Consider the following 72,089-nt stretch of genomic DNA (forward strand, 5'->3'; position numbering starts at 1 on the left):
TTTATTCTGTTCTTTTACTCTATGGCTAAAGTTTGAAGTTTAAACTTGTGATACTTCTTAGATAACAGTGTTAAGAAAAACAGACTTGAAGTTTATTTCAAAGACAGAAGACATGGGTGGGAGGATAAAGTTTGTAGGAGGACATATCAGGTCATCTGGCTGTCCTTGGCCTGGAGCAGAAGGATGGACACGGACCTGTCAGCCCTGTGGTAAGAAGAGAGATAAGCCTGCTTTAGAAGCAGCTGCACCTCGGGAAGGAAGAAACAGAACCCAAAAAGGTCAGAGGTGGAGGTGGTTTTGCGGGTATGTTGACACACTTACGAAACCTCCTCACTGTATCTGAATCATTTAGCAGCTTTTCAAATACTTACGTGCCCAAATATATAAAATCATCTTTGAGATCGCTGCCCTAGACTCCTTCCCTAGAGTATTTTGAATCAGAGATCCATCTAAGGAACGATTGCTTCTCTCTGCTTTTTGTTCTCGGTCTCAACTCGGTAGTGCGGCGAAATACAGTGACTGAGAGACAACAAAGGAACGACCTCAATGCTCTAAGACTGTATGTACGCACACATCCAAACATCTGCTGGAGCAATTCAAGCTGTCCAGCTGTCAGCTGTCACTGACCTACAGCCTGAGGCGGGAGCCCACACACTTCAGCCCCAGTCAACAGAGCTCAGGGACTGAATCTAACGGTAATGTTGCATATCCATTTTCTCTCTCTCTCTACCTCTCTGCCTCTCTCTGTGTGTGTGTTTGTGTGTGTGTGTGTGTGTGTGTGTGTGTGTGTGTGTGTGTGCGCGCGCAAACATTATATGGGGCATAGCATTGCTGCAAGAGCATATAGGTCAGCTACATGAATTCCGCACCGCTCCATGTCACCAGAGAGGCTGATTGACTGACTAACTGAAACACACTGTTTATTGGAGTGATTACTTAGGTAATTACAGAAAATGGACCAGCTGCACCCACAATTAAGTCAAAAGAGGCAGTAACAACAGCTTTTCACCCTGAAGAACGCTTCAAATGCCTGGAACTGTCCTTTTTTCTGGTGAAATGTCACTTTTCCGGCCCAAAATTAAAGCAATGGAAATGGGTCATTGTTGCATTCGGTGGATGGTAGCTGTGCAGATGGGACCAGCACCCAGGGTAGAAATGGAGGCAGGAGTTGGGAGTTGGGGAAGAGGGCGTGAAGTGGAAAATATAATGATGTTAATGCATTTGGATGTAATGAATTTTCTTTTAATTCAAGATAGGTTTTGTTGTAATAATAATAACAATACTACTACTACTACTACTCTTAATAATAATCATAATAATCACCATCCCCCTCATCATCATCATCATCATCATCAACATCATCAACATCATCATCAGTATCATCATCATCATCATTATCATGTCTATGTCTATGTAAACATCAGTGACCAGTCAGAATGTCTGGTGTAATATATGCTTTCATGTGTTATGTATGTGAGTGCTTTCATGGGTACATCATACATATGTGCATGATCGTGTGTGTGTGTGTGTGTGTGTGTGTGTTTGCGTGTGCGTTCGTGTCCGTTTGTGTGTGTGTGATGTCAGTCTGCCCACGGCGGTGCAGTAAAATGGGTTGTGCTGAATATAAATCAGGTGACTGAACAGGCGGGGGTTTCCCAGACAAGCTCAGAAGATTGTGTAATACTCACTCCTACATTACTGGTTTACATGTGCGCACATACGCACACACGCGCACACATGCACACACGCACGCACACACACACACACACACACACACACACACACACACACACAAACACACACACACAGACGTACACACATACACATAACCCCTTCTTCACTTGGCGAACAACACAACAAGCACTGTGCGACCAGTCTGCCTTCAGATAGACCACTGTGGAGCACAGACTATGTAGCTGACTGGACTCTGTTTGGAGCTTTCAAATAATCTGAACAGCACCTTGAAAAGAGGAGGTGAAGGTGTAACCATGTGGATCCCGACACCCAGCATGACTATCCCTCAGCGGATGGTGCTATATGGGACGTGTGTTGTGGCGTTGATGAACTCCGTGGGCCTTCTGGTGCTCCTGGTCCAGCAGAATCAGCAACGTGCCTGGCTGGAGCAGACAGAGGCGAGGCTGACGGAGGTGGAGCAAAGCTCGGTGGTGGAGTTCCTCCAGGAGGTGCCAGCGGGAGCGGCGGGGGTGCGAAGGAAAGCGGGGGAAGATCCGCAACACCAATATCAATACCAGTACTCCAGGAGTAAGAGGAGCGACGAGCTGGAGAAGGAGCTGCAGCAGCAGCCGCGGGAGCTTCACCGGGAGGAGGGACGGGAGCTCTATCAGCAGGAGGCCAGCCAGGAGGTGGGAGAGGAAACAGAGAAGAAGATGAAGCATGAGCCGAAGCACAAGTTCCGACACAGCCAGAGCTACCACAAGGCGCATGTGCAGGACGACATGATGACGATGATGACTTACTCCATGGTCCCGGTGAGATGAGATACATGCTGCTTGGATTGTAAACGAGAGAGAAAGAATGAGGGAGAGCATGCAAATAGATTCATAAATACTGTACACAGTTGATAGCATCTTCTGTTATTTAGTCATTGCCGACTAATGCTGGATCGTCGAATGGTTAAAACCGGCAATGGTCCGGGGCCTGTGACCACCAGGAGACCAGCAGGTTTCTTTGGTAATGCGGGATGAGCTACTCGCATACTACGAGCTGAAATACTTGGCACATTTGTGTTTGACAGCCAAAGTTACTAGTTACTTTGCAGTTCAAGATTTAACAAACAAAACACGATCAGTTTATGACGCATGATGCATTGTTACAGATTGAATTAACAGCATTTCAAATAGGTTAATAAATAGACCTGCTACAGTAATAAAATGTTTCTTACATGTTCAGCATCAGTAATAATAATCTTACAAAATACTGAACATTTAAACCTCTGCCCCTGGGCATCCTGCTGCATGAATACTTTTACTTTTGATACCCCAAGTACATTATGCTGAAAATACTTATATACTTTTACTTTAGGAACAATTTAGATACATTTTTATAGTGGCGCATTGCTAATTTGACTAAAGTAAAGAATCTGAATGCGTCTTTCACCACTGGTGGGGTCAACGGGAGCCCAGAGCTCATTTTTGCTACACGGCCCCATAGTTGCTTAATCCAGCTGGGATTCTGAATTTTGGTGTACCACAGTGTTATAACTATATGAACTATTTTTTCTCCCTTTTCTCTTCAGATCAAATTGTTGATCGACATTTGCAACAGCACCAAAGGAGTCTGCATAGCTGGTACGTCTTACTGACATACTTTAAACTACCTAATCATTTTCAGCATATCACTTTTTATTCTCTAAACATCAAATCTTCCGTTGCAGGACCTCCAGGACCGCCTGGTAAGAGAACTCTTAATTCTGAATCCAAAATTTAAAATATAGCCATACTGCATGTCTCCTTTGTGGTTTAGTGACCCATATCCTTGCTGAATATGTTTTCCATTCAGCCCAAAGTGAAGATTTTTTTTGTGCTACTGTAGGTTTGCCTGGTGCTGACGGTTTGCCTGGCCACAATGGGACTGATGGCATGCCAGGACTGAATGGACTGCCTGGGGCTGATGGGAAAAGAGGAAAAAAAGGTAAGGAAAAGTGAGGTTCTATTATGTTTTTACTTACCATCCATTTTTATCAATGCCTTGGGCAATGCTGGCCATTTAAGTGAAGAACAACTGGTACAATGTAACAGTAAAAGGGTTGAAAGTGACTTTGGGGTAAAAAATACCAAAATGCCAAAATATCACAGTCACTTAAAATAATACACAAACACAGACACACACAGACACACACACACACACACACACACACACACACACACACACACACACACACACACACACATACCAACACTCTCAATTTCAGGATCTATCCGTGAATCATAATGACATCAGATTTTATTGACAAAGTAATCAACTTTTAATTTATGAATGACTGAAGAGGTTCACACAGCTGCTGTTCTCTCACATTCTCAACTAATATTATTCATCGCTGTGGTTTTGGGCTTCAGCTGAATGAACCGGAAAACTCTCTCCCTGTATTATATTCACTTCACGCTGTTCTCCTCCACAGCGGACGGCATGATTCACCCCAGCGAGTCAATGGATTCATTCATAGTTTTAACAAAGGGGAAAAGTGTACTGTGGTTATGAGAGCAATTTTAGAGCTAATTTGCATAATGTCGTCCACAGGGCCGCCAGGTGAGAAAGGAGAACCGGGTGAAAAAGGGGAGCAAGGAGAGCCTGGTCCGCCTGGAGAGAAGGGACAACCATCTAATGACGTCCTTATTGAGGGCAAGTAGAGCTTTACTCACTTGAACCATTTTGCATCCTCAGCTGAAGGAATGTAAAATAGCTTTTACAATGCCCGCATCTATGATATCCTCATAATAAACCTCCTTTTGTATCCAGATGGTTTAGATGTTGTCCCCTCACCTTTGTACAGGTCCTCCTGGGCCTCCAGGACCTCCTGGGCCCATGGGCCCTCCTGGACCTCCTGGTCCTCAAGGTCCTCCCAGAACAAGGCATCACAGAGCCCACCTTCACGCTGCTCAGACCCTGGGTGAGAGGCCTTTTTTGACCAACAGCAAACAAATATTCATTTGCAATTGACATTGAAACTTTAATCTTGAGCTTAGAAACATTACCTGGAAGAGAAGATCTTCATGTGCTCTGAAAGCTACATAATAAAATAGTGGAAATTTAACATCTAGATACATCTAGATACCCTGTGGTGAGATTGTTTTGTCAAGCATACATTGGGTGTGAACACTGAATAATGTAAGATGAAAATGTTTCGGACAGGGCTGTTACACGCAGTTCCAAATGATGAAACTTCATCTGTGAAGGAGGCCGTGAAACTACACAAGAAGCCTGCCAAGAAGAACGGTGCGTTTTCAGAGAAGTGTGTCTACATGTAAAATATGTGCTGTGTGGTAGAGAAGTAAGCATCTAAGCTTGTTGTAATTTTGTTTCCCCTCAGAGTGCCTGATTAGGTCTCTGATCAACCCCAGGAATGTGACAAAGATGGAGAGCACATTTGGCACATGGATGAAAGACACCGCTCAGCTGAACGATGAGCGAATATGGGTGGCAGAACACTTTTCCGGTAGGTTGGTCACGGAGGACCATCAGCGTGGATGCTGAAAGAAAAAATATAAATCTTTGTATTTCAAACCCAGGTTGTCGGCTTTGTGTGTCAACGCAATACAGGTATGTTAGCACCTTTTGAACATCTTGTTCATTCTTCCCCAGGTCGTGTGGTGAAGGTGTATAAAAGCATCGCCTCCTTCCAGAATAACAACAGTGACACTGTGGATGTTAGAAAGTTCTATCAGGGCTGTGGCCACACAGTTCACAATGGTTCCTTCTATTATCATGTTGCTGGTACGTCCAGCATTGCCAGGTAAGCTGAGAGACAGCGTGATGCAGAATTAAATGCTTTGCCATTTGTTCCATTCCCCCCGTTTAACAATTTGCTGCTTGTTTGTTCACAGATTTGACTTTCACACCAAGAGGCTTCACACTCTCACTATAGACAACGCTTTGTACCACAACCTTGCCTACCTGCTCCACAACTCCAAGACCTACTTCAAACTCGCAACAGATGAGAATGGCTTGTGGCTGATCTTTGCCTCCAGTGTAGATGAGAGCATCATGGTGGCCCAGCTGGACCAGAAGACCTTTTCCGTCACGTCCTACATAAACACCACCTACCCCTGCACCAAGGCCGGCAACGCCTTCATTGCCTGTGGTGTCCTGTATGTCACCGACACCAAGGACACCAGAGTCACCTTTGCTTATGACCTGCTAAAGGGGAAGCCGGTCAATATGACCTTTGACCTGAGGTCTCCGGGGGGAGTGCTGGCAATGCTCTCCTACAGCCCAAAGGACAGACACCTGTATGTGTGGGACCACAGCTACATAAGGGTCTATGTGGTCCACTTCATATCTGATGAGTGAAAAACACAGTCTGAAGATGACAGACGACATACAGACATGCCTGCTGACTACTCCACGTAGATGAAATGTATTCACTCCATTCACTATTCACTCCATCTTTCAAAATGGGTCGTACTTAGGTTTTCCAGAGAGAGGTGTACACATCACAGTCTAAGCTTTATCCCCCTGTCGGATGTTTTAGTTGGCTGTTAAGAATCACAGTTTTTCTCAAGGTAATCAGTGTTTGGTCAATAATTGTGATATTGTCAAAAATAAAGACTGCTGTATTTATATCCTATTTTCAACGTATATGTGAGATTTTGGAGTTACTAACGGTGTGAAATCATTTGGTATCAAACAGTTCACTTTTGTGTCCATCTGTGTTGTAAGTTGTTAAATTATTTTGTGTGCTTGCATGGCAGTTATCTTTCATGTATTTTTATACAGATGTACATGTGACCCCCCCCCAAATATATTCTGTACATAGAGGCAGTCCACTTGCCTTTGTAGTGAAGCAGCATGGTCCCTGGTTACTTATTCCTCTTGACAGAAAATTAAGAAAACAGTGCTAAATCACCCTGATGAAATAAAAAGAATTTATTCACTTTACAAAGGTAAAACTCTGACCATGACCTGTTCTCTCACACACCTTCAGGCTCAAGTGCCCTAGTAAGTGTCTATCCATGATATCGACTTCTTTTGCATTATGACACAGACACACACACACACACACACACACACACACACACACACACACACACACACACACACACACACACACACACACACACACACACACACACAGACGCACACACACAGACACCAGACACACCATTGGTAAAACACATAAGATACATACAGTACACATAGTGGGCAGTAAGAGGGAGAGAAACACAAATCTCTTTAATAAATACCATACACACACTTAACAAAAGTTACAACTAATCCAGCTGGTATGATACAAACCAAAAATAAAGAAATGCTTTCATGTTTGTACAAGCTGTTGTGTAATTATTATATATATTATATATATATATATATATATATATATATATATAGTGTGTATATATATGTATGTATATATTTATTTATTTATATCATTTATATATTAAAACTATTTCAAACGTTTTACTACTAGGCCAAATAAAGCCAGACATTCATATGTATATAACAGTTTCTTCTTGAATAACCTATATATTTGAAATAAACTTTTAGTGTATCCAGAATTTGAGTGCAAATATCTATTTCTTATGGATGAAACAGTAAAAAGAACTAGCGAGGTAACACTTACATACAGTAGACCGTGCTGCACATCTCCCAGTCAGATACAGTAAAACCCCTTACATTCCTAAAATAAAAGGCAATAAGTTAAATAGTTTTATAAAGGAATGGCCAACCAAACAAACACAAACATATAAATAATTTAAATAATAAAATTAAAAAAAAAAAATTCAAGAATATCTTGTGCAAAACCAGAAGTGAACCTTTTGTGTTTCTGCCCTGTGTGGGTGGGTGTTTAGGTTTGGACCAGACAGATGGAGACATTTAAATCACAGTCACAGGAGTAAAACACATCATCTTCCAAACAGGAAAGTTCTAGCAGTGAGTTTGCCACACAAACAGGCATTTGAGGGCAGGTGAGCGGGCAGGCGTACAGATGGCAGACACAGCAGAATGAACACACTCCACGACCAACCCGGACCGGGTGAGGCCAGAGTGAGTGACGGGCAGCCAGTGAAATAGGTGGGTGGGCCAGGGGTGGGGTGTCACTATAAGAGCAATGCACCATCAACCCTTTCATAAGGGATGAGAAAAGCTGGGCAAAAAGGCATGGGGGCAAAACCATTGAAACAAAATGCAGATTCCAACAACTTGATTCACACTGGAAACCACTGACTTAATAACAAACCACAGTGCTGGTTACAGTAGATGCTAAGAGATTTCAGCTGTGGGCACAAAATGACGACAGTTACACACTTTTAAAATTTTTGCTTGAGCACTTTTACAGAGCACTATCAATAGACCTGTGATTGCACCGCGTAACGAGAACAGGACATGCATAGCTTCCCTATGGACACACTCTAAGAGTAGAGATTCTTCAATAAAATTACAATAAATCTAGCTTTAAAATCAAGTATGATAACTTTTGCTTGTAACTTTGCTTTCAGCCTTTGGGAAAAAAATATTTGCAGCTCCGTTTGTCATTCTGTTTATGATTTACATCAACAGTAAACCCATGAACACTGCACACTCTGAAAGATGCCAAAAGCATGGTGATCTTTTGACCAACTGTTCCCCCATCAATTATACTATTAATGCCTAGTGAGTGCTTTTTGTGTTTTTTCTTTCTGTCTTTGGACCATCAGAAGCGGAAGTAGGCGTTACAGGACGTCAACCAAGCTGCTGGGGATATTGTAGCGGTCAGGGAGGACCCTCATCTTGAGGGTGCCGTCTGCCCCACAGGTGAAGATACGGTTACCGGGCCGCGTCTCCACCTGCATGACACCGGCGCCAATGTTGCGGAAGATGGACTGCTTGGCATGCTCGCTGCTAAAAGAGTGCATGAGACCGTGGCCGGCTAACTTCCACACCTGGAGATAGAGAAAGCATGAGAGGGGACAGAACAGATGTTAAGTTTTCTTCCTGTTCTTTATTATGTGGATCCTGTCACTAAAAACTCTCAAGTGCCAAATTCAATTTGAGTGCTCCACTCACCGTAATCAGCATGGTATCATGAACAGAACCAGTTACACTAACGACGTAATTAAATGAGGTATTTCACCCAGGTACTTATTCATTAGGGGACCCCACTAGGCAAAAGTACCAGTTTAGTTTGGGAAATGCACTTTCCTGCTGAGAGTTAGATGAGAAAATTGATACCACTCTCATGTTTGTACATTAAATATGAAGCTACAGCCAACAGCCAGTTAACTCAGCATAGCACAAAGACTAGAAACAGGGGGAAACAGCTAGCTGGCTCTGTCCAAGGGTAACGACATCTGTGTGCCAGATCTCATTAATTAAATCTCACTAATTAACAAGTTATATCCTGTTTGTTTAATCTGTACAAAAAACCTGAGTGTAAAAATGTCACGCTGTGGTTTTACGAGTGTTTATGTACCAGACTATTTCTTGACTGGGAGTGCAGTTGTCACCTTTAGGTTGCTAGGCAACCAGCAGAGTCCTTTTCCAAGCAAAAATGCCAAACATTTTCTGGGTCCACTTTCTCAAATGTGAGGGTTTTCTGGTTTCCAGTAAACTATATAAATATAGTAAATTTCTTTTTATTTTAGTCTGTTGGTCAGACAAAGCAAGGATCTGAAGACATCGAGTTGGGCTTTGGGGAATTGTGATGCCTATTTTTCACTGTCTACTGTCATTTATCAACCAATCAATTGAATGAGAATATAATCAGCAGACTTATCAATAATAAAAATAATTATCATTTGCCTTCCTGATTCAGTATAATGGATCCACTTGCATTCTACCCTGGCAAGTCTTGTTCTGCTACTTGAAATATGCCGGACATCAATGTAAAGTCCAACTCTCCCCAGACCATTTATATATGCAATATTTGTCCTGCATCAAGGATAAAAGCTATGTGTGTCATTGCAACTGATGCTTAAGCCACACTCCAAAGAGATGAGGACTTTACAGCTAGAGTGTATTACGATATGGAAATGAGAGGTGATTTTCTGATCTTATCAAGTAGGTCCTTACCTACAATAAGACATTAATCCTCAGTACACAATCATGGACTGTAAAAGTTCATGTGTTTTGGCAGGATGTTGTGTGAGCGATGAAGCCTGAGTCACCTTCATGTTGCCCTCTGCAGAGCCAGTGACGAAGAAGTCCTCAAAGGCATCCAGTGCGAGGGCCTTGATGGCTGAGTCATGGGCCTGGAAAGTGTGGAGCAGCTGCCTCTGGCGGATGTCAAACACGCACACATAGCCCTTTCTGCCTCCAGTGATTAGCAGCTGCTGTTTAGGAGCATACTGTAGCACAGTGGCCCCGTTCTCGTGGCAGGGGAACGCTGAAGGGGTGGGTGGGAAGAAATGTGAGGCTGGATCACAAAACAACTTCATATACAGGGAAAATCATTAAAACAGACTTGTTTGAAGCATTTGGGATTTCTTACCATGGACCATGGTATTGCTAGGTGAAATCAGAGTATCCCACAGGCAAACATTTCTGTGGAAAAATAAGCCGAGGATAATATTAGTCAGTTGATACCAACAGAATAAGAGTTGTGTGTTGTTTAGGTTTAATAGCGTTCCTCAGTGCAGATGCTGACCTGTTATCATTGGACTGTCCGGCTGTAGCGATGAGGCTGGAGGACGTGATGAAGGCAAAATCACCGCAGGTCTTCGTGTGGCACTGCCAACTCTGTCGGCATGGTACAGGACAAGAAAAAAAAAAGAGTACATATTAATTTTAATGACCGATACTGCGTTTTATATGTAAAAATGTATATGTGTGTGATGGGGTGGATAATAAAGAGGTGAGGGCGGTGGGAGGTGACTTCACCAGATAGGGTTTGGGGTTGGAGGATGTCTGGTTGACCTGCCAGAGACTGAGGAAGCCCTCTCCGTCAGCAACTCCGCACTACAAAAAGAACACTGAGCAATCAGAACAATCATACAAAAATAAAGACAAAACACAGGCGTTGCAGTGTGCTTGTACCTTATTGCCTTGGGAGTTGAAATAGAGCCGGGTGACTCTAGCGTTGCCTGCTTGTCTGAAGCAAATAAGTTGCTGAGGTCTGTTCCATTCAAACATTCTCACACTGCCGTCCTGAGCCCCTGTCACGTCTGATGCACAAACACACACACGCACACAAACAGAGAGAAAAAAAAGGGAGAAAGCCATAGGGGAAAAGAAAGAGGTAGATGGGAGGAACATAAGTATTAATTAATAAAGAAATACAAGACAAAAACTCAGCTGGATACTGGTGATGACTTCATATGCACAGGCTTCAATGTAGGCACTTACAATACTGATATATGGGGTGGGATGTCATTCTCTTCACATTATTCAGATTCCTCTTCATGATCTAAAGAACACAGATAAAAACAATTACCTGAAACGCAATTTATAAAGTGCGACATCCAGATGTGCTACAGTTGTTGGGTAAAAGCCTTTACCCGTGTTGTGTGGGAAACCTGAATTGATTCAACTCTTATAAATTGATTAAACTTCAACTGATTTTGACTGCTTTCTGGGTTTTCACTTACACTGAAACCTAAGCTAATTTCTGTGCTTACACTTCAGTCAACAGCTCATTCACACATTTCACTCGCTTACAGTGTTTACGCCTGCATATTTCAGTGTGAGCCAGCAGATTTAAATTTTCTTCAGTTTATCAATATTTCTCTTATGATTTATCGGTTTCTCAAAATGTTTGGTTCCAGTCCTATTTATAAACACTAATTTGTCATAAAGCTTCATTCATTGGGAGTGGAAGTTGGAGGATGTTTTAGTGTGTTGGTTCTTTACTGCAGAGAAATACAACGATCTAGACTCAAGGATCAGTCTTAAGTTTCTTGCCAGATAAAAGCCATAGACATTTGTGTCTGCAAACTTCATTGTTCAAATTCATTGTTCTCCGGAGCTGCAGGCAATGTTAAACTGCACAGCAACAGTTCGACAAAAATCCCTGCTTCAACTCTGACACAAGGATCAAAACATAAACTAAAATTTTCTTTGAAAAACAGAAAGCATCGGGGAGGTGAATTTCATCTTTCCTCTTGTGTGCACTCTTTAAATTTCCTGTTTGTAATGTACACTGTTGGTGTCTTATGATAAGCTGCACATCAGGAAAATGGTGATTCACCGACTATTAATCCAGGCAATAAATGGCTGGAATCTTAACTAACCAGACCCCCACTGCACACTTAAGGAAACCCCTTCCATAATTCACTGAACCTGTAGGACTCCCACTGCCCTGTCTTGCTTAGTGTATCACACTCAACATTTATCAACATGGCTGGGACATGGAGAACCCTGGCTGCGTGTGGGTGTGACGCAAATCTGTACCTTGGGTAGCCGGCTGTGAGAGCTGCTGCTATCTGTGTTTATATGCATCCATCTCTGCCATGGAAACACACCTCCTGCCTGTATCAGCCTCCACAGACTCAGCAGGCCAGCTGTTTAGTCGTCATAGCTCAGTTTGGTTCAACAATGATAAAAATTAAAAATACACACTTTTGAAAATGTGCAAGGGCCACAGAATAAAATCCAACTGGTCTAGTGGCTTTCTAAATTTGAATCAGAGGCTTCTTTTGAGTTTACATTTGGAACTATTGGGTTTTAATAGATTTAAAAGTGATGCATCTATTGTGGACCACAGATTGTCAGGAAATGAGAAGACTGCAGTCATACCACGGGTTTTATGCTGCACACAGCTTCCAAAACAGACCTTAGTTTCCCCCTGGTGGGATTTCCTAACAACTGCAGACCCATTACTGGCTGGTTTGATTGCGTGTTTGTGTATATCTATGTTTTTAGTGAACAAGCTCATACCACACTGGCTCCCATGCTGGTCTGCCCGCTGCCGAGCCATGGCATGGATGCAGAGACTGGCATCTGTGGTGGTGCAAAAGGGACAGAGCTAGCCTGGGCAATGTTGGTATGAGAAGAACGATGGTCTATGTCGTCAGAGCTGTAAAACAAAACACAGCCATAACCTGTCACTTAGGGGTGATTTTTAGGGATTTAAAGAGAGTGTACAATTTGGGGGCATTGAGAATTTAAATTGTTTCTTTGGGGACATCGAAAATGACATCTATGACCTGCCCTGAATCTGACCTGCGGGACTCCTTATCAAAGTCCTCCCCTATCCAGGTGTAGGGCTGGACAGCCACTAGAGTAGACACGTCCACCTCCTGGACATCATGAGTGGAGGCCAACACTATTTCATTGGAGTTAGCCTGGGAAAGGAGGGCAGCAGGGAGGAGAGAAATGAGGATGGATGAAAAGGTGGACTTGGCAACAGATTCTTCTAATTTCCTACAAAGGATCTGATATATATTTGGTTATTCAGAAGAAGGTTCCAGGAAAGGATTATGTAATTTGGTACTGTTTCACAGTATTGTATTTACCCTTTACTTAGTACCAAGTTACATTGTTCTTTCCAGGAAACGTCCAAGGAAATCATTATTATGGGCATGTAAAATAAAGAGTTTCCCAGTTTTTTTTTTTTTTTTTTTAAAAATCACACACAGACAAAACTTACCCTATTGATGGCAAATGCCATGATTATATCAGACTCCTTATGAATGATTTTAGCCTTGCCTCCTGGGTACCCCAGATCTGCCTCCACCTGGAAAAGCAAAGGAAACCAATACATCATGGTTCAAGACACACTGAAGCTACAGTGCTCTTTTGTGCCTTGAAAAAATAATGCTCAGAAGCCTATTCTTCATAAATACTGTTTATGTTAAGTTATTTTCCTTCTATTTGGAGAATGGTAGAAAAATATATACTTCCGAAACACTTGCTTTAGGCCATCACGTTGCGCTATACAAAATTCCCACTTCACATGAAAGTAGCCTAAAGTACAGCCACTTTCACAAAGGGAGGGGATAAATCATAGCAGAATGTAGCATGTAGAGGTATACAATTAAATACTGACAATTTTTGCTTTAGATTTCGGTCTTCCCCAGTGACAACTCCCTATACGATTAGCAAGCCTCACACAGCCCTGACAGTGAGCATGCAAGTTAGTAAGTCAACTGTATGTGGCAACTCTCTTAAGGGGAGCCTTTTTTTTTTGCTTTTGGTCCAGCAGAATCAGTCCAGCTAGAGGGAAGAAAGGAGTGAGAAACACAGGGAGATGTGTTATTGGTGGGGATCAGATGTGAGGGTATGTGAGTGGATGCTATAGGTGTCCCAGTGAGAGGAAAAGATCAGACGTTAGATCTAAGCGTAAGAGCCTTGAGTAGATTTTATGCCAGAAAAAATTGCCAGAGCAGTCACTATCAGTCCAAGCTGGAGAGGAGACATCGAGAGCTTCACCCAGTTTGGTGCAACCTCTAACCATAACCTGCAAACCTGAACCATGTGCAGCTAGTGCGCAGTATTAGTTTAAAGTTTAATGCAGTTGCTCCTTCAAGCTTGGCTTTGCAGTGACTCTTCCAGAAAGACAGACGGACAGACAGAGCCAGGGCCTGGGCCGGTACAGTAAATGATACTACCTTATAGGGACTGCTAGCTCCTGCTATGCAGTTTGGGCTTATACGGTCCATATGGTTCTCTACAGACTACACAACACACACAGAGGCAATATAGACACAGAACACACCAACACAGCACAACATAAAACACATGCACAAACACAGAAAAATAAAACATGGAATGAAAAGAAAATGAAAAAGGCTGACAGGATTTTTGATGTACCCTGATAAAATGTAAATTAAATGTAATAAGTTAATCTATCTCATTAGCATGGAGCTACAGTCATGTAGCAGCATGAGTGGAGATAAGAACTATGGATCTGACTGCTACGGTTTAAGGTGAAGTAATCTGGTTACTCCAGTTAACAAAAACTGAAATGAATGCTGCAGCAGCAGTCTGTCATGGTGATTACATAATAATGAATAGCTCCAGACATCAGAGGTGGCACTGAACTGTCCTGTTTTTGATTAAAGATGTCTAGGGAGTCAAAGCAATGATAATGACAATAAAAAACATCAACAACAGAGATAAATGCTCAGTGATGGATTCAGATAAATGGGTAAGACCGGGGTTTCAAAATAACCCACAAGCATGTAAATTTATAGTTTGGACACTCATTTATGATCAGTGATCAGTTTAAAGGCCTCTGATAAAAACATCAATAAATCATCATTTCCAAGCTTAAGTGTCTTGCAATGCAAAAGACCAAGTGGATAGTGTGTACATTCTGTTGTTCATTCTTCTCGGTAACCTAACCTAGACATGCTGTGCAATAGAAATGAAATTAAAAATATACTGAATTGGCCCAAATATATTTTTCCCTGACAAAAAAACGACCCCCTTTTGAAAAACCTGTTACATTAAAAAAAAAAGAAAAAAAAAAAAAACAATTTTTCTTTACAATTGACTTTTCAACCTCTTGTTAAATATGACTCAAACCTTCTTTTAAAAAATTAATTCCCAAGAGAATATAGTCTTAGATTTGGGCCAATACAGTAATTGTGTTAGGGGAAGTTAACAAAAAAATAAATAAAAGAAAAATGCAAACATTCTGGTGTAAATAAGAACTAACATTACTATCAAATAAACAACAATGGCAGGCTTAATCATCATAGCAATTGAACACTGAACTGGGGGAAAAAAAACAGGCAGACATTTTTTTTATGCAAGTGGGCCGCTGACCTCACTCTGCTTCCTTTTCTTGGTAAAGATGTAACGGATCAAAGTCTCCTGAAGAACTTCCTGTTTGACCAGGAAATGCCAAAGACGTCGGGCTGGAAAGGACTGGTGGTTCTTTGTCCTGAAAGAAAAAATATGGACAAAATAAGTTGATCACATATGACTGCATCCACTAAAAGGTTCCTATTTAATGGCATAGTTTCAAAACCATTGAATGCAAAATGATCTGATTCTACATGTGTGACGAACATATTAGTTCTGTGTTGTGTGAAAAGTATACAACCTACCAGCTATAAGATACTTTCTGTTAATACACAACAATGTAGCTTGGTCAACAAAGGACTAGGTTAGAACATTTTAGGGTTTGTGCTCTTTAGAAAAGAGCAAAACACAACACAACACAACACAACACAACACAACAAAGGGTATTTCGTTTTGTTTTGTTTTATGATCTTATGTAACATATTAAATTTGCATGTTTTCAGTGATCTGTGAATGTATCTTTGACATGATGTACTGTATTGTATTTTACTGGTCTTTTTCTTGGGTGCATCAAGTGTGACTGATCTTTTGTAATTGATTTGCTGTATCTAGGTTTGCTCCAGAGCTAAACTAATGTCCTTTTGGAGTATGAGTTGGTTTGTGTTAATGTTAGTATTGCAGTGGTAGTATGTCTTTTATTTGGTGTCTAATTTATGTCTCTTTTGTTTTGTTACTGTGCACTGTGTACTTAGCAACATTCACTCTTTTCTACAGTAACAGTTAAGTATTAATGTTAGGATGAACATTTATTCTGATTTTAAAATCAAATCAAATCAAATTAATAAAACAATTATGAATGTTTTTAAATCACCCAGCCCTTGTGTGTAATGTGTGTCTCTATTTTTGTATACTGTATATGATTTAAAACTCACTTGAAGGGTGTGTTGTCTGGCTCTAGCATGGCCTTGTGTCGGAGTATGGCGGGGCCACCTCCTGTGCTGAGGTCAGTAGGGTAAGTGTTGATGTAGTTGGGAGGCGGGCCATCAAACTTGTTCATTTGCTCCAGCAGAAGCTGCTCCCAGTTCTCTAAAGTCTTCAGCACAGCATTGCTGAGAGGGGAGGTGACTGGCAGGTCTGTGACACAAACACATATACATATAGATATACAGTAGATACTACATACAGCAAGTAGCAGCAACAATGAATAGATTATTTATGTACAGTTAGGTACGTAAGTATTTGGATAGTGACACAATTTTCTTAATTTTGCCTCTGTACACCACCACAATGTATTTGAAGAAGCCACCAAGATCTGATTGAAGTGTAGCTTTCATCGTTAATTCAAGGGGTTTAACAAAAATATCACATCAACTGTTAAGGAATTACAGCCATTTTTATATATAGTCCTTAATTTTCAGAGGCTCAAAAAAGTAATTTGACAGTTAACTGACAATCAGTTTCATGACCAGGTGTGACCTGTTCCTTCGTTATTTCATGACAAATTAAGCAGATAAAAGATCAGGAGTTGATTCCAAGTGGTGAATTTGCATTTGGTAGCTGTTCATGTTCTTTGCCAGAAAACATAGAAAAATGCCTGCCCAGATCTGGAACAAGATTCTTTGGACAGATGAAACCAAGATTAACTTGTACCAGAACAATGGGAAGAGAAGAGTTTGGAGAAGGAAAGGAACAGCTCATGATCCAAAACATACCACACGATCTGTCAAACATGGTAGAGGCAGTGTTATGACATGGGCATGTATGGCTGCCAATGGAACTGGGTCACTGGTTTTTATTGATGATGCGACTGCTGTAATAAGTAGAAAGGATGAATTCTGAAGTGTATAGGGCTATACTATCTGCTCAGATTCAGCCAAATGCTGCAAAACAAAACAAGCAGCAACTAAAGGCGACTGCAATAAAGGCCTGGCAAAGCACCTCAAAGGATGAAACTAGGCATTTGGTGATATCCATGGGTTCCACAATTCAGGCAATCATTGACTGCAAAGGATTTTCATCCAAGTATTAATATTAATCCTTATATTTATAATTATGTTAGTTTGTCCAATTATTTTTGAGTGTCTGAAAATGAAGGACTATGTATAAAAATGGCTGTAATTCCTAAACAGTTAATGCGATATTTCTGTTAAACCCCTTGAATTAAAGCTGAAAGCCTACACTTCAATCACATCTTGATGGCTTTGTTTCAAATCCACTGAGGTGTTGTACAGAGGCACGATTATAAAAATTGTGTCACTGTCAAAATACTTACATACTTAACTGTATATTTATACAAATTATTCTCAAAATATACTAAAAATATTTCAGTGCGTCTTCATAAAGAATAAATCTTACTGTCTATTAGATTTATGGAGCTGCTTAGGATCAATGGTGAGGGAAAAGTGTACCTGTGAAGTCAAGGCCAGCAAGAGGGAGGAAGTTCTTGACGTTGTGATGAGCTAGTTTCACCATAACCAGGCGGATCAAAATCCAGCTATGTACCACAAAGGCAGAAAGACATGCATGAAGATTAAAATCTGAAGCACAGGCTCCAAAACTGAATGGAATAAAAACAAGAAAGGCTGAGCCCTACCTGTAAGACTTGGGGTCAGAGTGCTCCGTTATCTGTGTGTCAGAAAGGAAGGCGTCATCATCATCTTCATCATCCTCTGTGCCGCTTTCATCTGAGTCATACAGGGCATTGCTGTCTGACAGTGGCAGGAAGGGCTGAGAGGGAGGAAATTATAATGGAAGAGAAAAAGCAAATGAAAAGGGCAGGCAGGGAGAGAGATATAGCCTGAAGACCATGAACCACAGCTCTCATCATTCGATTCCACATAGGCAGCATTCAATGCCTTACTTTGGCCACAAAGTAGTCCCACATGCTCAGCTCTGGGGGAATGAACTTTTCCCTGTAGGCAGGTCTTTCTGTGGGCACAGGAGGTGGGTTGGCTGGTGTCTCTTTTACGGGGCGTCCAGGAACAAGCATCCTCATGTTGAACCTACGTCTGTATCGGTCGACGTCCTCTGCTGGGGGCTGAGGAGGAGCCACTGGAGGGAGGAGAAGAATGAAGACATGGTAAGTTTCAAACACGGTGAACTCTGATACGGTCAATTTGCAGCAGACAAATGCCGAGGATGAGCTGATCCTCAGCGTTATTTTAAAATCGGAAGTAAGGTCAGGCAATGGATCAGGAGGAAGTGAACTGCATCCACACCTTACACAAAGCACAGCATACTGTACATCCATGATAGACCTGAATTGTGAATGTTGATAAATAACCATTTTCCTGGCTAAAATGTGGCTCCTGTCTGCAATATAACTTTGTTCTATGACTTTGATGAGTCATAGCACATGAAAGAAAATCAATACACTTGGAAAAGAAGGGATGCAAATGCACAAATACAAACATTTAGGATGAAGGCACAGGGCAAGACACACTAGGTTGTGCACAAACCTGCACCAATATCCTGGGTGACTATCTCTGGCATCGCACCAGACAAAACAAGACAAGCCACAAGCCAGAGTAGATGGTGACGTTAGACACAATGATACTACAGAGACCATTACATAATTGAATCAGTAAATATTTGATGTAGTGCGTGGCACAAAATACACAGAAAACCCATCAAACAACAATGGCGAATTTGTTGCGCAGTTGTGTGCTAATCATTGGCTTGTCTCCACAGCCCTTAAAGGAGGCAAACATGATGAGATTGGTGAAAGTAACATGTTTATTTTGTTTAAAAATCGTTGTTAATTAGGTATAAGGTATATTGTCATAGATAAGCATCAACAGATAACATTTTTGTACGGCTTTGTGTTTGTGAAATGCATGTAAGTTTGTTGCGCCGCTCAAAAGGGCAGGCTCCTAACATTTGGCAGAGAGACTCCTATCAACAGGCTGGCATTTAAGACTCCCCCCCCCCATCCAGCTCTTCAACAGGCTCTTGGCTTTGATGAGAGCTATCTCTGACTCTACAGTGATATAGAGTCTAAATGCCACACCATATATTCCTCTCCTACAAATACAATTTGAGTACATATTACTTTGGCCTAATGAATATGAATGGATAGTGTCAAATTCTATCAACAGACTACACTTAAACAGAACAGCTACTCAGGAAATGGCTCAATTTCTACAAATCTAAAATTGGACAAACAGCTGCATCACGTCACACTAGAGCTACTATCAGTCAACGTAGCAGGAGTATGATGTAGTTATAATCTGTACTACAAACCACTGATATACAGTAACTCTGGTCCATTCACATCCTATTTAAACATTAAATGCTACAAACTGGACAAAACACAACTAGTTTTGGTATTCCAGCTCTACAGTGGTACTTCATTAGTGAAATAACCTCTCAAGGTGTACCTGGTTTAGTCTCAGATTCAGATTTAGTCTGAGAGGGCTGCTCAGCCATGGCCGCTGAACAATCCTGGCTAGGCCCAGCAGTTGCTTCAGTGGATTCAGAAATGACACAATGAGATGTGCATAGAGGACATTACAACATATACATGCAATGCAGTACAAACGCACACACGCACGCACATGTACGCAAGCACGCACAAATGCACACGCACGCACGCACACACGCACACAGACACATTCACAGACACAGCTGTTGGCTTATCATAACACTGAACACAGATGGTTATGTCTTCATAGCACTAGTGGGCTTTGCTGTCTGTAATGGGCATTCAGTAGTAGCTGCACAAAAGAGAGAGGGGTAACTCAAGCATTTGCAACAAGGCAAACCTTTACAATTACCATGCACTGCAATCCTGCAAACCAGCACTGCAATCCACCAGCCCAGTTACTCACAGGTGGCCTCAGTTGCTGGTGCCACAGTGCCCAGACCCTCTCCCCTTGAAAGGGGAGGAGGGGGTTGTTTGGGGTACTGGGTTTCAGTGGGGATGGGAGTGGGGTTTGGGGTGAGGCTGCTCTGCTCAGGTCTTCCTGTCTCTTCTTGAGACTCCTCTGGCCTGGCTGCCTCAAAATCAGCTGGCACTGGGACACAGGGCAGAGGGCACACTAACACAAGACACTACATAGCAGCAGCATCTTAGGAGCATCAACAGGACAGGACTAGGTGAATATCTATGTAATTATGGAGATAGACCCAGAGGGATGGAAGCATTGCCTCAGATGCATCTGATCAGAGGTAAGTCAGGATGTAGAAAGCCAAAAAATGGAGTAAAAGAAGACAATGGGAAGAGCTGAATAAAGGGATACGGACAGATAATGAAGACCACGGAGGAAGACGTAAGACAATAATGACATGATGAAAAATAAAGGTATTAGTAATTAACTACAAAATAATCGTTTTACCTGGTGGGGCCTCAGGCCTCTTTGGCTTGATAATGACTTTGGCCCCTCCTCCAAAGACAGCGGCCCACATGCGGTTGTTGAGGGGATGTGCGGCCAGGCGGAAGAGTTCATTGCTGCTGTGAGTGCCCAGGCCATGAATGAGCAGTGCAAGATAAACAGCCACGACTGCTTCACACAGCAGCACGTTGAGCCTTGGCTGGTCCTCCTCCCTGGCAGACGTCAACAGAGAAATCAGGGATGACACACCTGCAGAGAGAGGACACACATACACACAACATGGTGTCTGTGCAATAGATTAACGTGTAATTTTAAAAAATAAGTTGCACAGACAAACAAAAACATTATCTCCGCACAATACAGAACCCATTTATACAACAATTGCATGACGCCGTGATCAGTCTCTGTCTTTCCCTTTCCTTCCCAGAGGCCGTGAAGCTCCTATTATAGAACACCATCTGCCTCTTTGCATAAACACAGACTGTCTGCTTTGCTCTGCTCTTCCTCACCCTCTGCTTTTCATACTCTCCCTCAATCATGTCTCTGATGCTCACACATACTTCAATTCTTTCTTTGAGGATTCTGGAATATGATCTTACTTTGTTTCAATCTCATTAAAAATTTTTTCAGAGAATTATGAAAAAAACATTAATTAGGACCCAGCGCCTGATAGCAAACTTGTCTTTTTTTTTTTTTCAAAAAAATTATTTTCTGCCTGAAGTATAGAGTCTAACTCATTTTGACCCCAAAAATGCCAGTGGTCGGTAAAGCAGGGGCTTTGTTACCTGGCCACTGTGCAGGAGCGGAGTTGGGAGTTATGTGTTCTTCAATGCTTTCTGTGCGGAGTCGTTTCCTCTCACTGAGTAACAGGCCCTGGTAAACCATCCCTGTAAACTGGTTGGCCTCTGTCTGGCTGCTGCAAAGCCAACAACAGAAAGGTAAACCAGGAGTCCCAACCACACAAAACATACATATGCAACATTTTGGGAAAAATGCTCATTGGTTTTCTTTCGTAGAATGAAATGAGAAGATACACACAAATCTCTTTTCTGTGCTGTAGTCAGGGTGTGGTTTAACCAGGCTTAGCATCAAGCAAATTTCCTAAAATGATTAACTACTACTTTAACTGTCTTGGAAAAATAAGCAGCAGTGAGAGTGTAAATTGGGGGACTGGATAGTGAAACAAACACATAGCAAGAAAGGCATCTATGGTACTGTAAAACATTTTTGTTTTAAGGTAGGCAAATAATATCTTACAGAGACTGTTGAACTTGTGGCACTGCACTGAGGCACAATTACCTGTAGCTGTGACTGTCACACAGAGCTTGATAGACGCAAGCAGACAGAGATGCAGCTAGTGTGTGCAAGGCGCTCACCTGAGGGTGACAAACAGACACATTTCATGATTCAACATCAAAATGAGCGGATTCAGATGACTGCGAGAAACTTAAAGTTAGATTTTTATTTGAGATCTAACCCGATCATCCGTGATGTCAGGGTGTGGTGGTGCCTCCATCAGGGTGATAGTGTGGAGGATGTCGTGAATGTGGTTGCTGAGGTGGAGAACGGGATTTGCTATGACCGTCTTTGTGGGGGCAATGCAAGCTGATAGCAGAGGCAGTGTAGTGGGCAGAGGCAGAGGAGACTGTAGCTGTTTCACTGTGGTCTCCTACAGAGTGAGACAGTAAGATGTAGATTTGCTTTTGATGAACAGAGATTGTTTTGCACGAATCCACTAGAAACACATAACGTGTGTGTATGAGTGTGCGTGTGTACCTGCTGGCTCTCCTGCAGAAGGAACAGAAGCTCCATGCGCACAGAGGTGACTCCCCCTCCCTTGGCTCCATGAAGGCTGCAGTAGGACAGAAACACCCTCAGCAGGGCCTGGTTCTTCCTCAGCCACGCCTTGCGCCTCTCAGAGTGCTGCTGCTTGGCCTGAAGTCGGCGTCGCTCCATCTGGTGACGCTCGTAGGCTCCAGCCTCTGTATGCTCCAGGGCCTCGTCTAATATGTCCACTGATGCTGTACGCTCTCCCCAGCGCTCCACCTCTGAATCTTCCTCCTTCCCCTCCACCTTTGTGTTAACAGTATTTATGGTGAATGATCAACCAGTAGGAGAGAGGCACTTTTGCTAATACCTTGTACATCATAAGCGAAAATAAAATTGCATATACTACATGAAATATTTTTAAAGAATACCTTGTAGTTGCAGATCTTATGCATGCCTGCTATTTCCTTCTCCAGCCAATTGTAGAGCTGAAAGCGGAGCTTCCCTCCATCCACCTCAAAGCCTGTGGCCAGTGTACGCAGCTCTGTCATCAGGATTTTCAGACAGGCACGGAACTTCAGCTGCTCTGCTATCACATCCACCTCTGACTCCCCCTGAAATATATGAGAGTGAATTAAAGGAAAGTGTTTAGGGTTGTCCAAATTCACAGCTCAAGTCCACAAGAGGTCCCTGGCACAGTTTCTGCAGGCTTCCAGAGAGAGAGTGGACTCTGTGTGCAGACTTCACCAAAAGTACCTATTTTTAACATAGTTAAGTTTCATCTTGCAAATTGCTAATGTAAATTCATTAAGAACCTTTCAGAAAAACACTCTGAGATGAATTACAGCGTCAGGACATCAGCATTGGTCATATCTATGGCAACAGTTAGGGTCTTACTGTAAATCTCATCTCATAACACATATTAACGCCTCCTGGTCCAGTGTCATGACAGCTCAGCTCCTTTTTTCTGAGATGTTAAATCCAAATGAGTTTCATTTGAATAAGACTGTGGTTGTACACCCCTACATCCCAGATAACTCATCACTGTCCTAGTCCAGATATTGTCTTCACATGACGTCAGAATGTCAAACTGTGTGTTTGCTGTTTTGGTAAGGAGATCAAGTTTATACATTAAAATGAACTTTTCAATAGGTTGGAAATAACTTGTAGATTTTTATTTTATTTTATGGCAGATTTCATGTAGATAAAATTATCCCATCCTATAATCATTTGTTGTAGTGGATTCGGGATATATTATTCCTACCTGCGAGTCTGCTCTCTGCAGTTTGGCCCCGCCACTCTCCAAGCCACCATCTGCTTTGGTCTCAGGCTCTGGTTTCTTCATAGTCAGACCATCATCATCATCCTCATCTTCATCATCTTCCTTGTCATCTCCCCAGTCCAGCTTCAGCTCGTCTTCCTCCACCTTGACCACAGGCTGGCTCCAGTCCAACCCACCTACACTATCATTTCCTCCCCAGGCATGGGAAGGGGCTGCTCGGGAGCCCCAGTCCACACCTCCCTGGGTGCCATTTTCCAGGGGTTGGGTCGAGTTTAAGTTGGCCTTGGATGAAGCTTTGCTGAGAGGTGAGGAGCCAGATTTCTTGGTAACTTTAGGAATCTTGGATAGCACTTCCAGAGCCAGAACTGGGCAGCCCACCTACAGAAGATTTAGATATGATTAAAAACATGTCTAAATATTTGCTGTAGTATAAAACCTTTGCATGTTTGATTTTGTAACTAACATTTTATCAGACAAAACAACTGTAACGAGAGAGATAGATAAAAAGGTCCCAACTTTATCAGAAGAATTGGATTGGAGCAGCCATATTGCTGATGAGCCCACCTTGAAGTGTGCATTGGCAGTAGTGAAGAACAGCTTGCGTTCTATAAGGTTGATCTCATCTGCGCTGCTCTTCTCAGCAGTGAGACCCACAGTTGTTGCTGTGCCCTCTGGACTTGCATAGTGGCGACGGATGATCAAAGGGTGTGTCCTCAGGTAGTTATAGAAACTAAACACCACTGGGTTGCAAGATTTCACCGTTACATCTAACACAGAGGGATGAAGAAAAGAGAGAGGGAAAAAAGCCTTTAAGCATAGCACACAATGCAAATAATGATCAGAGCAAACTGCTTTCAGTGGATCTCGTCTCAATCTTGTGATCATGCAATATTGACTGAAATGTCTACAACAACTGACCAGGGTTCTCGTCATCCTCTTTGGGGATTCGCTCCAACAGTGTGTCCAGGGCTCTGGTGTAATCCTTCATGATCCAGTATGCTATGCTGCGGAGGAATGGGTCAGGGTGCAGTCTGGAACAGTGGTAACCACCTCCGTCCCTGTTACAGCCCAGGACCTTCTCATAAAGGAGGCCTTGGCAAGTGGATGAATTCTCAAAGTCAGCCTCATACAACCTTGCTACTATCATAGCTAACTGGAGATCCTCCATCTTCTCCATCAACACCTACACAACAGGGAACAACAGAGGAAAGGTGAGACTGGGTTAAAACTGCAGTTTAAGTAAGAAATGTAAGTACGTACGCATTTAAGCAAAACTTTTAACTAATTTTAAGGCAGTAATTTTCACTGCTACCAATACATGGAGCTGAAGCATACAAGGCTCGTACTTCTATTTCCTTTTTTGGCTATCTGTATATTTTGACTGTGTAGTATGGAAAACCCAGGCCAAGGAAAACTATGCAGGCATTTTATCAGTGTAATTTAGACTTCTCTCATGTGATTTAAGGGCTGCAGAATTTCCAGCTCTCTCACCAACAGATATCTGTACTATTAGCGATTCAGGGATTTAACTCTCATACAGACACACCTTCACGCTCTTATTTCAGCTTGTTTCCACTGTGAGTGAAATAAAAATAGAATGTTTTGTGTCGGAGCACACCCAACAGTAATCAGTTATGTCTATTCGTTGAATCTAAAAGTGTATGTGTGCTGTTCACACCTCTATGGCGTCTTTGAGTGATCCAGCCAGTAGGAAGAAGGCAGCGGACTGCTCAAAGCGCTGCTTTCCAAGCAGTGAGAAAGCATTTTTCAGAGCTGCCTTCCGCCAGCGGTCTTCACTGAAGTTGTTCTTGAAGAATTGGGTCATCTTCTCATCATGCTGAGACCTGAGAGCAGAAAGCCACACAGCTCAGAATCCCACAAAGTTTTTGTTAGAATTTTTGTGGATATTAAACTATAACTCGTTTTAAAATAATTATGTGTTCAGAAACAGTGTCCTACCTGAAGAGCCCCCACAGGACAGCTTTCTTCTTCATAGCCAAGTAGAACAGAGCAGCATCTAAAGGATCGTTGTGTCTCTGGAATGCAGCTTTACCTAACTGAATACAAACAAACATTGCAGTAACTAAATCAGCAATTTCAGTTTTCACTTATTGGCTGGAATGATGTTAAGATCACTTCAAAGACAACATAACAATCAACATATCAAAACACTAACTGCCAATTGTCACACATGCCAGTAAAAAATGTTCCCCTTATTTAGTGACTGTTACATACCTATGTGCATGAACTATTATTTTTTTGTACTTTTTTGCACTTTGTACTTGCTCTTTAGAATAAGCCTAGCTGCTTAACAGTCATTAACAATGTATACTTCACTGTAGGAAATAAATTTCAGCTGGTTAGTATGGAGAAGAATGAACGTCTCAAGATATAATAACTTTGAATTTTGCAGTCAGTACAGGTTAAACCACAGGGGATGTACAAATGACAAGAACAGCTGATCTGAATGCTGTATTTTTAAAAATTTTAATGTTTTTGTTTTGTTGAGACATGCTGGTTCAAATATGGTATTTCTAGATGGCAGCTAATGTCCTGACTGCATTATACTGTGAGGTGTTTGTGTTTTTGGAATCTAGTAAAACAGCACCACAAAGTACAATAAATTACTCTATCATAGCTGGAACCACCACCTGTCTGACACAGTATCCAGAAGCATTCTAAGCTTTACAAAGCTGGTATTAATAACAGGTCTGCTGGAAAGGATTTTATTACATTGTCATTTATCCCTGTTTTGGGTTGACCAACCTAACTGCAGCGCAGATCTTTCTGCAAAAGGTTTAAAATATCACAGTTAGCTTTGTTGTCCTGTGTAAGAGTCCTAATTTCCTTTTCTATTTAATTCCCACCATTTGTATTAATGTTCCTAATGTTATAATCTGTCAATCAATCAAGGTAGGAAATGAAATGATATTGTACTTGCATCATCAGGTGCTATTTTTTCTGAACGTTGCATTAACAAGTCTGAATTTGTCCTGGTACCTTCTCCACCATTTTCCGCAGAGTGTTGATGTTGCGTATCCACCAACCCACTCCAACAGCTCTGAGCTCAGACCATTGTGGGTCGCCTCTCTGCATGGCTGGAATCATGTTCAGCAGCTCCTCTTCTGCTTCCGAGTGGAAGGCCCATGCAAAGTGGCATGTTGATAGGCCTGGCACGGCGACAGATGGACAGAGAGGGAGAAGGAGAGAGCTGATGTTTGAAGTTCAAGATTAAATGCACTGCAAATCTAAATTCCATAACCACAAGATCTGACAATGTAGTGGAACCACTGTCATACACAACAATATTTCATATGTCACAACAGCAGTATAATGAGCAGTGTGTTTTACCCTGGTGGAGCAGCTGCATGCGGTAGAGGGGGGGCAGAGAGGTGAGCAGGCAAGTATGAAGACGCATGGCCAGCAGGTACCTCAGTCCACACTCATCGAGAGCCTCACCACCTGTACAAACACATCACCAGGGAACTGTCAGCTTTGTCACTGTTATTCGACAGATCACTCTATTAAATGGCCGCCAGAAAACATGGCCCTTTAAAACTCCGGTATCACTTGAGTTCATGCAATCCTGACAGAGACTGTGTCTCTTGTCCCTGAACCTTTTTACCCTCGCTGTGCTTACTCAACCCTGGAACAACCTGCTAATGTCTTCCTCTCAAAAGACTAAATAAATAGGTTGGAAAATTGGAGAAAAAAGACAAAGATAATGGAAAAAGTGCAGTGTCTGTTTATACACAGTTCAAAAGGAACAGTATAAGCACTGTTGTTTATGTTAATAAAGATTTGATGGCTGGAGATTAACTATATCCAGGAACACACAATCAAGAAAAATTATGCTTAGGTTTTATATCTGTAACCTTTAGTCAACTTTAATACAATATTATCTCTTACCAAGGGTAAAAGTTAATGGACTGGTAGACATTAAGACAGTCAACACGCCAAATTACAATACAAGCTCATTCTGCAGGTATGGTTGTATCTTGTATCTTACTGTAGATACAAAATAAGGCAATACTTTATTCACACATAAAGGAAAAATTCTCTTTTCCCCCTGGCGATCAGAGCATAGGGACAGTCATAGAATAAAGACCCTGGAGCTGGTCAGTGTCTTGCTCGAGTACACTTCACTGAGCAGGATGCTCGTAGAAGAAAGAACTTGAATAAATCAATTCAGTGACTCTAAATGTAACAGCTTGGATTGCCACAGGTGATTCACGTTGATGTGAGCATAAAAATCAGCACTTAAAAATGGCAAAATACCTCAAACTAAAATGTTTAAGATTAAGTTATGTGGACACTAGAAAAAGGAGAAGAGGCCAGCTGACCAAGATATTTTGTTAGGTCACCAAATAAAATACTGACTTACTCTATGATATATAATTTACTGTAAACATCACAAATATGACCTTAACCTATACATGCAAACATATATACTGACCTGTGTACTGTTGATCAGTGGAGCTGGTGACCTCAGCACTGGTGGTTGCAACAGTGTCAGCCAAGGCCACCAAGAACATCTGCTCTAGTCTGGTCAGCCCTGGTAGGCTAGAGTGCATGAGGTGACTGGACAATACCTAGACACACAACGGAAGAATGTGTGTAAAGGCGAGCGACGAGAAACTTGGAGCAACAGACTGAAAGGTATGCAATGATGATGTACTGATGGATGTGAGCCATTAATGTAAATTTTGTTTAATGTTACCCTGCTTTAATATTAACCTATTATTACTTTGCATTTGCAAAAACTATGCAATAATAAACATGTCCTCATTGAGCCTCATTGAAAGAATATTTCTCTAATATAATTTGGTTATTATGTGCAGATTAGCCTCTTATTGCCATGTTATTACTATCATGTTTCCGCCCCATTATTACCCTTACAGAAATGACATATAAAAAGATTACCACAATACTGTCATTGCTGTTAACAAGATATTAGTTGGTTATAATCTAATTGTGCTGTTATTACTTTGGTATCATGACATCATTAACCTGTTATTGCCACACTATTAACTCTTTATTAACCACTTAATTCCAAAACAAATGAGGAATGCAAAGAACATTTATTTTTGTGTTTTATCTTAAATAGCCCACAGTGCAATTTCACTTTTTTTAAAAAATGAGAAATGGGAGTCTAAAGCAATACCTGAGCATGCTCTGGTCCAAAGTATGTGGGTCCATATTGAGAGAGGTTGATAACTCGAGACTTCTTCTCTGGTTTGTCGGTGGCAAAGTTCACAAAGTCATCTGTGGTAACTGTTGGCACCTGTTAACACAGGAAGAGAGGAGTTTAAAGTATCTGTGGCCACAGCTTTAAGAAAAAAAACAATCGAAGCTCTCTTAACTACCTACCTGGAAAAGGTCAGCATACTGGTCCTCTGCGGACTTCTGAGCTCCCTCACCATCGGCCACCTTAGTTCCCTTAGCAGCCTCTTCTGCTCCCTTGTATGAGGTGTCTACGTCAGCCAACATGAGCGCGTAAAGGGGCAAGGGAGGGATGGAGTTGATCTCTGTGTAGTCGCGGCCCCCGTCGCGGCCAGCCACAATAGTGTCTTTTGCTGTGCTGCCAGTCACACTGATGGTTCGGGACAGATGTCTCCTGGCTCCGCCCTCACCTGCCTCCACATCCCTCACCACAGCAACCTCCCCGGCAATACACTTTACCAGGTGAGCGAGGATGGCCTGATACATAGAAGAGAAATTGATTATACAGTGTATACAACAATGTGGATTAGATGAGCTAAATCGTCACATGTCCTAAATTATATTATCTGTCTGTGGGCATCTGTCTTTTTGGTTAGTCTAATCCAATTTTTGAGTCACTGAATGAGGTAGACACAGACTCACCTTGGCACGGCGAACTTTGCCTAGGTCCATGAGTTCCAGTAGCTGGGTTGGATGGTACTGGGGTAGAGTTGGGGACAGGGAGTGAGCTGCCTCAAACAGTCCCCCTTCCTGAAGTCCTGCTGGGGCACGAAGGGCCTCATCCACTGCAGCACTCCCTTCAAACACACTCTTAGACCTGGCTCTCCCTTCAAAGACTGAGGAGGGACCTGTGGTCTGACCTCCAGCAATGTCTGCAGATGACAGGTTGCCCTCCTCTGCCTCACCAGGCTTCTTGTCCTGATGCCACTGGGCATACACATGCATTTCACAGTCCATGCCCACCACCAGGATGCCGTCCCTCACCCAGGACAGGGAGACTGGCAGAGATGGTGTGCCGTCCACGGAGGAAAGGAGGTACACAGACCGAAGCAGGATCCAGCGTGAACGAATCCCCTGTTTGATACTGCCCCCTAGAGGAAGGGTGATGACAGCCACCCCCTCTTTGCTGCTTGTCTGCTCATTGACCATGCCAGAGATACGGCCATACATGAGAATGTTGGATCCAACCCCCACAGTGAGGATGTGAGATCCATCCTCCTTTGACAGCCAGTCCAGATGCACATAGTGCTTAATGTTGGGGGAGCTATGGTCTCTGCTCATGTACAGGTCAGACCTAGCATGGAAAATATTATTATTAACTTAAGACACCCATCGAGATAAACATACAGTGGCAGAGAGAATAAGATACAAACACCTAAGCAGTGCCCTCCTTACCTGCTGTAGACAAAGAGGTTTGAGTCCACACTGACTCTTGGATCCAGGGTTGACGAGGGCCTGGCAAAGTCGTCCAGGTGAAGTGTTTGCTCTAAAACCCACTCTGAGCCACCAGTAGACTCACACTCATAGATAGACACATGCATAGAGAAGTCCTCTCCAGAACCCTGCAGCTGCACACAAGAGGGACATTTACTTAAAAAGTCTAATTTCTCAGAATATGTCAAATCTGAAGATAGTGTAGACACTGTGAAGAAGTCAACCAGGAATGTGGGCTCATTAAATTAACTCATCAGTGCCCGCACAGACCTTTACCCTGCATTACATCCCACACTGGAAACCCAGATTCTTAAGCCAGACTGCTCTGCATAAACCTCAGCTCAGTTCAATGACTTTCAGGTCCACATAATTCAAATATAGAATAGCTATATGAAATGGAATTGGATCCTCAGATCGTCAGGTTTTATCACTTCCTTTATCACTTCCAAATGACTGTTGACAGATTCCAAACACGCTGCACTGTACAACGTGCATAATGCATATGTTTATCTAATCTAGTTCCTCCCTCACCATTCTCCACTTTACATAAATATGTATTCATATGCTGATGTATGGCATTGTTGTTTTTACATTTTTATTTTCAACCTCAAGGTGACCGCCTCACTTAAATGAATTCCCACAATGATATAGATTTTTAACACAATTCAAAGAAAATGCCATTACAAAGCTAAATTCTAATTTCCTACCTGTCCTTGTTGTGGCTGTTTAAAGGCCACAGCCAGCCTGCCGATGTAGGAGCAGGACACAGCTACAGGCCTCCCTGACACACACACAGCACTGTTGTTGTCTTCCTCCTCATTCATCAGAGCCCAAGGCTCCCAGCGGTATGCCCGGTTGTCATGCTCATGCTCACCATACCCGTCATCACCCTCCACAGCACATCGCCAGAACCGCACGCGAGAGTCAGAGCAGGTTGTAACAATCAGGTACGGAGCCAGGCACACAGGGTAGATAGAGGAGGAACTTAGATGACCTAGCAGAAAGTGGAGGCAGTAAGAAAACTGAGAACATTTCAAATGGGTTTTTGCAGGGCATGTAAACATATTCTACGATTTCTTGCACTGATCTGATTTCTTGGTTTCTTGCTTTCTACATAACGTGACAAGTAGATTATTCAGGTCTTTCTTGTGATCTGCCTGACTTGACTTAAATATGGAAACCAAAGAAATAACTTTCAGATTTCTTATTTCATTGCTAAACTAACTGTCAGCATACCCTAAAATAAATGTAGATCTTTTGGGACTATGTCACTTAGTCAACTTTGGAAAAAAAGGGGGTTGTACACATTCCTTTTAATTTGGCAACAACAATGCGGTGAGAGTCATATGAGTGATAACTGTGTGACCATCCCAACCTGCAGAGGGGGTGGCCCTGGTAACCTCCACCCCATGGGGCAGGTCAAGCCGTTTGCTGTACACCAGCTTGGAGCTGAGGATGAGTTTGCTCGCTGATTGCAAGTTGGCTGTAGAGGCAGACCTTGGCAGGGGTCTGATAGGAGAGGTCTCCGGAGACGAGTCGGCATTCACAACTTGATTGGGAACCATTAGCTGGCTCTGGAAGCTATAATCTGGGCTCGGCTCATCTGGACACAGAGATGCAGGATTATTACAGCTGGCCTACACCTCAGTAGAAGCAGTTGGATGTAGATAAAAAGGTAGGCTTCACATTTAAACTTCATGTTTTCATGCTTAAAATATCCAGAATACTTAAAACTATGGCAAGAAATGCTCAGCTAAGTGTACCCTACACTTACCAACACAAGCCTGCACAGACTTGAGATGCAGGTGCCACATCTGCAAGACAGAGTTCCTGTTGAGATCCTTTTCTATCACAACCAGGAAGAACTTCTCAGAGAATGGGGCAGGTTGATAATCTGGATATAGTAAAATTACATTGTTATCTTCTTCTAATGACAATCAGGTTTAAAAAATTATTAGGAAACACATATATACAGAGTTTTAATATAACAGTGTGCTATACCTTCACCAGATGGAAAGGCCGGTGTGTATGCTTCTGATTCTTTCTGAGGCTTGTAACCTAAAATGAAGTCCTCTTGGAAGACATGCAGCAGCTGGGTGTTGGAGCCACACTGGATGCACATGGACATAGCATCAAACAGGTTACTATGTCTATTGATCCGAAGTTTTTAGGGCTTCAAGCTGAGTTAGGTGTAAAAAAATCACAGAGCAGCTCCTAACCTGGTTTGTGATGATGTCCAACTCTATGATACATCCAGGTCTGGCAGTAGACTGCTGGCTGACAATGTTGAACACTTCGCCCACCAGTTTCTAAACAGAGACACATATGAAAAATGGCAACCTATCCATTTAGTTTACTGCATTTGAAAGCACTAATGTGATGAAAAATAAAAAATTATGATTTTGAGTATAGAGCAATGAAGGCTGGTGGTTGTTATGAAGCAAGAGAGAGAAAATTAGCTTTATGAAGAACATTGCCACCAATGAATTTGAGATCTGTATGCCTGATGTAGACACTGTATTATTGCTTAGTGTTTTGGTAACATTAATAAATAAAAGCTGCCCTATATCCAAAACGTTATATCTGTGAATGATGTGGTATCGGATTTGTGATGTTTCATGATTGATGTACACTCATCAGCCCCTACAGTAGCCCATAAGACTGCTTTGGACTCCATTCTTGGTCCTATGTGAAATAGTTTAAAGAGATAGAATTTACCGAAAAGAGACTCTAAACACAGATTATCACATCCAAATGTTTTTTTTTGTGTGTGTCCACTCACAGATGTTTCAGGATCGGACAGCTCATCCAGTAGTTTTCTGGCATCCACCACAGCTTGGTAGAGACGCAGGTTTTTACCATCTGATGCCACAAAGCAGGCACTGGCACTGTTACAATAAGTTCCTGAGGGACACAACACAAAGTTCATAGGAAAATCATGAAGTGCTAAAGAAGGTACTATTACTATGTGGTCTACAACACAGATTGATCCAAAGAGAAAAAAAAAATCATTAAAAAATTTGATTGTTTTTATACAAAGTGGAATAATCATAATCTGAGCCACGTGCCTCAAAGACATTTTAAAACGTGAAAAGAATTACTTAAATAATTAAGTTCCTTTCTCAGTCAACAGAGAACCATGATATACAGAAACTAGATCCATGTTGGATCTTCATTGGAAAAGATATATTGTTGCTTTCAAGGCACAGTCAGTCAGAAAATATGTTTACATTCTGGTAGGCAATAATGAGGCATGATATATGTAACTTTTTATTACCAATCTGGCTTTGCTTGACTACTGCATAGTGTTGGAGGTATGCACTGCAGTGGCCTGAATGCCATTACATACTTTGCATACTTTTGTAACAGTTTTTTCTTGACTAATAGTGAACCAGATATCAAGTTGCTCAATAAGCAAACGCGGAAGCTCAGATATTTAAGCAAAAGTGAAACTTCCACTTTTATAAGTGATAATTATTTACTCATAACAAAAATATTTCTGCAGGGTCACTCATCATCAAGGTTAAAATTTATATCTATAATAAAAATGTATGGTGTGTTTACCAAGCACAGAGCTGGGTACTAGTGTGGGTAGCCAAGCAACATTGCTGAAAGCAGAGGTGTGCAGAGAGTTGATACGGGCCAGTTCAGAGACCCCTCCAGTGCAGGACAGGGGTCCAATGTGATCCACCCTCCACAAGATCAGCTCACTGTAGATGGCATTGGGGTCATGGAAGGTCCTTGTAGCTGCATTACGAAGCTGCTTCCTGCTAATGCAAAAATAACACATTGTCAAAACTCATCGGTTGCATTTCAACCATAGGCTCCTTGCCAATTTTTTCTACTCCTAATCTCTCTCTTACGCAAGAAAGAGTGTTGTGTTGTGTGTATCACGTAATTTACAGAGTATTCAGTGACTGGACAGTTGGTTCTGATGTAGCTGATGTACTACAGATGAGGAAATAGTTAACTTTGTTGTTGTAAAGTTTGTTTCCCCAAGTAATGAATAGCTTCACTGCTATCATTTTTTAAACGTTATTGAAACTGTTTTATTTCAACAGAGGCACTCAAGCTGAAAAGGCTGAATAGTATTGCAGTCCTGTATCTACGCTGGAAGCAAGTAGTTAACAACTTTGTGCTTCTGTTTTTGTGGGCATTAAAAAGAGCATGACTGGCTCTGGCCTGGTTGACGCTTGAATTGCGTTGGAGGACATTTGCATTAACATGAACCTTTCTCATCCTTCCCCTGTAGTACCAATGAGCTACAGAGACAAAGACGCTCAGCAGCACTGCAGGGGCAAGTAAACGGGCAACTTTAGGGGGCCAGGGCTGCAATGCAAGGTCCCAATCACAATGAACAGCAGCTTATCGCTTTCAAAACTTGTGAGTCTGTATGTGTGAACGGCCTTTCTCTGCCTTCCCTCTGCTTTATACCTGGGAAGTCCCTTTGGTAGGGGAAAGGTTGGAGGCTGCTCTCCCTCAAGGCTGCCAGGGGCCGAGGGAGGTGTGAGCAGGGCGTTATGGTGAGAGGAGGTCAGCAGCAGTGGCAGCACTGTGTGGCAGGCTTGGTCATTCAGATGGAAGCGGTGGCCACAGTATCGGAACTTGTGAGATACAGTCAGTACGTTGGAGAAGGCAGAGCGCTCGGCAAATGTGACTGCCCACTGCAGACAGAAGGTACCAAAAAATTTTACTGAGGGATAGGAAGGCTGAATACACACAATTATAAACACAATTCATTAATCTGGTTATAACATGAAATTATGGTGTTGATGTGAAATTTTAGAATGTTAAAGGAATGCATTAGGTTTGTGGAACACCTTGGGCAACAGTGATCATTTATGAAAACATGCACGCATTGGTCCCTGGCAGAAAAAAAAAAATTGCATCCTAAACTCTCAACTTTGTTTCTAACAATCCATTACCTGGTTGAGAGATCCATCTACGTGCTTGGAGACCATCATGACAGCAGGACTAATACCAGGGCGAGGCATGGGAGGGGGGGCCAGGGCGGGCGAACCCAGGCAGGCAGAGGCTGAAGCAGAGTGGGAGACACGTTGGACCATCCTCCCTTGCTCCCCAGCCGCGCCACTCTCACCCTCAGTCAAAGTGCAGGCGTACATCAGGATGTTTTTACTAAGTGAGTTGGCATCACCTGTAGGAAAAGCCACTGGAATACGGGAGGAGAAGGAAACCTGGTGGGAGAATTGGAGGGAAATAAAAACCATTAGGAACACAGGCACATGTTCTTCACAGTCCTTTGCCCTATAGAGACCGAATAAACTGTTTAAACCTGTATGATCTCAGCTCTCTAGTTCATCAGTAGCAACTAAATTGTCAACACACTGTTTGGCTTGCGGTTTATGCTCACAAAGTACTTTATCACTGAAGTTCATGCAAAGTAAAATGCTGTGTGAACTTATTTGCAGAGGTGTCCGAGCAGATCTTATCAGGGCCGATATGGGCATATTTAAAGGAATCGGTATCAGCTAAAGTAAAGTCTGTTTTAGAGCCAGGCTCTACAGCATGAAAAATCATTAGGGCGCCCCACTGAGGGGATCTTGAGTTCAGACAGAGGAGGGAAAAATACACAGATTCACTAAACTGTGTTGCCAATGAATCAGTCACTGAGTGTTTCTGTAGTGCCAGCTACTCTCTAGCTTTGCTGCTGATCATGTCACATCAATTCCAAGAGTCACATTCTCCCAATTAAACTTTTATATCAGTCTTAGATAAGGCTGGAGGAGTGCTGAGTCACCTTACATTTTAGACAAAGATAAACAGCTGAACTGCTGCCACTGTGGCTGGATGAGTGATTGCACGAGTAAGTAATTCACTATTGAATTTAAAGCAAAATAGTTACTAATTAGGAAAAACGCTTCTCACTTGCCGGTGGAAATTACAAGCATGACGCGATGACGTTTTTTCTTGCTTTTGATTTTCTGCTCACCTGCACCTGTCTGAAGATGCCCTGGTTGAATTCATCCAAGTACTTCACATGCCAAACTAGAAAAGATCCATCGGTAGGGTGTATGGTGAAAAGCATGTCTGGGCTCTTGTTCCACTCTGTGGTCAGAGTTTCCATCTTCCTTTCCAGTAGCATGGAGGGCAAAGGCATACTGGAGCTGGATCCTGGGGAAGATGCTTTGGTGCTTCCCTGCTCCCCTGGCTCACCCTCTTCGCCGTGCTCTGAGGAGGCTTTGTCTGATATGTCATCAAGGTCTAGGAAGCCAGAAAACAGTATGTTTTTACTACATGACGTTGCTTCTAAGCCGGTGTGTTTTAAGGAATGAGTGTTGGCCTGGTCTTGGGTCATACCAAAGTCAAACTTCATAGGGGACCCTTCGGGGTCCAGGGGGTCCTCAGCAGTCTGGTCCAGCTGCTGTTCAGAGAACTTACGGAGCTGCAGCATAAAGAGGTCCATTGAGGAAGTGAAGCTAAGGTCCTTATTATTGAGCCAGTGAACCACGAAGCCTCCGCCACCAGTGCCATCGTCTGAGTTGAACACTGCAGAGTCAGCCAGCACTGATGGGATATCTAACAGAGGAAGAGGGAGGTAGGAGAAGGAAAAGATATTTGGATAAAAGTAGTGAGAAAAAGGGTGAATAAAATATTACTCAGGCTTAGACTAGTTTCACAATTGAATTGAATGTGTTTCTCACAGATGTGATTCATTTATTTCTAGTCATAGAAGCAATTTCTGCTGCATCACTCTGTTGCACAACGTGCATTATATGCAAAACAAATTCTGTTTTGTTTAGCTGTCTACAAGTTTTTGCAATGAAGTCATTTCATTAATTAATTAAGTTTTATAACAAAAAAACTGTAAGACACTCTAAAACTATGATAAGCCATAATCATGTCAATCTTAAAATGACCACTATACAGGTTTCCGCAAATAAATAATACCTCTGTGTTTAACACATTTTGCAGCAACATAAATGTATTAGGGTTTTTGTAAAATGTCACTACTACAGAAGAAGTCATTAAAAACATGGACATTATGGAGCACCCTTATACAGTACGGTCAATAATACAACTATGTATGAATCTATGGTGAAGAAATATAGAAATGCTTCTGAGCCAGTTCCAACAGAGACAGCCTACCTGTGTTGGGGTTAATACTGGCTGAGATATGGAAGTGACACAGGGCATTGGCATGATGAGCGATGTGGCGGTGAGTGTGTGCGTCCTGTGTGCTAAGCTGAGAGGGCAGCAGCTCACTGTGTGCCACCAGAGCAGAGGACCGTCGCCTGCCCCGGCGCAGATGCTTCAGGTGGTGGATTGACTAATCAAGCAAAGCACAGGAATAAAACACAGAGAACAAGTTTTTGTTATTCCTTATCGGAGATAGTGTATATTTTACATTTTCTTTCAGATTTATTTCCGATCAGATCTGACTGAGTGAGTAAGGAAGTGCACCTCCAAAGCATGCTGGATCTTGTCCTTATTGCCTGCCAGGCTTGGCAGGCTAGAGCTGAAGGACTGTGTGTTCTCAGAGATCTGTCCCCCAAGCAGGCTGTCTTCTGGTAGCAGGGTCTCAGACCACAACCTACACACACCATCCTCACAGGATGTCAGCAACACATTGCACACCGAACCCCTAGAAAACAGCAGGAGAAAGCAACAGTCTCACACAATCAGTAATTACTTTACTTTCGATCAATCTGTCCAACATTTTTCCCCTAAAATATTCAGTAAAAATACATTACAGCATATTATTGAAAAAATAATCCTAAAAAAAGCTCAGTGTCCATATACTTCTAAAAATACATGGCAGTGCATGACTCGTTGGACAAGATGAGAATTGTCACATGACGTTGATTGACATTGATATAGTTGTGTTTGCTTTCTTACTTGGGCATGTACTTGCTGGTCTTCCTCCAGGACATACCAGTGACCGAGCGAGGATGGGCCAGGTAAACAAAGGAGAAGTGTACAGGAAGAGGCTTTTTATCGGAGGGGTCCTGGACCACCACAGCAGAACGCCAGCCCGTGGTGGGATACCACACCTTAAGTAAACAGTCATCCTGCGTATGCACACACACGTGAGCATACATTATATACAAACATAACCAATGGCCTTACAATTTCAAAAACTGTTCAGTAAACAACAATTTGCAGTTTTGCAACGTGTTTACATGAATCTTGTACCTTCCCAACTGTTGCAAAGTACTCCCCATCAGGAGACCACTTGGCAATGTGAACAGATGCAGCAGTCCTAAGTGAAACACAAGCATAAACAATTATATCAGCTATATTCACTTCTTCATAGGAAACTCTCCTATGTGTGGTTTTGTGCATGACTTACTGCTGGTAATTTCAGAGATTGCGCTTCCCTGTTCTATTGGCTTTCCTGGGAATGCACATGTGTCATCAGATGACAATTACTAATAGGGTATTACACGTCTATGTCTGTTTACATAGCTTAAAGCACAAGCCTCGGACTCAAAAGAGTGGCTTACGACAACACATGCAAACCTTTCATGTGAGGCTGTGTGCAGACGTGTTGGATAACCAGTAAATGTCTATAACTTTTTATGAGTCAAAATTATGTAATTCCACAACCTTCAAGAGGAAAAATTAAAGTTCATATTTTGTCTGCACAGGGCAGGGACTAACTCTTAATCGCATGACGGGAAAAAATAAAAACATCTGCTGTAAGAAAAAGAAAAAAAATTGCCCTCTCTACTTTCAACTAGCAAAAGTGAAAAAAAAAATAGAAACAGTACATGGGAAAATACAATCCCTCTCAATTTTCAATCAAAAAACTGACAGTAAACTTTGTTATCTTTAAAGATCACTAATTTGTTTTTCACTTAAAATTAGCTATGACAAGCTTAGCCACAGAAAGCTTTTATTGACAACAGAACAATAGTCGAGAGAGAAAGAAATAAAGATAATGAAAACACATAGGTCTAATCAATTTACTGGTTAGCTAGTCAAGATATTTACATATTTGCTTCATCAATAGACAGCAATAAGGGACCATTTATTTCAAAAGCAGCTGTTTTTCCCTATAACAATACTTGGCTTTCTACCAAATTATGTTTGGTTTTTGATTCTGCTGCTCATATAATGTACATAACCTTGAAGCAGCAAGGTTTTTTTCTACATGTCATCGTTGCCAGATGCTTTTACAGTATGTAAAAAAGCATAAACGTACTTGCACTGCCAGATACAGTTCCAATCATTTAGGACAGGGTGGGGCTTGTCCTCAGTCATCTGCCCATCCTCCTCTTCTATCAGGGCATCTGCCAGTGGAGGAGCCCACAGCTGGAGCCGTTCAGTTGCTGCCAGGATACGGTTCCCTGAGGACACAAAAACACTATGTTACACATCCCACGTCCCACGTTCACTACTACAGTACAGAGAGCCACATGCACACATTGAGTCTTACATAATGCACTTGTCATTCCAGACAGACCAAAGGGGGCTGTGAGTAGGAGCTGTGTGTAGAGTGGATTCATTTGGTCAGACAGTAAGTTAAACACAGAAAGCGCGGGCATACCTTGTGGGTCCCAGGCGAGGTTGTAGGTAATGGCATCGAGGAAGAACTGTCCTGTCTTTTGCCACTGATAGTTAAGCTGCTGTTAGTGACAGAAAAGCAACACAAACCATGCAATGTTTAATGGCACACAACTGTGATTAAACTCACTAGATATTGATTTAAACCACTACATACAGCACGTCTAAATTACTGACATTCATGCTCACCTTATGGCGTTTGTTTGGGTTGGTGGAAAGAGGTTCAAAGATGCAGACTGTGTTTCCGTAGGATGCAGCAATCTAAAAATAAAGAGCTGTGTTCATCATTACATTACTCACCCCATCAGTGCTTCTGCACAGTCATTCCCACAGGAGGGGGGTAGGTGGGGAGTGGTGGGAAAGCAGGACAGCAAGGAGAGGAGAGCATGGCCGTACAAGACAGGAGCCAACGCAGGGCTAACTGTACTTATTAATGCTAAGCGTAACCGAATGTCTTCCGGCTACACGGAAAGATGAAAACTGTGAGTGGGAGCGTGTTTGCGTGTGCAGTCAACACTTACCCTGCCAAGCTGGTGGGAGCACTCCACACAGCCCACCTGTATGTTTCCATTCTGAGCTCCAGGGATGATCTGCACACACTCAAAGTCACTAGCCAAGATTACCACATCACACCCTGAGCCATAGGCCTAAAAAAAACAAAAAAACAGAAAAAAAAAACAATTGGCACATCAGGAGGAAAGCAGATCGAGCCACAATAAACAAATTAAATCAAACAACTCAACATGGTAAATATCACTGCAAAATGCCTTAATGCTTTCAATAATATTTTTGGATAACATATAAGCTCATTTATTAATAACCTTCATATTTCATATATTCAACTGCTTTACAGATTTGTCAGTATGTTTCGTACGTGTTTAAATTTTCAAATAAATTGGATATACAATATCCACTATATTGTTGGCAGGTTGTGGTGGTAAAACTAGGACAGAAACCACATGAAAGAACAATATAACTAATGTAAGATGCTGTTTTACAGATCCACTGCCTGTTTAATGCCCAAACTAATGGGCAGACCTGTTTTAAGATTTGGATTAAGGGCAGGAAGGTAAATTGATACAATGGTGGTTGCTGGCAGTTGGCAGCCATGTGCAGAATGGCAGCAGTGACAACAGCACCTGGGAGACAGGCAAGCTGGCTTTGAAGCAACAGTACAGTCAGGATGACAGCTTGTGTCTTTCATTATTCACGAGAATAGGAGGAGAGGCTGGGAACCACTGGGGCACATAACAGGACAACATTACAGCGAGTGCTATAATATTAAGTGACAGATGGGGAGGAAGTTATAGTGAAGACTGTCATAGGATTATACAGTACTTCATATACTATAACATTATATGTGCGAGACAGGTAGGAAGAGAAGTGAGGGAGATGTGGTCTGTGGTCTTTACTATTACTACTGCATTTGCTCCTGCACATTACAGCTGGAATTAAAAGCGGTCACCGTCACGCACTGTCCACACACACACACACACACACACACACACACACACACACACCCGCACACACACACACACACACACACACACACACCCACACACACACACACACACACACACACACACACACACACAGAATGCATCAGGAGAATGTGTGAGCCCATTCTACTCCCTTTGTAATTTGTAGCTGGTAGGACCTTGAGCCAGGCTGATAAGCTTGAGTGTATCTGCCTTATATTGAATGACCTTTCATCATTGTTTATGTCTTTTGGATTGGGCTTGTGTGTGTCCTGTATTTCTTTCACTATCCACAAATTCACACACAAACACACACAGACAGAAAAAGGTACTGAGGGATAGCAATACAAAGTAGGATGATTCATTAGTAGTAGCAGCACAATATTGATACATACCATCAGCAACCTTGACATAACTTAATATATACAGATGGGAGACTGGGAGGTGTAAATAAACAGTCAAGACTAAAATGACATTAGTGTATTCATCAGCTAAGAAATTTTGAATCAGTTAATAGATCAATTGTTTTTATGTTGTTTGTTTGGGTCTTTTAATAAGGAATGAGATATTCAACATTCATTACCAGAAAAAATATCATCTCATCTCTCTTTCTCTCTACCAGAAACAGTGCACTTTTTAAAATAAATAAGAGATTTTAAGAGTTCTGTCAACATGATTGTGTTCATATGATGAGGGGCAATAATATGGCAGAAACAGATTTTTGAAGTAAATCACTTAAGAGACCAGAAACCATTAGAAAGTCATTAGTCAGCTAAGAAGTTATTTCAATCAAACGCAGCCCTTCAAAAAAATAAAATGAAGACACTGAGGTCTGCTGGACACCCATTGTAATCCATTTAATGTTTAGCTATCTGTTAGGATGTTATCTGATTCAGCAAAAGACATCATTATGAGTCTACTGATTCTTTCTATGAATGTACTTGGATTTATACCCAAGTATTTGTAGCTTAGAAATACAGTGAGTTAATGAGTGCAACCCTGAAGCAGCAAGGTTTCCTCCCTGCCAGTCCAGAATGTTGCTGCCTTTGGATAAATATTTCCTCTGTAAGACATTAACAATGACAAAGCAACTACATCTAAGGTGAGCAGAGAAACAACGAAATGCAATTGAATTGTTATGTAAAAAGTTAACTGTATCTATTTAAGTACTGTCTATTGGAGACATGTTTTGCATTTTGCTTAAATTACTTTTTACATGGCACTTTGTTGGAAGCATGCTATTATTCTATATAAATATCTTCAAAAGTTTATTGATATCTCAATACTGAATTTTCAAGTTAGCCAGAGATATATTATGTGAGAGAAAGGATATGAATAATACTGCCCAATTCTGGAAAAACCCCTTTGTCATTCTTTAATAACCTCAGGCAGCAAACTTAATTTTTAGTCTAATGTAAAACGCCAAGTGCTTGCTCATGGGGGAATGCTGGATCTGTAAGTAATACTGTAAAGACTACGGTCTAGACCTGCTCTATATGAAAAGTGCCCTGATTTGGCAATATGTAAATAAAACTTACTTGACTTTTATAGACTTGGCATGTTTATAATACTGAAGAGAAGTAAGATTCTGTCTAGTTAAGATTGTCTGAAATGCTATTTGGATAATGGTAACCACTATGAGGAAGGGAGGTAGCTGCTGTCAATGTGGGAAATGTATTTTAGAAGAAAAGTCTGAATGTAGTCATGTGCTGTGGTAATGAAAGTAGATAAGAGGAAATGAGAGAGAGATCACTTCTGCCTTAACTCCATCAAATGCACTTACTCCCCTTGCCTAACGCAATCATGTGCACATATTACACAGTGACAGCTGCTACCATGTGTAACATTTTCATGTTTGTGCTAGCTAGCTGGCTTTGAGCTGTAGTCAAAAGCCTTAGCTGCAAATACTTTAAAACATGAATTGCTTAGTTCTGATGTGTAGTAACCTGGTCTTTCTGTAAATCTGTATTAAGACATTATCTCTGGCAAAGCATATAGCACAGACCTGTACTTTGATCCCACTGTCTATAGTCAAAATATATGGGCCTTGTTATTCTCTGCAGCATGAATGCAACAAAGCAACGGGCAATAACAGCCAAATGACACCAGGTCTGGCTTTGATATGTTTCCATTTTGTCTGTTGGTCATAGCATATCCAACTGTCCCATGTAGCCAGCTAGACTGGCTGCATTTGCAGTAACTCAATGAAGCTCAAAACACAGGCAAGGAAGGTAATGTTCTGTTTGTTTTCTATCTATAATTCTCACAAATTACACTTATTTGAAATTTTGTGGACAATTTACTAACCCATGCTAAGGAACAAGTCAGCAGTTTTTGGCACGGATCTGGAGCAAATAACCATGTCATCATTTATAAAGCACATTACATTTTGGCTTATAGCTCTTGAACTTTGAGACACAGAAGCAATTTTTTTTTTCCTCAGTTCCTTGGTTTCATACTAGATTGCACTCATTTCGTCCAGATTTCCTATCGTTTTGAATTTTAGTAAATAATTGAGTATGTGTGTGTTTGCGCGTGTGTGTGTGTTTGTGTGTGTGTGTATGAGTGTGTGTCAGGTTCTGGCCTAGGAGCCCTAGGGGTCAGTGTGAGTGTAACTGCATTGGACATGATTTCTAGTGTTCTTCAAATACCCTCTCAGACACAGAAAGAAAACACCCAGGCACAGAAACTGGGTCCCTCTGGCAACGTGCAAGGTTTCAGCTCCACAACCAGCTCTGTCCTATGTTGTTGAGCATGACCCTTGGTAAAAAGTCCGTCTGTTTACATTCAAACAGCCTTGATCTGGGGTCAGTATAAGGGGAGTGGGTGACAACTCCTCTCTATAGTTTTAACAGAGATGAACAGAACAATAAATTACTACACCACATTCTAATGGACTGAGGGAATCAGAAAGTAAGGAGGGGTGTCTGTGTTTCTGGAAAAACGAAAATAAATAAATAGAATAAAACAACGCCACCTCACTAAAAGGCAGTAGGAGCAGACCAAGCCCAGATTTGGCAGCCATTAGACATGCTCAAAGTGTTCTCAGCATGAGGGAATGGTAGCGTGCAACATCGCTGGTAAAGAAATTACTGTGAGCCTGCACTGGCAGAATTTAACTGATGCAGTCACATTGCTTTTGGTATGAACTAGGGTCTTAAACTTAAGACTATCCCTTCTGATTTCCTATGTAGTAGTAGCATATTTACTGACCTTTAGCCTTGGCTATTGAGGGTTTCAGTCATCCAGTCATCCAGTCATCATCATTCATCATCTGCTCTCATTACAAGGGCTGATTCAGGATGCTACGCTTTACGCTACTTTAACTTCAACCTATCTATCTCATGCAAAAGAGCCAAAACATTTGTTGGGGTAAAGAACTATTGTGCACTTTTTCCTACATGCCATCACAAAAGAAACCATAATATTATAGGTTCTTATCATGTCTCACTTCACTAAATGGAATACTGACTGGGATTTGGGGTGCTGTCATCTTGAGGCACGAAGAGAAATGTTAGTAAGTTGCCAGACCTCGGACAGTCAAGGACTATATAGAGCCCAAAGGTATCAACACATAACAGACACAGAATTTGGTTCAAGGTATAATTTTTTTTTGGATCAGCACTTGTACAAATACATGGAGTCTACATGACTGATGGGTCTTGAATGACCTCCCCCATATAACTGATAAAGGGCCAAAAAAAAAACCCAAAACGTTAGTTTATTCTATTTCACTAAACCCAGAATAATGGCAGATGGCACAGTTCTTTCTAATGTTTTTAATGTTTCGCCACCAAAACACTGCCATTCAGCCCGCTAGCTCATGTATCCATATATGGCTCTCTACGTCATGGCTGGCGCAGCTGATGCTGGGATGACAGCGAGCTAATGATCCGTGAGGAGGATTTAACGCCAAACGGTAGCAAGCTTAGCTAATTCTGCAATCGCACAAAACGCACAGCTTTTTTTTTTCATCCTGTTGTGGTACGCAATTTTGTCAAAGTCCCAGGCATAGTCACCTGTAGTGTGCACGGCAAAAATTTCTTCGGAGCGTGTCCCACTGCAAATATCTGGCAATAATGTTATGGCTACGCAAAGGGATTCCCTTGCAGTAATTGTAACGTTACGAGATGCAGCTAAAGGTCATCTCAGTGGCTAGCGTAAACTGTTTTGGAGCGATAAACAATATAACGTTACTGTGAGAGAGCAAAAACTGACATCACAGTTGAGCGTCTACCTGGGGGTGTTAGCCTGTCGATGTCTGATTCACTGTCAAGGCAAATGAGACAGGGGCTCGTGGTAAGGATGCCCCGAGTAGTCTCGACTCACTGTTTGTGAATCTGTCGGTGCGGCAGTTTGGCTAGCACACTACCCGGCTAGCCAGTGCTTTAGCTCGCTAGCCAGCCCGTTTACAGCCAATATAACGCTAGCTAGCTAACTATCCAGCTAGCTAGTCAGTCGTTAGCTTCAATTGGTGTCATCTTGAGTAAATAATATCAAAATAAAACCTCACCGTGAAAGGAATGTCATTCACGCTTCCCACCGAATAGCAGCAATCTCCAGGGTTTACAGCTCCCGTCAGCACCTGATGCAGATGCATTTTCCTTGTATTTTAACAGCAGATGGGGTGTTTTTTTTAATTATTTATAACGAGTCCACCCTTTCGGTTTCTCCGTCTAGCAACGACCGGGGATTCCATCAGTAGCGTTAACGTTGTCCTCGGCTTGGCAGTGTCGTCTTCCTCCACAGACGGAGGGTTTGCGGAGAATTTGTGCTCGACCCGTAAAAATGTAACTTCACCTGGCCCTGTCATCGATTTTAAACATGTAAAACTGGCCGGCCGTCGCCTCTCACTGTCAACACCATCCCCACGATTAATCGTGAGAGCCGAGGCAGCAGGATCTCTGCAGCGAACCTGACATGCGCGTTCACGGCGTTCTCCAGGCACGACTGAATTATAGTAGATCATCGGAATCTAGATCGGGGAATATAAATTCCTGTATTTGACCCCGTGCTCCATTGGGCTTATTGCTGAATAAAAATATGCTTCAGTTTACGTTGTCGCATCTGTTATTTAGGATGACTTAAAATATCTTTCAGTGATGTGCCGTGCTTCTTTCTTGGACACCGCAAAGCCGTTCTAGCACTGCAATTTCTACGTTTACGGTGCACCAGTTTGTAAAGCTAGCACCCCTCTGTCGACATTCATTGATCATAAATGTTGGGTCTGGGGATAAACCCAAACTGAGAGGCGAATAATTTTGTCCGTGACCGAAAATAAATTAGAGAGTTTCAAGTTACATGTTCACGCGAAAATGTCAATTCCCTCCATGCCAGCAATTCTTCAATCACTTTTTTTTTTTTTTTTTTATAATTATTACATGTAGAAATCAAACAATCTTTTGATTAATCACTTACTTGATCAACAGAAATAATCAACTATTATAAATAAATGTATAGGTTAAGTAACTTTTTTTGGGCACAAAATGCCAGAAGTTGATGGTTCCAGCTTTTCAAATGTGAGATTTTGCAGCACTTCCTTGTCCAACATTATAGTACATTTAATATTTTTGGCTTTTGGGCTGTTGGGCTGTTGGTCAGATAAGCAATCTGGAAAATGTGATGGCATTTTTGCAGTCTTTTCTGGTGTTTTGTAGAACAAACAACAAATAGCCAGTTTAATCGTACATTACAGTAATCCTTAGTTGCAGCCCTAATGGGCATGTTTTTTGACATGTTATTATTGTGCTCAGACGGCAGAGTGTATGTAATCTGAGTTTAAAATTGAGCACTTTAAAGGGAATCTCCACCAATTTTACACATCAAAGTCTGCTTACAGGTCTTGGGCAAGAACACTGCATATGTGACTAAAGCATAAAGCAGAAAGCCTTTTGTGACTCCAGAGGGAGGAGAATAACAAAAATTTGTGGTGATGGAAGGAGGTGAGTGTACCAGATTTCTGTAGCCTGCTCCTCGTGTCAGCTTGAGGCCAGTGGCTCGAAGTTTAGACAAAGAAGAAGAATGCATGGGATAAAAAATAAAGAAAGAAAATATCTAGTTCTTTGATACGTTTTTAAACTGTTCATTGTGAGTCTGGCAATGTTATTACTTAAATCGGTTTAGTGCTCTTTAAAAAAAAAAAGATTGTTTTTTTAAAAATGTCATTGGCGAGTGTCCTGCCATTTCGTTGCTCATCCCTCATGGGATTATGGGACACCCTAAAACACCATGAAATGTGATAAATACTGTGACAATAATGTCCGCTACTGTTTTTGCAATTTTACAGAGAAGAGAGACTGAGTGAGAACAAGACCTGGCTTAGCTTCATCGTAACTGTCCCTCATCTCCTTATCTACTCTCATTCATCTCACTGATGAGATTTGATGGAGCACATCACCATAATAATGTTTATCCCCTTTCCCTTTTGTACCCCCTCTTACATATCCATTGTCAGACTCCCTCCTTCATTGTTTCCAGATAAGTGATGAGAGGACTGATAGGGATGCATGGTGGGTGATATACGACCAACCATCATGGCTCTGGCCTAGTTATTTAAGCCACACTGACATCATCAGGCAGGGCCTGCCTGCCAGCCAACATGACACACAGGACAACAGAACAGAAAATTATGAGGCAGTAGCCGAGAGAGAATGTGACACATACACGTAAACAGTGTCAACAACAATGGCCCAGTACAGTCATCACGTAGCATGTGTAATATTGCGTCTGTCCGTTTAGCATTTACTGACTACCGTTTTTTGAACTGCAAGTGTCAGACTTTACAGCTGTTCTGTAATCATAGACTGGCTGCACTGACAAGTGAAAATACTATCCGTACGATCTGTACAGATAGGGTGGGTGGGGGTGGGGGTATACAGTACACAGGCTCAAGATCATACAAGATGTCATTTTTAAATATGTAAGTAATCACTATCACAAAATAACTTAAAAACCAATGTAAAAGTTACAAAGTGCAACCAGGATGTGCCAGCCCTTTGTAAGCCATTATTAATGAGCAGCCGGGATGAGTATGCAGCACAATGTAACTCAGATAACCATTCGGTAAATTGAAAGTCAGAGCCAGAAATCTGCCTCTTTCAGCTCCTTTGTCTTTGGCTAATTTTAAAGGGCAGACTGCTGTGAGGGCATGTGAGTAAGACTGAGTGCATCTCTCCTCACTGAAGTCTTTACTTTGAAGCACCTCTCTCTGGCTGAAAAAAATAATCTAGCTAATATATCTCAAATGTATTTAAGACCGTTTGGTACTGCTGACCCTTTTCATCAACCCAGAGGGAAATTGATGTTTCCCAGTAAGTTTATTAATGTATGCCTATCCATACTGATTATTTCTGAGATGATGGAAGACACCCACTATTTATTATTAAGAAACAGGTTATTCATCTCTTAAGTACCAATGGTATCGTGCAGTTGTCAAAGAGTGCTGAGGTCAGTACAGAGAGGACAGAGCTAACAAAGAAGTATATACTGTAAGGGTGGTCTATTGCTATAGTACAGCTAACCTGTGAAGAGAACAGTGTAATTAGGGTGGGAAATGAGGCTCATGCAAGTGTTTGTACAGTCAGAGAAAGGCAGAGATGGTGGACACCTTAAATAATAGCCACTGTATGTCTTGGATATTGCAGTAGGGTTGGAAGAAGGTTGATGCAGTGTTTGCAGTCCCTGTGGTGTCATTGGGAGACAGAGCCTTGATCTAACAGAATAAAATACATTATAGATTTTCTCATTTCATGGATGGCTGCTAGCTGGAGGAAGCTCCAGTGTAGCCCTGAGGTACAAGACATTCTGCTCCCCAGGACAAAAATGTAATTTAGCTTCTTCACAATCCTAAGTGGCTAAATCAGTGCATACTGTAGAACTGTAATGAATCCTGATGTATCAGTATTTACAGTATGAACGCCTTAGTTTTTGTGTCAAAGCAGAACACATATACAGGGATAAGTAAAAGCTTGAGCACGGTAGTGTCTTGTGTCTTCGCATTAAATGAAGAAAAGTGAATCTGACATTTCAGTCAGACTTTGATGAAAACTAACTCATCTGTTTGAAACGCCATTCATGCTGGCCTGTGTGATGTGAGTGATTACTGGTATTTGCTTTTTGCTTTGTTCCTATTTCAAAAGAAGTGGGCCTTGATGAGCAGGCAACATAGAATAACTAAAATAAATAAAGCAGGCTCATAATAGGCCTCTCAAGTGTTCATCCATCCACCTTATTCATGAACAGATGTGTAGTACATGCCTCCGGGCTCAAACCATGCTGCATGCGGTCTCTGTGTCTCTAGCTTTATCTGCATTCCCCTATTTCACAAAGCTGATTGTATTCAACTGTAACAAATAATACTAATGATGACTACTTCCTTGATGAATTGACTGCACAAATAAATAAAATATGTGAATAAGTTAAAAAGGCACAATCCACGATATACATGTAAAAACATCCACCAACAAACATTTAAAACACAGGATTTGAAGTGGTTTTCTTATGCAATAACGTCATAACTACTGAGTAACTGAAGTTTTATAATGATGGTACACGTCTGTTTACATCAATAGAATTCTTAAACACATGAGTAAAACAGGCTAGTTTTTTGCCAACTATAAAGAGCTGCATATTACACAAAATTCTTATTTGCCATTCTTTTCAGTCTTTAAGTCAAACTGTTCAGTTAAAAACGGTGTTTTGCCTCAAAAACAACATGCTTAAATGAGAGAATGTAAGTAAAACATTTCATGACAGCATCAATAAAACTTCTGAACAGTTTTATTGAGGCACAGAGATTGCCCTTAAACTTCGATTCAAGGTCAGACCCTTTTTAAAGCCTGTAATGAGAATTTACCACTTTGTCCTGTAGTTTGTGTCATGCAGACAGAAAGCTGTGGTCAGGGGCAAGGTCTATTCCTGATGAGGCTAATATCAAGTTAAAAAATGGCTTCCAATTTTTTTTAACCTTGTTAGCTTTTTGTGTGTGTGAAAGAATATGAAAACAGCAGTGTCACTGACATAGGTCAGTAAATGACATCAGATGTATACATTTTGAGTCACATGCTTAGACTAACGCACATTGGTCTTTCAAAATAACATGTCAATCATACTCAAAAATCCCACTGTATTATGATGACAGTCTGTTTCGGAAATACTTGAATTTTGAACTGTATAGAAACCAGCAAAAAGAAAAGTCAAATTTGACTATTTTCTCACAACTAAAACTGGCAAAAATATGATCAGTTTTGTCTTCTTTACTAGACTAATATAATGACATATTTTATAGCATACAACTGCTTTTGCACTTTCCCCTACTGCAGAATGCTGCTGTGCGAATTTGAACTCCTACATGTTACACGACACACATTGCTCCAGTGCTTGCCGCACTTCACTGCTTAACCCACTGAGAGGAGAATTGGGTTTAAACAATCTTCTGTGCAAATCTAAAGGGCTGCAGGGGTGGGAATTTTCCTGTATCTCAGAGCAAAAATGTCCCATTTCTTCAGCTTCATCCACAGCATCCTGTGACAGCTTTTTGTGACTAAAGGTGACCATCATGTTTGCTATTGTTGTTGCAAATCTCTGTCGTTACAAACTGAAGACATCCAGGTCAGGGTTGCTCCAGCGGCCTAATTGTTAAGCAACAACAACCACATAACTGTAATGTCCATAGTTCGACTCCTGGCGAGGGGATTTTTGTTGCATGTCATACCACTCTATATCTCCATGTTACCGTTCTGTTACCATCTGTACACTGACTGTCAAATAGAGGCACCTTGTAAATGTTGTCTTGAGGAGAGTTTATGTCATTAACGACATGGTTTTTTAATTCTTGATGTTAATTGACCTGGTTATTTCACCCAGTTTTATATAGAGGGTTGATCATTCATTCATATTTAATAAGAAAATATTTTCTTTGGAATTTTATACGCTGTCTCAGAAAGGGGTGAAAATCTTGTCTGAATCATCTTCAGCCTCAGTATGTGGTAACAGTACCACTTCATAAGACAAAAACTGCTCTAACTAGATGGTAGCCAGGGCCTCTTAATGGATGGTTGCTAATGCATCATTAGCATCATGCTCATTTTTTCTTTCATGGAGAAAAAAGTACAGATGCTTATTATACTGAGTATAATTATCCCTCCTCCCTCTTTCGGCCTCAGTAATTTCTTCCTCCACATTATTTGATTTTGGTGTTTTTTTTTTTTTTACCTCACACACCTTCACTATTATACAGTAAGTCTCATCTGTTCACACTTTCTATTACCTCTTCCTCCTCTATCTCTGTCTTGCACACACTGCAGTCCTGCTCAGACTCTCAGAGATTTGTGTCTGCAGAGATACTGAAGATTGATGACAGCTATTCCACGGCATTGTCTCCGTCTTTGACACGTCCCTTCTTTTCCTTTTCTCTCTACACTCTTGTCGCTTTCCCCTCCTTTTCCCTCGCTGAAGAAGGTCAGCCTCTCTTACTGTGGTTAAACTAGTCCATCTGTCTCTCCTTCTTTCCTGTCCAGCCAGCCTTGGGCTAACTGATGAATCTTTCACACCTGCAGTTGTTTCAGGGATGATTCACTGCCACTGCTGATATGTGTGTGTATGAATTATTTCCTTTCTTATTGAGGGGTTCGGACTCCTATTCAGGTCTTTGCCTGTGCTCAATAATGCAATTTAATTGTGTGTGTGTGTGTATGTGTGGGTGCGCTCACATGAGTCCATTTGTGTTTGTGTAGCGAAGTTTCCTCTATCCCTTTTGTGCTGTAACATGATTACCTGTTTTTCTCATCTCCACCTTATTGAGCTTTATTGCATTTCTCCATCTGATTCATATTTGGACCGCCTGCTAACCCATTCTATTTTTAGGCAGGTGCCTGTGCCTCACAATGTGTGTGCACGTGTCTACTTTCCAAGTACCTGTGCATATGAGTTATATACTATAGTGTATAATTTGTCAGAAACAAATATAAGTTCTTCTATGCAAAGTGGGGTATATGATAGGGGACCAGATGGCGGGTGTGTGCAGATTTCTGAGGTGGCTCTGGAGTGTGAAGAGAAGATCAAGGGCTTGGCAGACAAACACTCATGCGCACATGCACACACACACACACACACACACACACACACACACACACACACACACACACACACACACACACACACACACACACACACACATGCACGGACACATACACACACACACAGAGAGAGAGAGAGAGCGAGAGAAAGAGAGACCTTACTAAAGCTTATAATCCCAGCTGAGTTGCAACAGGTTACTGAATCATTGTGACAGAAAGTGATGAGTTCCTGAAAGGGACGAAGAGAAAGGGCACGTTAAAGAAAGCATATCCATATGGTCATTTTCTTTATATTTTGCACTGGCTTTATAAACATGCTTGTAAAGTCAAGTGACTTTACTTTGGCATTCACTGATTCACACAAATCTCTATATTTGTATGTCAGTCCTTTCTATACAATTTCAAATGTTTGCATAGAAAGGGGTTTACACATCTGTTAGTCATACATGCATCATGGGGATTCAGCAGTTTCTTACTGTTTAACCAAGCCCATATTCTCTAAGGAAGATTAGTCCCATTACTCTGTCAGTATTGTAGTTTGGGTAGAACCCTGAGTAGATGGTTGCTACAGTATGTTTTAAGAGTGGACATGCATATAAACTGTTGACGATAACAGACAAAGTGACTGTGAGAGCAGTCACTGATATTGAGTTTGCATAGCAGGGTCAAAGGCTGAAGCAGGTGGAGTCAAACTGAAGCCAATGTAGCAAGCATGCTCTGACAGAAGCTCTATAAAATTCCTATCGCTGAACTGTATGTTTGATTATATATACATGTTGTTGTTTGTGTACTGAAGTTCATGAAAATATCTTCTGTTTCGAAATACCAAGGAGAGCAACATTAGGTAAACACTACTGTATTTTAATAAAGCAAATGGTGACCGCTGTATTTCTGCAAATAAGATTGGCCTTGGTTTTCCTGAGTTGCGGTACTTTGAAGGCAAGGGAGCTCTTCTGTAGTCAACCACTGTAGTCAACAGTGGGATCAGCTCTTTCATTTTGGTTTCAGAAGTATGGGTCAGTCAGACTGCATACAAAAACAGAGTTCATCCTCACTTCTAACTACTTTCTTATTTACCATGCTGCAAAGCCTAATTTCCTTCTTTTTTTTTTCTGGGGGTCAATGAAAATGTCTCACATGAGGCACCTTGTTATAGCCAGAAATCTAAAGTACATATCAGGCGGATAATAGCAGTTTGGACTAAGGACCTTTGTCCAGTGTCCTTACCCTCTCTTTCTCTGTATTTCCTGTCACTCTCTCCTTTCAACTATCTTATAAACGCAACATGCCATAAAATAGTCTTCAAAACTACTTCTGAGAGGGGTTTATGTGATTTTGGCAGAATAGCATTATTGCAATTCATGCTAGAGTACTATTAGTAGGATTTCAAACACCATAGATCTGGTAGCCCCTTGGGTCCCACACTCGGGTGTCTGAAGCTACACTGTTGTCAACAAGTTGGAAAAGGTATTGTGCCTATACTGTAGTGTACTATACTTGTAGTTGACAGTTTCACATCATTCTTAAATTCACCCTGCATTCTGTAAGGTTTCCAACATTTGATGCTCAGCAACTCTGTTTCATCAAATAATGTTTTGCTGCCATTTCTTCATTTCCTGTAATATTAAATCCCTTATAATAACTAGAGACCATCTTGCAGTGGGGTCTTACCAGCCACGACGCCCATCAACATGTTGACTTTTCAACCCATGAGTACTCAGTTGTCATTACTACATTGTTATATGAGTAGTCAGTACTCATGGGTCGGACCACACCCATCTTCGAACTCAGCCTTCATTTTGATCTCAACTAGGCTACACACAGGTAAACCAAGAAGGCAAATTGGACTTGGTTATACAACCAAGCCCTCGATTCAACTTTTCTTGGATAACTATGACCTGGAATGACTGAGAATCTGCACAGACCCACCTGTAAGGTTTTGTGATGGTATTTTTAACGGTAGTGATGCTATCGCAGGTGACAAAATCTGTCCACAGACAGACAAACAGATAAGAACCTACTCAAAATTGCCTCTGTGTTGGTTCCCGCTACAGTAGGTGTCATGACACACACACACACACACACACACACACGGTTTCACAAGGTGAAAACCAACCATGCTGTCGCAGCTGGTAAATTAAATATATTTGGACTGGACTTCAAATGCTATTTCAGGGCTCTGTATATATAATTTCTTTTAAAATAATAATTGTTCTGTTTAATCAGGTTTAGACTTTTTAATTATGACAGAGAGGTTTAGGTGTGGTGCTGCAACCCCACTAACTGAATTGACTTTACTCACCCTGGGCAGAGGCAGTGACTTGGCAGTTTTTTTTCAACACTGTGTTGTTGACTGTAAGCCAGTTTTCCATTTAAGGTACAAATGTCGAAGGTAGACAAGCCAAATCATACATTATATTTCAAAATATGGGGAAAACAACTATTTTGGCAGGGTATTGTCTTACATCATCTCTTTTGCTGTAATTTGGTCCCTCAGTTTTGATCTTTAAATCTAGCCAAATGAGTACATTTACTCTGAGCCTACAAAATCTGAACACGATAGAAAATGACTCAGATCTCTGATATATAAGAATAGCACCTTAATGTGTTGGGTGCGCCGTCAGTAATCCATTTTCTAATGACAAGAGAGACTATGCACTAGAGCATAAATATTACATTTCATTGTAAATTATTATAGTAAACGAGATTTCACAGTTTTCTAGCTCAAATGAAGTGGTAAACAGTGTATGTGATGTTTGAGAAATTTTAGCTTTTGGCTGCAGCTTGTAGTGAAAATAGTGCAGTAACGATTCAATATGACATATTTGCCAGAAGAGGGCACTGTTGACCAGCGACAACTCACTTAAGGGACCGCTTTAGCACTGATATGACCAAGTAAATAGGAGGCAGACTTATCTGATCAGGGGCCTTTTGTGTGTTGCTTTGGTGTATGAGTAAACCACACAAAGGATGTCAGTATCTTGGCCTGTGGGTCCTGGCAATAGTTCATACCAGGGGTAGTGCTTATTCTAGTAGAGCGATATCTGTGTGTGCATGTGTGTGTATGTCTGTGCCTGTGAAAGTTATTCTTGCCGACATGTGACAAATTTGTGCGTGAAAAAAATAGCTATATGTGTTTGGATACGAGTGAGTGTACTGTAGCTGTGCGTATGTGTGCATCCGCTTGTGTGTATGTTCTAGCGTGCACATATGCAGTATGCATTTACGAGTGTGTCAGTCTTAGGCAGACAGGGGAACCCCAGGAATTTAGCTGCCTCCAGAGCAGGAGGAAATGATTATACCACACGGTGCCACTGCTGCTGCTGGGCAACTCTGCCCCCCCCCGCCCCAGTTTACACACAGCTCTGCTGTTTTAACAACCTACAATGGGATTATCAGGATTATGTCATGACACAGACCAATATGATGAATAAAAAAAGAACAGACAGCAGACAATAGTAGACAAAAGTAGAAGAAAAATGTTCATATTTGCTACTTTTGTCAGAGATGACTGAGTGATAATTACCGCCCAGTGTCAAACATCCAGGTCCAATAGGTTGGAGTAAAGCACAGATTTAGTCATTTTAATACCTGTTTCAAAGTCATACAATGGTTTGGCATTGAGTGGAAGACAGTATTTAACAGAATCTACTTTAAAACCAGGAAATGTATTCAGATTTGAAAAGAGTTTTTTTCTAATGGAGATTAGATACGAGAGAAAAGGGCTGCAATAATAAATGGTGTTTTTGAAAAATGTCTGATTTAAAAGTGGACTGTTGTAAATGGTTCTGTCTGTGTGTGTCTTTCTGCTCTGGCTGATCATTAATCTGAATTATCAGGACTGATAAGATGTTTCTAAAGAAAGAAGAAACTAAAAGATCCATCTCAGACTGATGTGTGCGTAAAAGAAAGAGAGTGTGTTAAACCATAGCACTTCAAAAGACCTTGAGTTTGATGATGGTCATACTGAATTCCTTGTAGGTTTTAAAGGAAGCTCATAATAGACTTCTTATCTGAGCTGAGGAGACAATGAAGTCTATCAAGAGAGAGAGCAAAATAAAGGGAACAGGTCTATGAGGTGGAGAAATGGCAAAGAAATGGCAGGGTGGAGAGAAAAGTCTGGTGGGATGAGGATTCAGTCACAGGTGCACAGCTAGAGATGCTTGATTATTTTTTAATCTGCTCATTTTCTGTAAAAATGTTTTAGTGTTTTCCATTTTCTGATTAATTCTGTTCAAAATTTTTCAAAACTATTGACTTACGAGCTACAAATGTCTCCCTTGCCATTGGGATAGTGCAGTAGAATCTTAATCAGCAAACATGTTTTCCAACATTCAAATGCTTACTCTTAAGAAGGAACGTCTTCATTTAAATTTAATTTACGCACAGGCACACACAACCAAAACTGGCTGACTGTGTGTAATTTCATCTACATCTTTTTACTGATATGTGTAAATGCAAATGACACAATAATATGTTGAAAGAGATGTGCTTAGGTGGTGATGGGGTGATTTTTGGAGTGTAATTTGTAGATCTGTACTTTGTATAACGACCCACAGTGTCAAACAAAATCAGATTCCCCTTAAATAAAACAATTAATCTTAGCTTAAAAAAACAGTTCTATGTCAGTCATCCTTCACTATCACTTTTTTTAATTTGCATGAAATTTAGTAATTGGTTGGATGAATAAGTTGAAAACACATTCATCACATTTATACGTCTTAAGAAACAGTTCTTCCTTCCTCGAGTTATGCCAGCACTGCATTTTGCCTAACTTATGGAGCTTTTCATTTCAAAATGCTTTGGGTTTTTTTGGGAAAAAAAAGAAAAAGAGGCTTGATTTCAGCACTCACTATTTCTAAATTACTCATGATGACATTGTCTTCACATTACTGCATTAAATAGCCAGTTATGTTAATAATATTCCATTTTGGGTTAACCTTTCTTACTACAATCAATGTAATCAGAATATGTCTCTTTACATTCATTAGGGGGCAGTAGAGACTAAGAAAAAAAGCTTAGATGTAAGTCAGTGAAGGTGCCATTTTCGGGTTGACAAATAAATCTAATACCTGAGATTTCTCTAAAACCATAAAGTCATCAATAGAGATAATAACAGCATTCAGTGCTTTGAAATGTTAATCTTTTTGGTGCTTTCCAACTCAGTAACATGGAGATTAACTCGTTAAAAACAGTTTTGTAAATCAGCCAAAGATGGAGAAAATAAAACAGTGACCAGAAATAGAAAAAATACAGAGGCAGACAGAGAATGTGTGAGAAAGCAGCATCGCAGCCCATCCAGCTTTGTTTTTATGTCCTCCTTGTGTGCACTGACTGACACTGTTATGATTGTCTGTAATGGTTTCTGCCAGTGATATACGAGGAAGGGATTCAGCTGACCCAGCCTGTTCTTCTCTCCTCTAAATGGCTGCTGTCAGAGATGTTCTTGAGTGTATAGGTGTGCACACATGCAAGACCAAGAGTTACTGCATGTGAGTTTGAAAGTGTATGTGACTTGATCAAGATGGACAAGTTAAGAGCAAGCATTGCCCTCTCAGATACTGGAAGCAGTTTGTTCCTGTGATTAGATTGTGCTGTTATGTGATTCCTTCCATAATCACCTCATAAACAACCCCCGTCCTCAACAGTCATCCTTCCTCCGGCTCTGCCTCCTCCTCTCTCCTTCCTATTCGGTCCTTGCATCTTTTTTCGACCCTATCACAGCACCCACTTGCCTCTTGTCTCTTAATGTAGTGCATCCTCTCAACCTCCTGCCTCCAGTATGCACCTGGCCTATAAGAATGAGCAATAAGTGAGGGGAAACTGTGGAGCGTGTAGTGGCTCCGGGCACACGGTAGCCATTATGGGGCTAAAGCACTGCCAGCGTGCTTGATGAGGGGGAACAACGGAGCCTCGCCCTGGGACACTCCATTAAACTCCCCCTCTTTGTCTTTCTGTCTCTGGCTTATACGAAGACACACGATAACACACACACACACACACACACACACACACACACACACACACACACACACACACACACACACACACACACACACAGTTCCATGTGGGACTCTAGTGTGTTCCTGTACGTGACCAAAAGCCATGTCTTTCATCTGAATGATGGCGTTAGCATTACTTATCCTTATTGCTCTTTCCTCAGCCCCCTATGCTTTCTCATAAGCACCTCTGAAGAAGCTTTATATTTAAAACATTTCTATTATGCAATACAGAAAGAAATAGCCTTTAGCTATTTGAGGTTATTGCAGGTCAAATCAAACAAAACCGCCAAGGATGTGTTTCAAAAACCAAGCTAAACACCAAGAAACATTTTAAAGAGCGTACTTTTTGCTGGGGATGGCACTGAGCTATACTAGTAAAACTCAGACAAAAGACAAAATAAAAATCAACTGAGCTTGTAAGAAAAGGAGGATCATCTTTCTTAGCTGTGGATATTGATCATGAATGATGCTTGTTTGCAAATAGTAAAGCCAGGATTGTTTAATGTGGCTCACTCATTATGCTGACAGTATCATTTTTCAGCAGCAAGCTGAACATTTCCCACAATTTGTCTAAATGAGAAATTGGCCATGAAAATACATCTCAACTATTCAAAACACGTTCCGTGCAACTAAAATAACCTGGTGGGGTTTAACACCCATCCCTCTATGTGTTGTTATTCATCTGTAGTAATTAGCATGCTAATGGGTTAATAAAAGTCTTCTGGTCCTACGTTGACTTTGGAGTTGAAATATGACAAAGCATTTTTTTTAATGAGGATGTGCTAGTGTTATTGCTTTTTATTGGACTCATCTTTCATCGTAAAACTTTTATTGAAAAACTTTATAAAGGATTTCTATATCTCTTTCTGAGTGAAATAATTGAGTTGGACCAAAGAGCAATCCTGGATTCACGTATATTATACTTTGAGGAAAAACCTGAACAAAGATGGCGAGGGAGCACCTTTAGCTGATTCCCAACAAGGAACTGAAGGGTGGGGGTTTGGTGGTACTGCGGTGTAGTTTTTTTAATCCCTAAAAAACTAAATTTTACGCCATTAAAACTAAAGGATGATTAATTGACTTTTCAGGGAAAAAGACATCCAAATGAAAAAAGGTTTGGTTTGGTAAAGGCTTGTAAACGTCTAGCTTAAAATCCCCTTAAAGTCATGTTTTTAATGACCCCTGTTGCTTTCAGTGGTGTAGAAATATTCTCCAAGGTGTGTATCACTGATACTGGGTTTACGCCTACTGGACAGTGAAAAACTGCTTTCAGCCTGTTAAGTTACTCTTAAAGGTTGGCAAGAATGTGAATGAAATCCTGTCCCCAGTCATAACTACAGGATCTGACAAAAAGCAGGATGAGCATTGTGTTTCTGGCTCCCTCAGCAACCTAAATCCACATTCACTGGCCCTTTAGCACTGGTCTGGTCCGACAGCTCCAAAAGAAAAAGTTTTTGGACATACTGGATTCTTAACTTACTACTTTAGCCACCAGTGCATAAATGGGGCTTATGAGCACTATTCTGTCTGTGAAAAGCCCAAAGAACCGAAACAATGAGCTAAAACAAAGGGGTGGATGCAACAAATTACATATACTCTTGGTACTGTGAGAAAATCTTACGTTTTGGTTTATTTTTAAAAATTATTTTACTTGTATTTAAGTCTTTTTCTTTATCACAGGTATTGTACTTTGCTGCATTTCTAGTCACATCCCTTACAGAGCAAGAAAAAAAAAATCACAAAAATTGCAAGAAACGGACGTAAAACAGCAGCTACTCCAGTGGAGAGGTATTTGTTGGTGGATCTGCATCCGCAAGAGGGCAGAGCTCCATGTCCAGTGCTCATTGCATCCATGGTCCAAAGTGCACTCTGCTGACTTTCTGAGAAAGATACATGTTCTAAATGTAGGCTTATATGCACAAAGGCAGAGTGTCAGGGGGTGAAAGGGATCAGATGTACCCGGGCCGGGCCTAGCTGTTTAACAGCACAGAAAAAGCACAACAATGCAAAGAAAATAAGGATGACATGATTTAGGGTCACGGGTAACATTAGCATTACCTCATAATAGGAAAAAAAAAAGGTCCCATTTACCTTAATGCACCATCCCTGAAATCAAGCACATCTATGGTGTTACATGACCAACAGGTCCATGCTGGTTCTTGCCCAAATGCTCACGGTGGATCCTTCAGCAGGGACTTCTACATTTACTTGGGAACTTCTGCCTCCAGTGAGGTGATGCCGTTTTTGACAGTCCCTGTCACAATTCTGACTGCAGCATGAAATTTTTGGAGAACTTCAAGGAGCGCGGCGGGACACGAGCGGCTGAGTGGAGCGGCTCTGTCATGCATGGAGTATGAACGAGCGGAGAAGTTGAACCTAGAGCAGATTGTGGAGGACTTTGCGTATGAGACTCACATAATGTCGGTTAGACAGGTGAGTACAACAACAGACTCACTGACGAGTGTTACTCTCTCTCCAGAGTAGGGAGTACTTCTGACAACAGCAGCTAGTGCCACCGTAGTGTTGTGTGTGCGTGTGTGTGTGTGTGTGTGTGTGTGTGTGTGTGTGTGTGTGTGTGTGTGTGTGTGTGAGCTACTCAGTGTGTCAAAACTGTGCAGGCTCTCTTTTTGCTCTAATGTGTTTGTGTGCTGTAGCTGCTATAAAAGTAGTAGATCATTTCAATTAAGTAGCCTAATATTGCTTGTTGCACCTGCTGTGGAGCCCATAGCTCTTTCTCATCATTTCTCTATAATTGTCTGAGTTTTGTCCTCTCTCTTGGTTATTTCTAGTAAGGCCACAGGTCAAAAGGCAGTTGTATCTTTATAATTGTTAATCATCTGCATGAACATTTGTATGCTAAGTCTTTAGAAAAGTAATTTATTGATGGTTTGGACATTATGGCTTGATCTTGCGGTTCACCCCCACGAATGGCATGATTTTCTATCACAAGTGTAGAAGTTGACATAGTGAATTTTACTTTGTAACCTAAAGGTGTTATCGGTTCTATGGTATAACATCATCATCATCATCATCACCGTATAACCCACTCTTTAAAAAATGTAATGTGGTAATGTTAAATCAGAATACATTTTAACTGACCTTTTTATTTTTTTCTGAGTACACTTTTACACAATTAACATTGCTTTTACTCGAGTATAATATTCTACTACTCTTTCCTTCCCCAGCTAAATGACATGTAGGGCTCCAAAGCTGGGTACAAAATGTCACTGAGTTTGGCTGTAATGTCAATGCTTTCACATTACACAGTCATTTGATTTGATGTATATGAAAAACATTTGTTTTATCAAAGCTTTAATTTTTTGTCAACATGAGTGGTTAAGCTACTGTTACCTGGTTATTTGAACGACAGCCAGTCACCGAAAGAGTTTTCTGTCTGAGAAAAGGTCTAGGTCCTCTATAGCTAGGTACATTACAGCTGAGGTAGAAGAACCGAAACACCTGTCAGCCCTGACGAGGAGTCCCCTGCGCGCACTGTAAGCAGAGTTTGTGTGCCATTTCCCTATTCCCATCTGCAAAGGACTCAAGGACATGAAAATAATGAATATCTGATCAGTTTGTCTCCAATTCATTATCTCTGCAGTGGCAGGAGAAGACAAACTACTGGAGCTAAAAATTAAATATTTATTGCACAACCCATTCTGTTGCATTCTTTTGGATAAAATGAGTGCAGCATATCCAGAACTTACCACATTTACATGTAAGATATATGTTACAGTTAAGGTAAAAAAAAATCTGGGAATATGTCTGGATGCTATAAGAAGGTGTCTGACACCAAAACAAGGCTCCAGAACCTGACTAGATGTTACAAAAATACATTTACACCTCACAAAAATCACATCAAGCTATACCTGCTTCAGTAATATAAAACATTGCCGGCATCCGCAAACCATCATAAAACAACTTCACACAGGGATGTTATGTTTGCTTTCATCTTTCATGTCAAACACACAATCCGTTTTCCATATCCTGTGCCTACTTGTGCGCTGGCTTCGATATATATAAAAAGAAACATTATGGTATTACAGCATAGGGCAACTGAGGTTCCAGTGAGAAAAAAAGAGATTATGATCTCCTCCCCGTCAGCGTGGAAAGGTGTCTAAAATGCAAATTGCTGTGAATCATATTCATGTGCATCTCTGTAAACCACAAAACGGATGAGACTTGAAAGCTGAAACAAATTCTCAATTCAATATGCTGGACAGCTCACGTTTATCCCGAGGTGACATCCTCAATATGATACTCATACATCTGTGATCCTAACAGCATTTGGCATACAGAAATGACTTTTCACGAAAATGAGTGAGGTCTGTGTGGACTACAAAGTAACATATCCAGAACAAAAATAGCCAACCAGGCTGAAAATGTGCTTTCTTTGTGCTGTTAATCATCATCAGATGAGCTTATTGATTTGATGTTTGGTATGTGTGTGTATCTGTGTGTTTGTGCCTGCGATTGTGCGTGTGAGCTAATACTCCTCTGCTTATACTAGGACTCTGCACTAATTGTGTGTGATAAGGAGATATACTTGTGCTCTGGGAGAACTGGGCGAACATAGAGGACATCAGAGGAAATCAGTGTGTTCATGTACGCCTTATGATCATGCTGTGTTTCATTATAAGTGAACAGTGCAGTGACAAAATTGCCACCATCCAGCAGCGCAAGCTGTTTCTCTCATCATAAATCATAAAAAAACAAGCTGATTGTCAATAAACCGGTCTACTGTAAATTACTGGGTAGAAACTGGATTGTACAACACATGAGAAATATGCGTGCCAAAACAGGCCAAAAGCTAAATGTACTTCCTTTGACACTTGCTGAACTTTATGTAAAATTATTATGCTCCAGAGAAAACACATGATGCAATATCTGACCATATCTCGGCAATAACACCATAAGAAAGAGCAGAGGTACTGTCTCAGTTCCTCCTCCCTCTCTTACATGCTCACTGACATTTTTTTCTGTTCACATCTAAATAATTCTCTATCATGAGTCCACCTGAGTGAGGATGGATTGCTTTCGAAGCGCCCAGCTTGACTCAGAGTTCCTCCACTTATGAAATATTAACTCCAGGTTAAGAGCAGCAGAACCACTGATCCTGACCATGGCCTTGAGAATGCAGCATTTAAAGCAGCCCCGCTGGAATCCGTGACATGACAGGTATGTTGGCAAGGTTCCACATAAAAGCACACAGTGGAATTTGCATTGTAAAGTACTGCTGGTACCTTTCTTACAGATAAAGGGGGAGGGAATCTGTGTTTGGCCCATCAAACTGACGGCTGTAGGTGAGACAGCTAAATTTATCTACTCTGCGTGTGTCTGTGTGTGCGTTTGTGTGTGTGTGTGTGTGTGTGTGTCTGTCCTAGGCCACATCTGGGGATAAATTTCAGACTAAAGAACCGTTAATTGGGGACGGCCTGTCCAACTGGGGACAAAACGATGTGCCCCCCTAAGCATCTGCTGGCTCAGCAGCCACTCAGGCCTCTGATAAGGGTCTCCACCGCAGAGCTCCCTTCGCATCCCTGGTAAAACCGTAACAAGTATGGTGGTCTGGCTGGTTTCTGTAATGTGACTGCCACGACGCTGTCTTTGATGTAGTGTTTGTGGGAGAATGAAGGGAAAAGAATTCATTGTTAAAGCTGTGATTAAAACAGACGGATCGTGTGGGTACTCTGTGATGTAAGAGAGGACAAACAGTTTGAATTTGAGGATTGCGTGTTTAATCGAGTTTGTGTCATGACAGTTTAAAGGCTTGTCATACCGCCTCAATTTTTTAAAATTTGTCTTTGTTCCTTTCAAAAGTCCTGAGGCTACCTCACTTTATTTAGCAGTGTGTGGGCAGTACAGTACTGTGGAACATGCGTGTATGTATGTATTTACTGTACGTATGTATATATGTATTTGATGATAAAGAGAAGTGCAATACCTAGAGGAAAGAGAAGTCTCTTTGGGCTACTTATTCAAATTCTAATAAATTCCAGGGATCTGCCCTTTAGGCAGAAAAGACAGTCATTTATGCAAATTTTAATAATTTGCATTGTTTGAGTTGTTGCATACCTGTTTGCTTTTGTATAAAGAAATCATTACCATCGATTATATTTTCTTTGCTGCAAAACTCCATTTCAGTTTTTTGGTCTTTAAAAACACCCACACACAACTTGTAAATTATACATGAAATTTTGACCCTCCAGGTTTTTATGAGTTCTTTTGAAAATGTCCTTAAAAAGTTTTTTTTCTGGAAAAATGAACTACTCATCAGTGGTGAGTCTCACTTGCATTACCCCAGTGACCACAAGGGCTTCATTCCTCAGGTGGTATAAAAGTCATCATAGCATGTTCCTTAGCTTCTTGGCTCATTCGCTAAGCATTCAATGCAGGCTGATTATCGTGTTGTTCCGTTTGTCTGTTCTCAGGATTGTTTAACTGCATACTTTCAAGATTATCGGAGTCTGTCACTGGCCATCAACTATAGTTAGAGTAGATACTTATCTGTGATTAAGAAACAATCCTGAACCATCTTTCCCGTCTCTAATGCTTCATGACTATGCAGTTACTGTGGCTCCTAAAAGACAAAACGCATCCAGGAGTGAAAACACACAATAAACAAATGTGGTCAAAATGCTGCAAATATCAAAATACATTAGACAGGTGAAAAGCACACTAAGGACAATACAGTCTACATTGCTTACAGGTACTGTAATGCTCAAAATGTTAAAGTACAGAAAAATAGACATTTAATATTAAAATACATGTATTTATATTGTGTTAATATTATGTTCGTATAGTGCTATTCCTAACATGATATAATTTAACCGACACGAAATAACGATATTAAAGCACATTTCCTGTTTCACGTCCTAACAGACACAATATGTTGTCATCTGCTGTAGGTAACTGCCATGGAGACTAAAAAAAATTACGGGTCTAATCCTGATTGCGAACACAGTTGGGCATCAACACGTCAACATTAGTCAAGCTGTTTTAAAAAAAAAAAAAATTGTTAATTTGGTCAGCATTGTGAAATAAACATTAGTGCTACTTTGCAATCAGTTAGCTTGAAAACCCAAGTGATTCCATTCATGAAATGTGTGTTAAGTGATTTGATTAGAGCTGCTATAGCAACGCCTATATGTTAGTAATGAGGTCCAGAGAGGCTTGACATTATAACATTAAAGGTCCCATATTTTTGAAAGTGAGCAGTGGCTGTTTATCATTTAAAGAAACAAGCACTCAAACCGGCTGTTCTGAACAAGGCTGTTTAGAAAGGGTGAGAAGGGTGCTGTGGGGCTTCATCCTTGTGGTATTTTGACCAAAGAAATGTCACTGACATTTCATTAAGAGCCCATTAAGACTTGTCGAAAAGGGGTATAATGTGGGACCTTTATGCTTGACACAATTATTGGCACCCTTTTGATGAATTTAAATTAGTTCCTGAAACAAAATATAAATCAAATAAGACTCACCAGTGCTGAATTTTCAGTATTTACATGACCTGAATTAACACAACAATGAGGGCTTTTCTGCATTAAAAAAAGGGCTGATTGTTTCCAGTTTCATTTTCACAGTGGCAAAGACAACAGAGCTGCCTTAGAGCATCAGAAATGCTATTATCAAAAAACATAACATTTCCAAAGGCTACAAGGCGATCGCCAAAGATCTTGAGTCCCTGTTATAGCAGTTCGTAGTGTTATCAAGAAGTTTCACAGTCATAAAACTGTGAAGATGCATCCAGGACGTGACGCTAAGAACAAACTCATTCGGAGAAGTCTGCGAAGGTTGGTACGGATTGTGGAAAAAAATACCACAGACATCCAAAGAGCTTCAGGCTGATGTGGAGCAATCTGGAGGGGTGGTTTCAACCCGAACCTTACACCGCACTATAAGGTTCAGTTATTCTTGAATCTGTTTGAAAGAGTTGTTGATTCATATTAATGATCTTTTGGGAGGCTAAGAAAGCCTGGGGTTTTCTTGTTGTATTTGAGGAAGAAATCTCCTCCAATTTCTTTGTATTTTGGTAAACTTTTGAGAAAATGAATTTCTGTCTCAACTTCCCATGTTCCACAATGGATACAAATTCTCTTTGTTCTTTCTAGCCATTGTCTCTTATGGTGACCAGTTTCAATAGCAAGTTTATGGTCACTAAGTCTATATCTAGTTAGGGTTTGTCTTTTTATGGGATCTTTTATCTGGGTTAGGTTTTGGGCTCATTTGAATGCTCTGTCCAGTAAATTATAGCATTCTAGTTTATTTATTGATTGGATATCTGTTTTCCATTACTTGAAATAACTTAGTACATTATCTTAGTCCATTTTTTTTAACTTGTGAACTGGGACTTATTTTCATAGCATCACTTTGACACATGGATATGATTTCCTCATTTGTTCCCTTCCAGGTATTTTTATCTGCGTTCAGATAGCTTCGCTCTCTTTTTCTCTCTCTCTATCACTCACACACCCACACACAGATACACACACACACACACACACACACACACACACACATACACTTGTACTTCTGTCTTCGTAAGGACACACATTGACATAATGCATTCCCTAGCCCCTAACCCTAACCTAAACTTTATTCTTACTTAAACCCTAAAACCAAGTCTTAACCCTCAAACAGCACTTTGAAGGTGTGGGGACCGGCCCAAAATGTCCTCACTCCGAAAGGTCTATAACTCAATATCACTGGTCCTCACAAGGATAGAAGTACAAGTAAACACACACACACACACACACACACACACACACACACACACACACACACACACACACACACACACACACACACACACACACACACACACACACACACACACACACCCAACAGAAGGCTATCAGCCAAATGTGGGCAAAGGTTTTATTGTGTTTTTGCTCTTAATCTAAATCATCTGGTAATTGTAAAGACTACCAGAGAGAGTGGCCTGCAGAGAATTTACAACTCTGTGCATTAGACATGGTAAAATACACCAGGGTTTCGAAGTGAGCTGCAGCCTGCTGGATAAATGATGACTGCAGGCTATTCTTGGATGGGTTAGGAAACAGTCATTTTGTGGCAGTTGATGTCTTAGCTGCAGACACAGAGTAGGTCAGGGTCACAGGGCCCCAATTTCACCCTTTTAGCCAACTCTGGGAATCAGAATTTCCAAACCTGGATGGAAAACATTACACAAAGACAGGCATCTGAAGAGTCAGAGGTGAAATAGTTTGGAGACCTTTAAATAGAATCAGCATATGTAGTCCAGACATTTTAATGTAGCAATTTCCTAAGGTTATAATTTGCTCTAGTTGTGTACTCTTTTCATTTACCACAGATATTTATATTTCACTTTGAACTTTATCTTATGGCAGCATTTAATAGACTGGAAAATTAAGTCTCCATATGATATGATATTTGAATGTAAAGTATGTGTGGTATCACATTTACCAATTAAATGGGTAAGAATATTTTCATGATCATTACTATTAGTAGTAGTGTTTTGTTGTTATTTCCTCCGCCAAGGATGTTATGTTTTCAGCCGTGTCTGTTTGTTGCTTTGTTTGTCAGCAGGATTACGCAAAAAGTACTGAACCCATTTGCACCGAACTTGTTGGACGGATGGGGCATGGGCCAGCGAAGAACCTATTAAATTAATTTGAATTTTTTTCTCTGAAGTCTGGTGTATGTTATTTGACAAGGGCCTTGGTGGAGGTATGCACCCTCCTGAGTGCCATTCTACTTAAGATTTAGTATTAGGTCTCATAGCAAACATTTCATCTAGTGAATAATTTTACTCTAAGATGCTTAGCGTGCATTAATGTATGCACAGAGTTATTTATTTTTTAGTATGGATAAAAGAAATGGAGATTTATTCAAATGTATTGTTTTGAGTTTTAAAAAATCTGATAAAAATCAACAATACAATCTCAAGAGGTTATTGTTTACAGTAAATTGTGTTTTACCGTGTCTTCCTGCTGAAGGAAACACAACAGCTTTGGACTGCGTAGAGAAATAAAATCCAGGTGAAATATATTATGCTTGTTTGTGAAAAAATGTGAAGAATTAGCCTAAATTATGTGTCAACTAAACATGAGTTAAAAAATTAATTTCTTGTGAGGTCCGCACTGGGAATTTCTAACTTTGTACTTACACACATTTTACGAACATTGTGTCAAATTCATCCACTTTTCCAATAGATTAAATACTGGAAGAGGCCACTACCCTTAACTCTCTCAAAGTCAATGGCCATATTATTGATTACCCTTTATCTTGACTGGAGCTCGGTCAATGCATGTTAAGCAGCATTTTATTGTGATGAAACAGCTTTTGGTTTAACAAACGATCTGCTCAGTGACAAAACACAGAATAAATTCAGGCCTGCCCTCATCTCTCACATCACCTCAATTATTTTCCTCTAACCTCCTGACTGTGTAGTCTCCCAACGTACGCACGCACACACACACACACACACACACACACACACACACACACACACACACACACATGCATATACACTCCAATTAGTTCCTGCAACACATTTTTTATTGCCCTTTGACCCCTCCCCTCCTTGTTAATAAAAGCAGTGTGACCTAGCAAAAGTATAAAGTCTGATGTAATCAGAAGTTAGAGAGCAAAATAGTCTGTGTGAGGAGTTGAACAGAGAGCAGCAAGAATTATTTCATCAGCAAAACTAAATTTAGGCTGAGAAAATACAGAATAAAATATCTAGACAACCTCATTTAATTTCTCATAACATGGTGGACACAAGATAAGCTTTGCAAGTTATTTGATCTTGTATTCACATTTAGAAAACTTATTTAAAATATTTAAAATGTAAAATATTGCAAGTGCGTTTGCAGTTTTTGCCAGATTTGAGAAATGTTACTTATTTCATTACAACTACACCTGAAAAAAAGTGGCAGCATTAAAAACTGTTTTTTTTCTCCTCAAAACAATGTCACTTGCTTCGGATAACTCCCTTAAAATGCATGTGCAAGTAAAGCGGCAGATACTTGTTTTGAGACCATGGCACAATTAGGCTTTTCTGTTTTTTCAGACCTTACCTAGCTCTCTGTTGCCTGGATCGTCCTCAGTTCTGCTGAGATTCACTCCCAGCTGTGTGCTGACAGGCCAAGTGCACAGTCAAATAGCTAAAAGGTGTTTTCCTTCCAGATTCACTCTGTGAGGAGATACGGGGGAAAGTCGCAAATTACGCTCTTTCACTCTTTGCCTCTGTTTCTACACAGCTGCCCAAGTGCAAAATACGAGTCATCCTTCTAAAATATTCATACACTGTATAACCCTTATACACACTGCCTGGGTTAGCCCTTTTTGAGCACACAAACATAGTACAGAAACAGATCAGAGATCAGTACATTACTCCCTGTCTTTCCCAGTTACATGCATGCAAACATGGTTTTTTTTGGCATGTTTACACTGTAAAACATTTAACAAAGGCACAGGTAAAATGTGCTTGTGTGGTCAGTAGAACACTAATAAGCCCTTAATTTTATATCCCAAGTAACAGATGTCATGACGTAAGCAGCAAACTGAATTATTTATGTGCCTGAACGTCTTGAAAATGGGACTGACGAGGCAGAGGTTTAAATTTGGCTCACTATAAATTGCAGTGTAAATGGGAGGTTTCCAAAAAGCCAAACCTCATTAGGAAACATCATGATGACTCACTGTGGAGAGAGAGAGCCAAAGAGACAGAGAGAAATATAAAGTGGCGCTATCCTATAATTTCACTGGTGTATTTGCTGGTGCATAGAAACAGTCAATGGTGAAATTTTATTCCGACAGCTTTCCTTGACAGCGTGCTCCTGAGAGGGGTGCTCTCACACTTCGATTGGTCATCAAGATCTGCCTTCAGGCGCTGTCACATAGTAGCACTAATAAGAATACTGTCATTAAGTAATGCATTTCATAGGGAATTTATTTAACAGTAATTACTGTATCCAACTAAAGATAATTGTTCACTTTGCTTTAGTATTTTCGTAATTCAGTGACAAAGCTGAAAATGGGCAAATCTGGCTAGCAGCAGTGACAGGATATCAGTGGCACTCTGCAGGGGTGAAGCAGGAAAATCTAGGCTCTGTGCATTATGTAGTCGGTGATCCCCCTTCCCTTAGTAAAGGGACACACACCCATGGCACATCCACTCAGGGGATTTAACTTATTTTGATTAACTAGAGCTTATCTCAGCAATATGTGGGCATGTACATTAAGAAGAACGGGATACCACATTTAGAGAGTGTGCCCCGTTCATTCCTATGAAAGTTACTCACTGTGAAAAATGAAAAATGCTTCCTGTGATGATCCTGAAAGTTGCAATACCCAGTGCGACCACCAAACAAAATCACCTCAAAGCCCTGGCCATTCCTGGGGTCTTGGGTTTAATCAGCAAGATTAAATAAAAAAAAACTTGTGGGGGTGTGCAGCGCCTTTAATACATCTATTCTCATGCATTTACAAATAATTGAATCAACAACTAAACACCTGCATCTGTAGTGGTTATTACAATAATCACTAATTAACTGTTTGTACCACTTTCACATTCGTGAAAGTTGACATTCGTGTTCTCCACAGAAAAAATGTATTTGTTCAACACTTTTGTTTATGACCGTATACCTGTAAAACTAATGACATTCCCAGGATTCCTGAGACAAACTTTGTGTTTTGTGCTAATTAGCACGCGGTAGCATGCTAACATGCTAAACTAAGATGTGAACATGTTCAACATTATACCTGCTGAACATCCGCATGTTAGAATGCCAACTTTAACTTTATGCTCAAAGCACCGCTGTGCCTAAGTACAGCCTTACAGAGCCAATAGCTTGTCTTATTTAAAGGCTACTTCTCTGGTTAATTTTAGGCAATTTATACCTATTCAGATAAGGGTTAGGGAAAGATTGCCCTTCATGGTTCAAAGCAACCACGGCTAATTGTTGGAAGATGGGATGCAAAACATAGTCTCTGGTTTGTACACCCAATCATCCATCCAGACCTCCTCCTTTGGACTTTTTGTGGTGGCATAACAACTTTCACTTCTGCTACTTAAAGAGGATGGTCGTTATGTAGACAACCACAAGAGATCACTTATCAGGAAAATGTAATAAAAGTAATTTTAAACCTTCAGTGTTGTTGTTTTCCCTCACAGCATTAGCTGTACTTGTCATGTTGTTTCATCACAAAACAGTAATAATTAAAAGGAAGAATGGGTCGCAGCTTAGTTATAGTTTCCCATGAGGCTAAAATTATGACCATGTTGACTCATTGACTATGACTATGAGAGATCTGTAGCTCTAGAAGCTCTGCTCTGCTCAAAAGAGGAGAAACAAATACATTTCATATTACCAGCGGTGCACACCACCACGCTCCCATCCATTATGCCCACACATGTGTGAAATTAAAGCTATCAAGCCTTTACATCTGACTGAGAATGCTATTTCTCTTAAAACATTTCAGCTGGAGAAGTATCATTGAGGACACATTTTCCTGCTTTTATGGCCTGCAAGTCACAAGGGTAATAAGAACAAGACGCATCTACATGTACTGTAGGTGGTTTCAACAGATAGAAATGGAGGGTGAGCCAATGTGAATGTGTGTGCACGCACATGTTCACA

At 41.0% G+C, this 72,089-nt stretch overlaps 2 protein-coding genes across 5 annotated transcripts; one reads left to right on the forward strand and one right to left on the reverse strand.

The window, feature by feature from the left end:
* Positions 1–1,820: 1,820 nt before the first annotated feature.
* gldn (gliomedin) lies at positions 1,821–6,759 on the forward strand. The gene is made up of 10 exons (XM_040136306.1): positions 1,821–2,489; positions 3,257–3,308; positions 3,395–3,412; positions 3,553–3,651; positions 4,258–4,359; positions 4,511–4,627; positions 4,870–4,953; positions 5,048–5,173; positions 5,320–5,470; positions 5,562–6,759. The coding sequence occupies exons 1-10, from the start codon at positions 1,989–1,991 to the stop codon at positions 6,025–6,027; spliced, it is 1,716 nt and encodes a 571-aa protein (XP_039992240.1). The 5' UTR covers positions 1,821–1,988; the 3' UTR covers positions 6,028–6,759.
* A 313-nt stretch (positions 6,760–7,072) lies between these two features.
* Positions 7,073–46,292, reverse strand: dmxl2 (Dmx-like 2). Of its 4 annotated transcripts, none has more exons than XM_040124420.1 (54): positions 45,901–46,292; positions 40,431–40,556; positions 40,099–40,170; positions 39,893–39,968; positions 39,548–39,692; positions 38,536–38,602; positions 38,239–38,411; positions 37,804–37,984; positions 37,489–37,669; positions 36,700–36,918; positions 36,332–36,603; positions 35,307–35,576; positions 34,816–35,045; positions 33,946–34,151; positions 33,164–33,285; positions 32,601–32,690; positions 32,383–32,491; positions 32,156–32,275; positions 31,757–31,984; positions 31,089–31,375; positions 30,343–30,515; positions 29,590–30,241; positions 29,095–29,424; positions 28,889–29,008; positions 28,181–28,316; positions 27,076–27,186; positions 26,725–26,894; positions 25,684–25,781; positions 25,403–25,568; positions 24,643–24,907; positions 24,289–24,491; positions 23,707–24,102; positions 22,874–23,056; positions 22,452–22,748; positions 22,153–22,344; positions 21,975–22,051; positions 21,461–21,591; positions 20,679–20,924; positions 18,203–18,393; positions 17,936–18,069; positions 17,751–17,836; positions 16,275–16,476; positions 15,364–15,481; positions 14,202–14,267; positions 13,241–13,327; positions 12,814–12,935; positions 12,529–12,667; positions 10,999–11,059; positions 10,690–10,817; positions 10,534–10,611; positions 10,301–10,392; positions 10,145–10,197; positions 9,822–10,039; positions 7,073–8,597 (listed from the first exon to the last, which is right to left on the reverse strand). In XM_040124420.1, exons 1-54 carry the CDS (start codon positions 45,985–45,987, stop codon positions 8,388–8,390), a joined length of 9,192 nt encoding a protein of 3,063 aa, XP_039980354.1. In that variant the 5' UTR covers positions 45,988–46,292; the 3' UTR covers positions 7,073–8,387. The 4 variants fall into 4 exon arrangements, with proteins under 4 accessions (XP_039980354.1, XP_039980348.1, XP_039980338.1 ...); XM_040124414.1 differs by having other exon boundaries at positions 33,946–34,148; positions 39,893–39,971; XM_040124404.1 differs by having other exon boundaries at positions 39,893–39,971.
* Positions 46,293–72,089: the final 25,797 nt, after the last annotated feature.

This window comes from Xiphias gladius, chromosome 1 (genome assembly GCF_016859285.1).
Source record: "Xiphias gladius isolate SHS-SW01 ecotype Sanya breed wild chromosome 1, ASM1685928v1, whole genome shotgun sequence".
NCBI lineage: Eukaryota > Metazoa > Chordata > Actinopteri > Istiophoriformes > Xiphiidae > Xiphias > Xiphias gladius.

What these genes read in the sequence shown, in the direction of transcription:
- gldn (XM_040136306.1), top strand. Translation starts at nt 1,989, where the DNA reads ATGTGGATCCCGACACCCAGCATGACTATCCCTCAGCGGATGGTGCTA. An exon ending in TCACGCTGCTCAGACCCTGG is followed by an intron (nt 4,628 to 4,869) that starts GTGAGAGGCCTT and finishes TGTTTCGGACAG; the next exon opens with GGCTGTTACACGCAGTTCCA. An exon ending in GGTGGCAGAACACTTTTCCG is followed by an intron (nt 5,174 to 5,319) that starts GTAGGTTGGTCA and finishes ATTCTTCCCCAG; the next exon opens with GTCGTGTGGTGAAGGTGTAT.
- dmxl2 (XM_040124404.1), bottom strand. Translation starts at nt 45,987, where the DNA reads ATGCATCTGCATCAGGTGCTGACGGGAGCTGTAAACCCTGGAGATTGC. An exon ending in CTACCAAAGGGACTTCCCAG is followed by an intron (nt 34,152 to 34,815) that starts GTATAAAGCAGA and finishes TTTTTGCATTAG; the next exon opens with CAGGAAGCAGCTTCGTAATG. An exon ending in CCAGCATGGGAGCCAGTGTG is followed by an intron (nt 11,060 to 12,528) that starts GTATGAGCTTGT and finishes TGTGTTCTTTAG; the next exon opens with ATCATGAAGAGGAATCTGAA.